General features: G+C 41.8%; 2 protein-coding genes and 1 pseudogene across 2 annotated transcripts; all 3 read left to right on the top strand.

The window, feature by feature from the left end:
- Positions 1 to 25,019: 25,019 nt before the first annotated feature.
- On the top strand, positions 25,020 to 34,361 carry LOC120036746 (dynein heavy chain-like protein PF11_0240). The gene is made up of 2 exons (XM_038983121.1): positions 25,020 to 25,047; positions 33,619 to 34,361. The coding sequence occupies exons 1-2, from the start codon at positions 25,020 to 25,022 to the stop codon at positions 34,176 to 34,178; spliced, it is 588 nt and encodes a 195-aa protein (XP_038839049.1). The 3' UTR covers positions 34,179 to 34,361.
- On the top strand, positions 34,357 to 35,255 carry LOC120036745 (annotated as a pseudogene).
- Positions 35,256 to 35,330: 75 nt separating this feature from the next.
- On the top strand, positions 35,331 to 36,307 carry LOC120036744 (eukaryotic translation initiation factor 3 subunit A-like; the record flags this gene model as incomplete). Its single annotated transcript, XM_038983119.1, has 1 exon — positions 35,331 to 36,307. A coding segment is annotated over one exon (630 nt), but the record flags the coding sequence as incomplete, so codon positions are not given.
- Positions 36,308 to 64,461: the final 28,154 nt, after the last annotated feature.

Here is a 64,461-nt window from a genome sequence, read left to right as displayed (position 1 = left end):
TGTTAGTGTCAGTATGACCTGTTAGAGTGTCTACCGCTATTATACAGTATGACCCTGTTACAGTGTCTTACCGTACTATATACAGTATGACCTGGTACAGGGGTTCTACCGTTTATATACAGTATGGACCCGGTTTCAGTGTCACCGTCTATATACAGTATGAACCCTGTTACAGGTTGTCTACCGTTATATAACAGTATGACCTGTTACAGTTTCTTCCGTCTATATACAGTATGACCCTGTTACAGTGTCTACCGTCTATATACAGTATGACCCTGTTACAGTGTCTACCGTCTATATACAGTATGACCCTGTTAAGTGTCTACCGTCTATATACAGTAGTACCTGTTACAGTGTTCTACTACCGTCTATATACAGTATGACCCTGTTAGTGTCTACCGTCTATATACAGTATGACCCTGTTACAGTGTCTACCGTCGATATACAGTATGACCCTGTTACAGTGTCTACCGTCTATATACAGTATGACCCTGTTAAGTGTCTACCGTCTATATACAGTATGACCCTGTTACAGTGTCTACCGTCTATATACAGTATGACCCTGTTACAGTGTCTACCGTCTATATACAGTATGACCCTGGTTACAGTGTCTACCGTCTATATACAGTATGACCCTGTTAGTGTCTACCGTCTATATACAGTATGACCCTGTTACAGTGTCTACCGTCTATATACAGTATGACCCTGTTAGTGTCTACCGTCTATATACAGGTATGACCCTGTTAGTGTCTACCGTCTATATACAGTATGACCCTGTTACAGTGTCTACCGTCTATATACAGGATGACCCTGTTACAGTGTCTACCGTCTATATACAGTATGACCCTGTTAGTGTCTACCGTCTATATACAGTATGACCCTGTTACAGTGTCTACCGTCTATATACAGTATGACCCTGTTACAGTGTCTACCGTCTATATACAGTATGACCCTGTTACAGGTCTACCGTCTATATACAGTATGACCCTGTTTAGTGTCTTACCGTCTATATACAGTATGACCCTGTTAGTGTCTACGTCTATATACAGTATGACCCTGTTAGTGTCTACCGTCTATATACAGTATGACCCTGTTACAGTGTCTACCGTCTATATACAGTATGACCCTGTTAGTGTCTAACCGTCTATATACAGTATGACCCTGTTACAGTGTCTACCGTCTATATACAGTATGACCCTGTTAGTGTCTACCGTCTATATACAGTATGACCCTGTTATGCTACCGTCTATATACAGTATGACCCCTGTTACAGTGTCTACCGGTCTATACACAGTATGACCCTGTTACAGTGTCTACCGTCTATATACAGTATGACCCTGTTAGTGTCTACCGTCTATATACAGTATGACCCTGTTACAGTGTCTACCGTCTATATACAGTATGACCCTGTTAGTGTCTACCGTCTATATACAGTATGACCCTGTTACAGTGTCTACCGTCTATATACAGTATGACCCTGTTACAGTGTCTACCGTCTATACACAGTATGACCCTGTTCCAGTGTCTACCGTCTATATACAGTATGACCCTGTTAGTGTCTACCGTCTATATACAGTATGACCCTGTTAGTGTCTACCGTCTATATACAGTATGACCCTGTTAGTGTCTACCGTCTATATACAGTATGACCCTGTTAGTGTCTACCGTCTATATACAGTATGACCCTGTTACAGTGTCTACCGTCTATATACAGTATGACCCTGTTACAGTGTCTACCGTCTATATACAGTATGACCCTGTTAGTGTCTACCGTCTATATACAGTATGACCCTGTTACAGTGTCTACCGTCTATATACAGTATGACCCTGTTACAGTGTCTACCGTCTATATACAGTATGACCCTGTTACAGTGTCTACCGTCTATATACAGTATGACCCTGTTACAGTGTCTACCGTCTATATACAGTATGACCCTGTTAGTGTCTACCGTCTATATACAGTATGACCCTGTTACAGTGTCTACCGTCTATATACAGTATGACCCTGTTAGTGTCTACCGTCTATATACAGTATGACCCTGTTACAGTGTCTACCGTCTATATACAGTATGACCCTGTTACAGTGTCTACCGTCTATACACAGTATGACCCTGTTACAGTGTCTACCGTCTATATACAGTATGACCCTGTTAGTGTCTACCGTCTATATACAGTATGACCCTGTTAGTGTCTACCGTCTATATACAGTATGACCCTGTTAGTGTCTACCGTCTATATACAGTATGACCCTGTTAGTGTCTACCGTCTATATACAGTATGACCCTGTTAGTGTCTACCGTCTATATACAGTATGACCCTGTTACAGTGTCTACCGTCTATATACAGTATGACCCTGTTAGTGTCTACCGTCTATATACAGTATGACCCTGTTACAGTGTCTACCGTCTATATACAGTATGACCCTGTTACAGTGTCTACCGTCTATATACAGTATGACCCTGTTACAGTGTCTACCGTCTATATACAGTATGACCCTGTTAGTGTCTACCGTCTATATACAGTATGACCCTGTTAGTGTCTACCGTCTATATACAGTATGACCCTGTTAGTGTCTACCGTCTATATACAGTATGACCCTGTTACAGTGTCTACCGTCTATATACAGTATGACCCTGTTAGTGTCTACCGTCTATATACAGTATGACCCTGTTACAGTGTCTACCGTCTATATACAGTATGACCCTGTTAGTGTCTACCGTCTATATACAGTATGACCCTGTTACAGTGTCTACCGTCTATATACAGTATGACCCTGTTAGTGTCTACCGTCTATATACAGTATGACCCTGTTAGTGTCTACCGTCTATATACAGTATGACCCTGTTACAGTGTCTACCGTCTATATACAGTATGACCCTGTTACAGTGTCTACCGTCTATATACAGTATAACCCTGTTACAGTGTCTACCGTCTATACACAGTATGACCCTGTTAGTGTCTACCGTCTATACACAGTATGACCCTGTTAGTGTCTACCGTCTATATACAGTATGACCCTGTTACAGTGTCTACCGTCTATATACAGTATGACCCTGTTAGTGTCTACCGTCTATATACAGTATGACCCTGTTACAGTGTCTACCGTCTATATACAGTATGACCCTGTTACAGTGTCTATCGTCTATATACAGTATGACCCTGTTACAGTGTCTACCGTCTATATACAGTATGACCCTGTTAGTGTCTACCGTCTATATACAGTATGACCCTGTTACAGTGTCTACCGTCTATATACAGTATGACCCTGTTAGTGTCTACCGTCTATATACAGTATGACCCTGTTACAGTGTCTACCGTCTATACAGTATGACCCTGTTAGAGTGTCTTATGTCTATATACAGTATGACCCTGTTAGAGTGTCTACCGTCTATATACAGTATGACCCTGTTACAGTGTCTACCGTCTATATACAGTATGACCCTGTTACAGTGTCTACCGTCTATATACAGTATGACCCTGTTACAGTGTCTACCGTCTATATACAGTATGACCCTGTTAGTGTCTACCGTCTATATACAGTATGACCCTGTTACAGTGTCTACCGTCTATATACAGTATGACCCTGTTAGTGTCTACCGTCTATATACAGTATGACCCTGTTAGTGTCTACCGTCTATATACAGTATGACCCTGTTAGTGTCTACCGTCTATATACAGTATGACCCTGTTAGTGTCTACCGTCTATATACAGTATGACCCTGTTACAGTGTCTACCGTCTATATACAGTATGACCCTGTTACAGTGTCTACCGTCTATACACAGTATGACCCTGTTACAGTGTCTACCGTCTATATACAGTATGACCCTGTTAGTGTCTACCGTCTATATACAGTATGACCCTGTTAGTGTCTACCGTCTATATACAGTATGACCCTGTTAGTGTCTACCATCTATATACAGTATGACCCTGTTACAGTGTCTACCGTCTATATACAGTATGACCCTGTTAGTGTCTACCGTCTATATACAGTATGACCCTGTTAGTGTCTACCGTCTATATACAGTATGACCCTGTTACAGTGTCTACCGTCTATATACAGTATGACCCTGTTAGTGTCTACCGTCTATATACAGTATGACCCTGTTACAGTGTCTACCGTCTATATACAGTATGACCCTGTTACAGTGTCTACCGTCTATATACAGTATGACCCTGTTAGAGTGTCTACCGTCTATATACAGTATGACCCTGTTACAGTGTCTACCGTCTATATACAGTATGACCCTGTTACAGTGTCTACCGTCTATATACAGTATGACCCTGTTACAGTGTCTACCGTCTATATACAGTATGACCCTGTTAGTGTCTACCGTCTATATACAGTATGACCCTGTTACAGTGTCTTCCGTCTATATACAGTATGACCCTGTTACAGTGTCTACCGTCTATATACAGTATGACCCTGTTACAGTGTCTACCGTCTATATACAGTATGACCCTGTTACAGTGTCTACCGTCTATATACAGTATGACCCTGTTACAGTGTCTACCGTCTATATACAGTATGACCCTGTTACAGTGTCTACCGTCTATATACAGTATGACCCTGTTACAGTGTCTACCGTCTATATACAGTATGACCCTGTTACAGTGTCTACCGTCTATATACAGTATGACCCTGTTACAGTGTCTACCGTCTATATACAGTATGACCCTGTTAGAGTGTCTACCGTCTATATACAGTATGACCCTGTTACAGTGTCTACCGTCTATATACAGTATGACCCTGTTACAGTGTCTACCGTCTATATACAGTATGACCCTGTTACAGTGTCTACCGTCTATATACAGTATGACCCTGTTACAGTGTCTTACCGTCTATATACAGTATGACCCTGTTACAGTGTCTACCGTCTATATACAGTATGACCCTGTTACAGTGTCTACCGTCTATATACAGTATGACCCTGTTACAGTGTCTACCGTCTATATACAGTAGGACCCTGTTAGTGTCTACCGTCTATATACAGTATGACCCTGTTAGTGTCTACCGTCTATATACAGTATGACCCTGTTAGTGTCTACCGTCTATATACAGTATGACCCTGTTACAGTGTCTACCGTCTATATACAGTATGACCCTGTTAGTGTCTACCGTCTATATACAGTATGACCCTGTTAGTGTCTACCGTCTATATACAGTATGACCCTGTTACAGTGTCTACCGTCTATATACAGTATGACCCTGTTACAGTGTCTACCGTCTATATACAGTATGACCCTGTTAGAGTGTCTACCGTCTATATACAGTATGACCCTGTTACAGTGTCTACCGTCTATATACAGTATGACCCTGTTACAGTGTCTTCCGTCTATATACAGTATGACCCTGTTACAGTGTCTTCCGTCTATATACAGTATGACCCTGTTACAGTGTCTACCGTCTATATACAGTATGACCCTGTTACAGTGTCTACCGTCTATATACAGTATGACCCTGTTACAGTGTCTACCGTCTATATACAGTATGACCCTGTTACAGTGTCTACCGTCTATATACAGTATGACCCTGTTACAGTGTCTACCGTCTATATACAGTATGACCCTGTTACAGTGTCTACCGTCTATATACAGTATGACCCTGTTAGTGTCTACCGTCTATATACAGTATGACCCTGTTACAGTGTCTACCGTCTATATACAGTATGACCCTGTTACAGTGTCTATCGTCTATATACAGTATGACCCTGTTACAGTGTCTACCGTCTATATACAGTATGACCCTGTTAGTGTCTACCGTCTATATACAGTATGACCCTGTTACAGTGTCTACCGTCTATATACAGTATGACCCTGTTAGTGTCTACCGTCTATATACAGTATGACCCTGTTACAGTGTCTACCGTCTATACAGTATGACCCTGTTAGAGTGTCTTATGTCTATATACAGTATGACCCTGTTAGTGTCTACCGTCTATATACAGTATGACCCTGTTACAGTGTCTACCGTCTATATACAGTATGACCCTGTTACAGTGTCTACCGTCTATATACAGTATGACCCTGTTAGTGTCTACCGTCTATATACAGTATGACCCTGTTACAGTGTCTACCGTCTATATACAGTATGACCCTGTTAGTGTCTACCGTCTATATACAGTATGACCCTGTTAGTGTCTACCGTCTATATACAGTATGACCCTGTTACAGTGTCTACCGTCTATATACAGTATGACCCTGTTACAGTGTCTACCGTCTATATACAGTATGACCCTGTTACAGTGTCTACCGTCTATATACAGTATGACCCTGTTAGTGTCTACCGTCTATATACAGTATGACCCTGTTAGTGTCTACCGTCTATATACAGTATGACCCTGTTAGTGTCTACCGTCTATATACAGTATGACCCTGTTAGTGTCTACCGTCTATATACAGTATGACCCTGTTACAGTGTCTACCGTCTATATACAGTATGACCCTGTTAGTGTCTACCGTCTATATACAGTATGACCCTGTTACAGTGTCTACCGTCTATATACAGTATGACCCTGTTACAGTGTCTACCGTCTATACACAGTATGACCCTGTTACAGTGTCTACCGTCTATATACAGTATGACCCTGTTAGTGTCTACCGTCTATATACAGTATGACCCTGTTAGTGTCTACCGTCTATATACAGTATGACCCTGTTAGTGTCTACCGTCTATATACAGTATGACCCTGTTACAGTGTCTACCGTCTATATACAGTATGACCCTGTTAGTGTCTACCGTCTATATACAGTATGACCCTGTTACAGTGTCTACCGTCTATATACAGTATGACCCTGTTAGTGTCTACCGTCTATATACAGTATGACCCTGTTACAGTGTCTACCGTCTATATACAGTATGACCCTGTTAGTGTCTACCGTCTATATACAGTATGACCCTGTTAGTGTCTACCGTCTATATACAGTATGACCCTGTTACAGTGTCTACCGTCTATATACAGTATGACCCTGTTACAGTGTCTACCGTCTATATACAGTATAACCCTGTTACAGTGTCTACCGTCTATACACAGTATGACCCTGTTAGTGTCTACCGTCTATATACAGTATGACCCTGTTACAGTGTCTACCGTCTATATACAGTATGACCCTGTTAGTGTCTACCGTCTATATACAGTATGACCCTGTTACAGTGTCTACCGTCTATATACAGTATGACCCTGTTACAGTGTCTATCGTCTATATACAGTATGACCCTGTTACAGTGTCTACCGTCTATATACAGTATGACCCTGTTAGTGTCTACCGTCTATATACAGTATGACCCTGTTACAGTGTCTACCGTCTATATACAGTATGACCCTGTTAGTGTCTACCGTCTATATACAGTATGACCCTGTTACAGTGTCTACCGTCTATACAGTATGACCCTGTTAGAGTGTCTTATGTCTATATACAGTATGACCCTGTTAGAGTGTCTACCGTCTATATACAGTATGACCCTGTTACAGTGTCTACCGTCTATATACAGTATGACCCTGTTACAGTGTCTACCGTCTATATACAGTATGACCCTGTTACAGTGTCTACCGTCTATATACAGTATGACCCTGTTAGTGTCTACCGTCTATATACAGTATGACCCTGTTACAGTGTCTACCGTCTATATACAGTATGACCCTGTTAGTGTCTACCGTCTATATACAGTATGACCCTGTTAGTGTCTACCGTCTATATACAGTATGACCCTGTTACAGTGTCTACCGTCTATATACAGTATGACCCTGTTAGTGTCTACCGTCTATATACAGTATGACCCTGTTACAGTGTCTACCGTCTATATACAGTATGACCCTGTTACAGTGTCTACCGTCTATACACAGTATGACCCTGTTACAGTGTCTACCGTCTATATACAGTATGACCCTGTTAGTGTCTACCGTCTATATACAGTATGACCCTGTTAGTGTCTACCGTCTATATACAGTATGACCCTGTTAGTGTCTACCATCTATATACAGTATGACCCTGTTACAGTGTCTACCGTCTATGTACAGTATGACCCTGTTAGTGTCTACCGTCTATATACAGTATGACCCTGTTAGTGTCTACCGTCTATATACAGTATGACCCTGTTACAGTGTCTACCGTCTATATACAGTATGACCCTGTTAGTGTCTACCGTCTATATACAGTATGACCCTGTTACAGTGTCTACCGTCTATATACAGTATGACCCTGTTACAGTGTCTACCGTCTATATACAGTATGACCCTGTTAGAGTGTCTACCGTCTATATACAGTATGACCCTGTTACAGTGTCTACCGTCTATATACAGTATGACCCTGTTACAGTGTCTACCGTCTATATACAGTATGACCCTGTTACAGTGTCTACCGTCTATATACAGTATGACCCTGTTAGTGTCTACCGTCTATATACAGTATGACCCTGTTACAGTGTCTTCCGTCTATATACAGTATGACCCTGTTACAGTGTCTACCGTCTATATACAGTATGACCCTGTTACAGTGTCTACCGTCTATATACAGTATGACCCTGTTACAGTGTCTACCGTCTATATACAGTATGACCCTGTTACAGTGTCTACCGTCTATATACAGTATGACCCTGTTACAGTGTCTACCGTCTATATACAGTATGACCCTGTTACAGTGTCTACCGTCTATATACAGTATGACCCTGTTAGAGTGTCTACCGTCTATATACAGTATGACCCTGTTAGAGTGTCTACCGTCTATATACAGTATGACCCTGTTAGAGTGTCTACCGTCTATATACAGTATGACCCTGTTACAGTGTCTACCGTCTATATACAGTATGACCCTGTTACAGTGTCTACCGTCTATATACAGTATGACCCTGTTACAGTGTCTTCCGTCTATATACAGTATGACCCTGTTACAGTGTCTACCGTCTATATACAGTATGACCCTGTTACAGTGTCTACCGTCTATATACAGTATGACCCTGTTACAGTGTCTACCGTCTATATACAGTAGGACCCTGTTAGTGTCTACCGTCTATATACAGTATGACCCTGTTAGTGTCTACCGTCTATATACAGTATGACCCTGTTAGTGTCTACCGTCTATATACAGTATGACCCTGTTAGTGTCTACCGTCTATATACAGTATGACCCTGTTAGTGTCTACCGTCTATATACAGTATGACCCTGTTAGTGTCTACCGTCTATATACAGTATGACCCTGTTAGTGTCTACCGTCTATATACAGTATGACCCTGTTACAGTGTCTACCGTCTATATACAGTATGACCCTGTTAGAGTGTCTACCGTCTATATACAGTATGACCCTGTTAGAGTGTCTACCGTCTATATACAGTATGACCCTGTTACAGTGTCTACCGTCTATATACAGTATGACCCTGTTACAGTGTCTACCGTCTATATACAGTATGACCCTGTTACAGTGTCTACCGTCTATATACAGTATGACCCTGTTACAGTGTCTACCGTCTATATACAGTATGACCCTGTTACAGTGTCTACCGTCTATATACAGTATGACCCTGTTACAGTGTCTACCGTCTATATACAGTATGACCCTGTTACAGTGTCTTCCGTCTATATACAGTATGACCCTGTTACAGTGTCTACCCTCTATATACAGTATGACCCTGTTACAGTGTCTACCGTCTATATACAGTATGACCCTGTTACAGTGTCTACCGTCTATATACAGTATGACCCTGTTACAGTGTCTACCGTCTATATACAGTATGACCCTGTTAGTGTCTACCGTCTATATACAGTATGACCCTGTTAGTGTCTACCGTCTATATACAGTATGACCCTGTTACAGTGTCTACCGTCTATATACAGTATGACCCTGTTAGTGTCTACCGTCTATATACAGTATGACCCTGTTACAGTGTCTACCGTCTATATACAGTATGACCCTGTTAGTGTCTACCGTCTATATACAGTATGACCCTGTTAGTGTCTACCGTCTATATACAGTATGACCCTGTTACAGTGTCTACCGTCTATATACAGTATGACCCTGTTACAGTGTCTACCGTCTATATACAGTATGACCCTGTTACAGTGTCTACCGTCTATATACAGTATGACCCTGTTAGAGTGTCTACCGTCTATATACAGTATGACCCTGTTAGAGTGTCTACCGTCTATATACAGTATGACCCTGTTACAGTGTCTACCGTATATACAGTATGACCCTGTTACAGTGTCTACCGTCTATATACAGTATGACCCTGTTACAGTGTCTACCGTCTATATACAGTATGACCCTGTTACAGTGTCTACCGTCTATATACAGTATGACCCTGTTACAGTGTCTACCGTCTATATACAGTATGACCCTGTTACAGTGTCTACCGTCTATATACAGTATGACCCTGTTAGTGTCTACCGTCTATATACAGTATGACCCTGTTACAGTGTCTACCGTCTATATACAGTATGACCCTGTTAGTGTCTACCGTCTATATACAGTATGACCCTGTTAGTGTCTACCGTCTATATACAGTATGACCCTGTTACAGTGTCTACCGTCTATATACAGTATGACCCTGTTACAGTGTCTACCGTCTATATACAGTATGACCCTGTTAGAGTGTCTACCGTCTATATAGAGTATGACCCTGTTACAGTGTCTACCGTCTATATACAGTATGACCCTGTTACAGTGTCTACCGTCTATATACAGTATGACCCTGTTAGTGTCTACCGTCTATATACAGTATGACCCTGTTAGTGTCTACCCTCTATATACAGTATGACCCTGTTACAGTGTCTACCGTCTATATACAGTATGACCCTGTTAGTGTCTACCGTCTATATACAGTATGACCCTGTTAGTGTCTACCGTCTATATACAGTATGACCCTGTTAGTGTCTACCGTCTATATACAGTATGACCCTGTTAGTGTCTACCGTCTATATACAGTATGACCCTGTTAGTGTCTACCGTCTATATACAGTATGACCCTGTTAGTGTCTACCGTCTATATACAGTATGACCCTGTTAGTGTCTACCGTCTATATACAGTATGACCCTGTTACAGTGTCTACCGACTATATACAGTATGACCCTGTTAGTGTCTACCGTCTATATACAGTATGACCCTGTTACAGTGTCTACCGTCTATATACAGTATGACCCTGTTAGTGTCTACCGTCTATATACAGTATGACCCTGTTACAGTGTCTACCGTCTATATACAGTATGACCCTGTTACAGTGTCTACCGTCTATATACAGTATGACCCTGTTACAGTGTCTACCGTCTATATACAGTATGACCCTGTTACAGTGTCTACCGTCTATATACAGTATGACCCTGTTACAGTGTCTACCGTCTATATACAGTATGACCCTGTTAGTGTCTACCGTCTATATACAGTATGACCCTGTTAGTGTCTACCATCTATATACAGTATGACCCTGTTACAGTGTCTACCGTCTATATACAGTATGACCCTGTTAGTGTCTACCGTCTATATACAGTATGACCCTGTTAGTGTCTACCGTCTATATACAGTATGACCCTGTTACAGTGTCTACCGTCTATATACAGTATGACCCTGTTAGTGTCTACCGTCTATATACAGTATGACCCTGTTACAGTGTCTACCGTCTATATACAGTATGACCCTGTTAGTGTCTACCGTCTATATACAGTATGACCCTGTTAGTGTCTACCGTCTATATACAGTATGACCCTGTTACAGTGTCTACCGTCTATATACAGTATGACCCTGTTAGTGTCTACCGTCTATATACAGTATGACCCTGTTAGAGTGTCTACCGTCTATATACAGTATGACCCTGTTACAGTGTCTACCGTCTATATACAGTATGACCCTGTTACAGTGTCTACCGTCTATATACAGTATGACCCTGTTAGTGTCTACCGTCTATATACAGTATGACCCTGTTAGTGTCTACCGTCTATATACAGTATGACCCTGTTACAGTGTCTACCGTCTATATACAGTATGACCCTGTTACAGTGTCTACCGTCTATATACAGTATGACCCTGTTACAGTGTCTACCGTCTATATACAGTATGACCCTGTTAGTGTCTACCGTCTATATACAGTATGACCCTGTTACAGTGTCTACCGTCTATATACAGTATGACCCTGTTAGTGTCTACCGTCTATATACAGTATGACCCTGTTACAGTGTCTTATTACCATTTTATAATGACCCGGAACTCTCTTCCAGAGAGTGGGCGTGTCTTCACTTGGGGCAGAGGCAATTATGGACAGCTGGGGAGGACCGGACTGACCAATCAGAGTGCAGATCAGCAGTCAAATAGTGCATTGAGAGGAGCTGCCAGCCAATGGACATGTGTCCCTGCAGAAGTCAAGATCCTCTGTGGAGCCACACAGGTGAGACGGGTCACAGGTGAGACGGGTCACAGGTGAGACGGGTCACAGGTGAGACGGGTCACAGGTGAGACGGGTCACAGGTGAGACGGGTCACAGGTGAGACGGGTCACAGGTGAGACGGGTCACAGGTGTGTTTGCGATAGTGGCCGCGTTACAGCAGTCGCTCGACAGAAATGACGGATCAATGATTTCACAAACCTCTTGAAGAGAACTTCGGCCCCCAGTCCAGCAGAGGGCAGCAGAAACTACAACACAGAATCCCTCGATCTAAAGGTGCTTTTCTACAGAGTAATAGTCTTGATGTAAGGCTGTTGTACTGGTGCGTTGGTTGTTACCTGCATCACTGTCTTCCCTACTAACCGTGGAATAAAGGAACTGTCCAGGGAAAATCTCACCTTTTTTTAAAAGTTCATGTTCTGTTTTAACCCAAATAATGTTGTTGACTCATCCTTTACTCGTATTCGTGGCATAAATTGGGCGAAAAGAAGTTTAAAAAACCTCACGACAAATGTTTATCTCAAACGGACTGTTTACAAAATAGAGGATAATGTAACTCCTGAGGAGGATGAGCTGGCCAATCAGTGGTCTAGAGGAGGATGAGCTGGCCAATCAGTGGTCTAGAGGAGGATGAGCTGGCCAATCAGTGGTCTACTAGCATGAATATTTTTAATGACTGGTATACGCCCACACCATTCCAACACAGAAAAGCTGCTTTTTAAATACTTAATTACCACTCGTATTGTAATTTAATTATTGGTCAAATCTGGGAACACTGGACAGATTCATTTATAGCGAATGAAAATGTGGCTTTATACTCACACACACACACCCCAGAGACACACACCTGCATCATCAGCCCCCCCCCCCCCACAGAGGTAACAATCAAGCACATATTTTTTTCATGTAGTGTATGTGGACACCCCTTCAAAATTTGTGGATTCTGCTATTTCAGTCACACCCGTTTTTCAACAAAAAATAATAATTTTTAACCTTTATTATCTAGGCAAGTCAGTGAAGAACAAATTCGTATTTACAATGACGGCCTACCAGGGAACAGTGGGTTAACTGCCTTGTTCAGGGGCAGAACGACAGATGTACACACCGTTGCTGACAGGTGTATAAAATCGAGCACACAGCCATGCAATCTCCATAGACAAACATTGGCAGTAGAATGGCCCGTACTGAAGTGCTCAGTGACTTTCAATGTGGCACCGTCATAGGATGCCACCATTCCAACAAGTAAGTTCGTTCAATTTCTGCCCTGCTAGAGCTGCCCCGGTCAACTGTAAGTGCTGTTATTGGGAAGTGAAAACGTCTAGGAGCAACAACGGCTCAGCAGCGAAGTGGTAGGTCACACAAGCTCACAGAACGGGACCACCTACTGAGTTCCAAACTGCCTCTGGAAGTAACGTCAGCACCATGAACTGTTCGTCGGGAGCTTCATGAAATGGGTTTCCATGGCCGAGCAGCCGCACACGAGCCTAACTTCACTATGCTCAATGCCAAGCGTCGGTTGGAGTGGTGTAAAGCACATCGTCATTGGACTCTGGAGCAGAGGAAACGCGTTCTCTGGAGTGATGAATCACGCTTTATCTGGAAGTCCGACAGACAAATCTGGATTTGGCGGGTACGAGGAGAACGTTGCCTGCCCGAATGCATAGCGCCAACTGTAAAGTTTGGTGGAGGAGGAAAAATGGTCTGGGGCTGTTTTTCAAGGTTCGGGCCAGGCCCCTTAGATCCAGTTAAGAGAAATCTTAACGCCATACAATGACATTTCAGACGATTCTGTGTTTGGGGAAGGCCCTTTCCTGTTTTAGCACGAAGTCCATACAGAAATGATTTGTCGAGATTGGTGTGGAAGAACTGGCCTGCACAGAGCCCTGACCTCAACCCCATCGAACACCTTTTGGAGGAATTAAAACGGCGAACATCAGTGCCCGACTTCACTAATGCTCTTGTGGCTGAATGGAAGCAAGTCCCCGCTGCAATGTTCCAACATCTAGTGGAAAGCCTTTCCAGAAGAGTGGAGGCTGTTATAGCAGCAATGTTCCAACATCTAGTGGAAAGCCTTCCCAGAAGAGTGGAGGCTGTTGTAGCAGCAATGTTCCAACATCTAGTGGAAAGCCTTCCCTGAAGAGTGGAGGCTGTTATAGCAGTAATGTTCCAACATCTAGTGGAAAGCCTTCCCAGAAGAGTGGAGGCTGTTATAGCAGCAATGTTCCAACATCTAGTGGAAAGCCTTCCCAGAAGAGTGGAGGCTGTTATAGCAGTAATGTTCCAACATCTAGTGGAAAGCCTTCCCTGAAGAGTGGAGGCTGTTATAGCAGCAAAGGAGGGACCAACTCCATGTTAATACCCATGATTTTGGAATGAGATATTTGATGAGCAGGTATCCACATACGTTTGGTCATGTAGTGTATTTAGCAACACACACACATACACACAGCATTAACAGCACGTATGTTGACTGTCCTTTGACTAGCCTTGGGGATAGAATGTTGACTGTCCTTGGGGATAGAATGTTGAATGTCCTTTGATTAGCCTTGGGGAGAGTGTGTTTCTGTCTAGCCTACATGACTGTGTGAGGAATAGACAGGTTGACATTCAGCACCAATAACCAATTCATATGATGCAAAGACTTCATCAGAGATGTAATTTCTCTCCACAGATTGCCTGTGGATCTGAACATAACCTTGCCATCGTAGGTATGTATTTATATATTGTGCAATGCAGTCATTGAAACCCAAACTTACGTATGGTGTTATCCTACTGTATTTGGCTATAAATAGACTCCCCCCCCCCCCCCACTAAGTGCAAGTGACTGAAATGGGATGTGTCCCAAATGAGACACTATGCCCTATATAGTGCACTACTGTTGACCAGAGCCCTATGGATTGCAGCTGGCTCGTATGCGTGACTCATGTTTAGTTACTACAGTACACTGTGCTCTTACTTCCTGGTTTGGGGAACCAACCAGAATACAACAAAATGCATGCAAGGCTTAATGTGGCATTATGGGAAATGAATATTTTATGGGGTTTTCCTCTCCTGTTCACTTCTTCAATAAGTGAAGGATTGTCCTGTCTAATGCATGGCAAACCTCTGGGTGACATGTTAAAATAACTAGTGGTTGAGGGGTAAGTCACATACAAATTGCCTGTTGGAGACTGGGCTTCAAACCCTGCGTCCATCCACTATTTCTTCCACTACCCGTTTCCCCTTCTGATTTCCATTCTGCATCAATAAAATTGAAAATACCTTTAAGAAATGTATTGAAATAAATCATTAGTTATGAAACCCTTTTTTTTTTTATCCATATGTTGGTGAGTTTGTTTTACACTTGACCTGACACATGTCCAAATATGGAATGGAATTAATGGATAGAATTATATGCATAGAATTCAATAGAAATCACACATTTGACTGGACAGGACCTTTTTTAATTAATTAGTAAGAGAGAGAGAGATGCTTTACAGTTTAACGTCAGGGTGAAATGTTAATTATTTTGTTGATGCTTTGGCGGATTCAAGGGTTGGATTATAACTATGTTTCCCTATAGGGATTATAATCTTTGGCTACAGGAAGTAATTACTTCTAGGGAAGATGAGTATCACTGACAGAGTTCATCACACACACCGTATATGATAAGCAGAATACGTGTCACTGACACGGTTAATTGACCAAGCTGCTCTGTGTTAATGAGAAGAGTCAAACACAAGAACAATCACACGCAAGTTTTCACAGTTGTACATTGTGGATGCATCACAAATGGCACCCTATATAGTGCACTACTTTAGACCAGAGCCCTATAGATCCCTATTCCCTATGTAGTGCACTACTTTAGACCAGAGCCCTATAGATCCCTATTCCCTATGTAGTGCACTACTTTAGACCAGAGCCCTATAGAACCCTATTCCCTATGTAGTGCACTACTTTAGACCAGGGCCCTATAGAACCCTATTCCCTATTATAGTGCACTACTTTAGACCAGAGCCCTATAGAACCCTATTCCCTATATAGTGCACTACTTTAGACCAGGGCCCTATAGAACCCTATTCCCTATGTAGTGCACTACTTTAGACCAGGGCCCTATAGAACCCTATTCCCTATTATAGTGCACTACTTTAGACCAGAGCCCTATAGAACCCTATTCCCTATATAGTGCACTACTTTAGACCAGAGCCCTATAGATCCCTATTCCCTATGTAGTGCACTACTTTAGACCAGAGCCCTATAGAACCCTATTCCCTATGTAGTGCACTACTTTAGACCAGAGCCCTATAGATCCCTATTCCCTATGTAGTGCACTACTTTAGACCAGAGCCCTATAGAACCCTATTCCCTATGTAGTGCACTACTTTAGACCAGAGCCCTATAGATCCCTATTCCCTATTTAGTGCACTACTTTAGACCAGAGCCCTATAGATCCCTATTCCCTATTTAGTGCACTACTTTAGACCAGGGCCCTATAGAACCCTATTCCCTATATAGTGCACTACTTTTGACCAGAGCCCAATGGGTCCTACACCAAAATAGTGCACTATATAGGGAACAGAGTGCCATTTGGGACGCGGTCCTGTACAGTGTGTGAATAGAGGTTAAATACAGGTTGAATATAGTTTAAATACAGGTTGAATAGAGGTTAAATACAGGTTGGGTAGAGTTTAAATACAGGTTGAATAGAGGTTAAATACAGGTTGAATAGAGGTTAAATACAGGTTGAATAGAGGTTAAATACAGGTTGAATAGAGTTTAAATACAGGTTGAATATAGTTTAAATACAGGTTGAATAGAGTTTAAATACAGGTTGAATAGAGGTTAAATACAGGTTGAATATAGGTTAAATACAGGTTGAATAGAGGTTAAATACAGGTTGAATAGAGGTTAAATACAGGTTGAATAGAGTTTAAATACAGGTTGAATAGAGTTTAAATACAGGTTGAATAGAGGTTAAATACAGGTTGAATAGAGGTTAAATACAGGTTGAATAGAGGTTAAATACAGGTTGAATAGAGGTTAAATACAGGTTGAATAGAGGTTAAATACAGGTTGAATAGAGGTTAAATACAGGTTGAATAGAGGTTAAATACAGGTTGAATAGAGGTTAAATACAGGTTGAATAGAGGTTAAATACAGGTTGAATAGAGTTTAAATACAGGTTGAATAGAGTTTAAATACAGGTTGAATAGAGGTTAAATACAGGTTGAATAGAGGTTAAATACAGGTTGAATAGAGGTTAAATACAGGTTGAATAGAGGTTAAATACAGGTTGAATAGAGGTTAAATACAGGTTGAATAGAGGTTAAATACAGGTTGAATAGAGGTTAAATACAGGTTGAATAGAGGTTAAATACAGGTTGAATAGAGGTTAAATACAGGTTGAATAGAGGTTAAATACAGGTTGAATAGAGTTTAAATACAGGTTGAATAGAGTTTAAATACAGGTTAATACAGGTTGAATAGAGTTTAAATACAGGTTGAATATAGTTTTAATACAGGTTGAATAGAGGTTAAATACAGGTTGAATATAGTTTAAATACAGGTTGAATATAGTTTTAATACAGGTTGAATAGAGGTTAAATACAGGTTGAATAGAGTTTAAATACAGGTTGAATATAGTTTTAATACAGGTTGAATAGAGTTTAAATACAGGTTGAATAGAGTTTAAATACAGGTTGAATAGAGTTTAAATACAGGTTGAATAGAGGTTAAATACAGGTTGAATAGAGTTTAAATACAGGTTGAATAGAGTTTAAATACAGGTTGAATAGAATTTAAATACAGGTTGAATAGAGTTTAAATACAGGTTGAATAGAGTTTAAATACAGGTTGAACATAGTTTAAATACAGGTTGAATAGAGTTTAAATACAGGTTGAATAGAGTTTAAATACAGGTTGAATAGAGGTTAAATACAGGTTGAATAGAGTTTTAATACAGGTTGAATAGAGTTTAAATACAGGTTGAACATAGTTTAAATACAGGTTGAATAGAGTTTAAATACAGGTTGAATAGAGTTTAAATACAGGTTGAATAGAGGTTAAATACAGGTTGAATATAGTTTTAATACAGGTTGAATAGAGTTTAAATACAGGTTGAACATAGTTTTAATACAGGTTGAACATAGTTTTAATACAGGTTGAACATAGTTTAAATACAGGTTGAATAGAGTTTAAATACAGGTTGAATAGAGGTTAAATACAGGTTGAATATAGTTTTAATACAGGTTGAACATAGTTTAAATACAGGTTGAATAGAGTTTAAAGACAGGTTGAATAGAGGTTAAATACAGGTTGAATATAGTTTTAATACAGGTTGAATAGAGTTTAAATACAGGTTGAATAGAGGTTAAATACAGGTTGAATATAGTTTTAATACAGGTTGAACATAGTTTAAATACAGGTTGAATAGAGTTTAAATACAGGTTGAATATAGTTTAAATACAGGTTGAATAGAGGTTAAATACAGGTTGAATATAGTTTTAATACAGGTTGAACATAGTTTAAATACAGGTTGAATAGAGTTTAAATACAGGTTGAATAGAGTTTAAATACAGGTTGAATATAGTTTTAATACAGGTTGAATAGAGTTTAAATACAGGTTGAATAGAGTTTTAATACAGGTTGAACATAGTTTTAATACAGGTTGAACATAGTTTAAATACAGGTTGAATATAGTTTAAATACAGGTTGAATAGAGGTTAAATACAGGTTGAATAGAGGTTAAATACAGGTTGAATATAGTTTTAATACAGGTTGAACATAGTTTAAATACAGGTTGAATAGAGTTTAAATACAGGTTGAATAGAGGTTAAATACAGGTTGAATAGAGTTTAAATACAGGTTGAATAGAGTTTAAATACAGGTTGAATAGAGTTTAAATACAGGTTGAATAGAGTTTAAATACAGGTTGAATAGAGGTTAAATACAGGTTGAATAGAGGTTAAATACAGGTTGAATAGAGGTTAAATACAGGTTGAATAGAGTTTAAATACAGGTTGAATAGAGTTTAAATACAGGTTGAATAGAGTTTAAATACAGGTTGAATAGAGGTTAAATACAGGTTGAATATAGTTTTAATACAGGTTGAATATAGTTTAAATACAGGTTGAATAGAGTTTAAATACAGGTTGAATAGAGGTTAAATACAGGTTGAATATAGTTTAAATACAGGTTGAATAGAGGTTAAATACAGGTTGGGTAGAGTTTAAATACAGGTTGAATAGAGGTTAAATACAGGTTGAATAGAGGTTAAATACAGGTTGAATAGAGGTTAAATACAGGTTGAATAGAGTTTAAATACAGGTTGAATATAGTTTAAATACAGGTTGAATAGAGTTTAAATACAGGTTGAATAGAGGTTAAATACAGGTTGAATAGAGGTTAAATACAGGTTGAATAGAGGTTAAATACAGGTTGAATAGAGGTTAAATACAGGTTGAATAGAGTTTAAATACAGGTTGAATAGAGTTTAAATACAGGTTGAATAGAGGTTAAATACAGGTTGAATAGAGGTTAAATACAGGTTGAATAGAGGTTAAATACAGGTTGAATAGAGGTTAAATACAGGTTGAATAGAGGTTAAATACAGGTTGAATAGAGGTTAAATACAGGTTGAATAGAGGTTAAATACAGGTTGAATAGAGTTTAAATACAGGTTGAATAGAGTTTAAATACAGGTTGAATAGAGTTTAAATACAGGTTGAATAGAGGTTAAATACAGGTTGAATAGAGGTTAAATACAGGTTGAATAGAGGTTAAATACAGGTTGAATAGAGGTTAAATACAGGTTGAATAGAGGTTAAATACAGGTTGAATAGAGGTTAAATACAGGTTGAATAGAGGTTAAATACAGGTTGAATAGAGGTTAAATACAGGTTGAATAGAGGTTAAATACAGGTTGAATAGAGTTTAAATACAGGTTGAATAGAGTTTAAATACAGGTTGAATAGAGTTTAAATACAGGTTGAATAGAGTTTAAATACAGGTTGAATATAGTTTTAATACAGGTTGAATAGAGGTTAAATACAGGTTGAATATAGTTTAAATACAGGTTGAATATAGTTTTAATACAGGTTGAATAGAGGTTAAATACAGGTTGAATAGAGTTTAAATACAGGTTGAATAGAGTTTAAATACAGGTTGAATAGAGTTTAAATACAGGTTGAATAGAGTTTAAATACAGGTTGAATAGAGTTTAAATACAGGTTGAATAGAGTTTAAATACAGGTTGAATAGAGTTTAAATACAGGTTGAATAGAGTTTAAATACAGGTTGAATAGAATTTAAATACAGGTTGAATAGAGTTTAAATACAGGTTGAATAGAGTTTAAATACAGGTTGAACATAGTTTAAATACAGGTTGAATAGAGTTTAAATACAGGTTGAATAGAGTTTAAATACAGGTTGAATAGAGGTTAAATACAGGTTGAATAGAGTTTAAATACAGGTTGAATAGAGGTTAAATACAGGTTGAATATAGTTTTAATACAGGTTGAATAGAGGTTAAATACAGGTTGAATATAGTTTTAATACAGGTTGAATAGAGTTTAAATACAGGTTGAATAGAGTTTAAATACAGGTTGAATAGAGTTTAAATACAGGTTGAATATAGTTTTAATACAGGTTGAATAGAGTTTAAATACAGGTTGAACATAGTTTTAATACAGGTTGAACATAGTTTTAATACAGGTTGAACATAGTTTAAATACAGGTTGAATAGAGTTTAAATACAGGTTGAATAGAGGTTAAATACAGGTTGAATATAGTTTTAATACAGGTTGAACATAGTTTAAATACAGGTTGAATAGAGTTTAAATACAGGTTGAATAGAGTTTAAATACAGGTTGAATATAGTTTTAATACAGGTTGAATAGAGTTTAAATACAGGTTGAATAGAGTTTTAATACAGGTTGAACATAGTTTTAATACAGGTTGAACATAGTTTAAATACAGGTTGAATATAGTTTAAATACAGGTTGAATAGAGGTTAAATACAGGTTGAATAGAGGTTAAATACAGGTTGAATAGAGGTTAAATACAGGTTGAATATAGTTTTAATACAGGTTGAACATAGTTTAAATACAGGTTGAATAGAGTTTAAATACAGGTTGAATAGAGGTTAAATACAGGTTGAATAGAGTTTAAATACAGGTTGAATAGAGTTTAAATACAGGTTGAATAGAGTTTAAATACAGGTTGAATAGAGTTTAAATACAGGTTGAATAGAGGTTAAATACAGGTTGAATAGAGGTTAAATACAGGTTGAATAGAGGTTAAATACAGGTTGAATAGAGTTTAAATACAGGTTGAATAGAGTTTAAATACAGGTTGAATAGAGTTTAAATACAGGTTGAATAGAGGTTAAATACAGGTTGAATATAGTTTTAATACAGGTTGAATATAGTTTAAATACAGGTTGAATATAGTTTAAATACAGGTTGAATAGAGTTTAAATACAGGTTGAATAGAGGTTAAATACAGGTTGAATATAGTTTTAATACAGGTTGAACATAGTTTAAATACAGGTTGAATAGAGTTTAAATACAGGTTGAATATAGTTTTAATACAGGTTGAATAGAGTTTAAATACAGGTTGAATATAGTTTTAATACAGGTTGAACATAGTTTAAATACAGGTTGAATAGAGTTTAAATACAGGTTGAATAGAGGTTAAATACAGGTTGAATATAGTTTTAATACAGGTTGAACATAGTTTAAATACAGGTTGAATAGAGTTTAAAGACAGGTTGAATAGAGGTTAAATACAGGTTGAATAGAGTTTTAATACAGGTTGAATAGAGTTTAAATACAGGTTGAATAGAGGTTAAATACAGGTTGAATATAGTTTTAATACAGGTTGAACATAGTTTAAATACAGGTTGAATAGAGTTTAAATACAGGTTGAATATAGTTTAAATACAGGTTGAATAGAGTTTAAATACAGGTTGAATAGAGGTTAAATACAGGTTGAATATAGTTTTAATACAGGTTGAACATAGTTTAAATACAGGTTGAATAGAGTTTAAATACAGGTTGAATATAGTTTTAATACAGGTTGAATAGAGTTTAAATACAGGTTGAATATAGTTTTAATACAGGTTGAACATAGTTTAAATACAGGTTGAATAGAGTTTAAATACAGGTTGAATATAGTTTAAATACAGGTTGAATAGAGTTTAAATACAGGTTGAATAGAGGTTAAATACAGGTTGAATATAGTTTTAATACAGGTTGAACATAGTTTAAATACAGGTTGAATAGAGTTTAAATACAGGTTGAATAGAGGTTAAATACAGGTTGAATATAGTTTAAATACAGGTTGAATAGAGTTTAAATACAGGTTGAATAGAGGTTAAATACAGGTTGAATAGAGTTTAAATACAGGTTGGGTAGAGGTTAAATACAGGTTGGGTAGAGGTTAAATACAGGTTGAATAGAGTTTAAATACAGGTTGAATAGAGTTTTAAATACAGGTTGAATAGAGTTTTAAATACAGGTTGAATAGAGTTTTAAATACAGGTTGAATAGAGTTTTAAATACAGGTTGAATATAGTTTAAATACAGGTTGAATAGAGTTTAAATACAGGTTGAATAGAGTTTTAAATACAGGTTGAATAGAGGTTAAATACAGGTTGAATAGAGTTTAAATACAGGTTGAATAGAGGTTAAATACAGGTTGAATAGAGGTTAAATACAGGTTGGGTAGAGGTTAAATACAGGTTGAATAGAGTTTAAATACAGGTTGAATATAGTTTTAATACAGGTTGAACATAGTTTTAATACAGGTTGAACATAGTTTAAATACAGGTTGAATAGAGTTTAAATACAGGTTGAATAGAGTTTAAATACAGGTTGAATAGAGTTTAAATACAGGTTGAATATAGTTTTAAATACAGGTTGAATAGAGTTTAAATACAGGTTGAATAGAGTTTAAATACAGGTTGAATAGAGTTTAAATACAGGTTGAATAGAGGTTAAATACAGGTTGAATAGAGGTTAAATACAGGTTGAATAGAGTTTAAATACAGGTTGAATAGAGTTTAAATACAGGTTGAATAGAGTTTAAATACAGGTTGAATAGAGGTTAAATACAGGTTGAATAGAGGTTAAATACAGGTTGAATAGAGGTTAAATACAGGTTGGGTAGAGGTTAAATACAGGTTGAATAGAGTTTAAATACAGGTTGAATGGAGTTTAAATACAGGTTGAATAGAGTTTAAATACAGGTTGAATAGAGTTTAAATACAGGTTGAATAGAGTTTGTCGAATGGAAATGGATGGTTGACAGTAGAGCCTATTAAAGTGGAATTGACAGCATTTTAACTACTTTGCAGATATGCAACAGACAATCATTAATATCAGTCAAATGTCAAATTCTCAGTTCATGCAACAACTTTATAAGAGGTTTTTAAAAAAAATTAATAAGTTATATTCGACTCAAAATGCCGTTACGTGAAGTAAGGCATTGTTGGCAGAATAGACGGATGCTGTTCGATGCATGATAACTATAATTCACCAATACATTTCTTGGTAGTCCAAAGAAATGATCACAAGTCAGGCATAATGTGGCTAATAGGCTAACTTATTTATTTATGTAGCTAGCTAAAATCAACGGAGCCTAACGTAAGCTAGCAAGCTAGCTAGCTGCTGGAAGGATGTCATGGCAACATTGGAGGAGTGGGTGAGTGACCGACTTTCCGCCCTCATATCATTTTTCAATGGCTACAGCTAGACGCAGGTGTCGTTTGGTTCGCAGGAAATGTACATCGCTTTGCTAGCTAGTTATGCTGAACTTGAACGACTGTTATCCAGTCAGCGTATCTCTTGTGCAGCGGTGTAAAGTACTTAGGTAAAAATACTTTCAAGTACTACTTAATTAGTGTTTTGGGGGTTATCTGTACTTTACTATTTACATTTCCCCCCAAAAATAATGTACTTTTTACTCCATGTATTTTATCTGACACCCAAAAGTAGTTGTTACATTTTGAATGCTTAGCAGGACAGGAAAATGGTCCAATTCTCGCACTTCCATGTATCAAGAGAACATTCCTGTGGCAAATGCCTTATTTGCTTAAAGGTCTACTGTAGTTCTGATTGGCTATGGCGCACTGGTCTGCCTAGACTGCGGTCCTGGAAGAGACAGATGTTTTTTAGGTTTTATTTACTGCAGTGTCTATACATTTTCCAAACGCGCTTGGTTTCCCACTCTATATTGCTATAGAATTTTCACAAACGCCTTACACCATGCCCAAACTGGGCGCGCGCCATCGTGCGCAAATTGATTTTGTCCCCCCCCCACACCAAACGTGATCACGACACGCAGGTTGAAATATCAAAACAAGCTCTGAACCAATTATATTAATTTGGGGACAGGTCGAAAAGCATTAAACATTTATAGCAATTTAGCTAGCTAGCTTGCAGTTGCTAGCTAATTTGTCCTGGGATATAAACATTGGGTTGTTTATTTTACCTGAAATGCACAAGGTCCTCTACTCCGACAATTAATCCACACACAAAACGGTCCACCGAATCGTTTCTAGTCATCTCTCCTCCTTCCAGGCTTTTTCTTCTTTGGACTTTATATGGCGATTGGCAACTAACTTTCATAAGGTGTATTGCCACCACAACCTCTGTTCATCATTCAGTCACCCACATGGGTATAACCAATGAGGAGATGGCACGTGGGCATATGCTTCTAAAAGCCAATGAGGAGATGAGAGAGGCAGGAGTTGCAGAGCGTTCTATTTTAGCGCCTGGCAACGCAGACGCTCGTTGGTGCGTGCGATCAGTGTGGGTGCAATGATTGAATAACATGTTTGTGTTTGTGTGTTTATTTATTTTGCAACCAAACATTAACAATTCATGAAAACGTGAAAATTAACATATCTAAGTGCTCGCTTGTCATAAAACAAAAAACATAATTCTTCGTGTATATGAACAGATTATAATAAGATTTAATGTTGCTAAAAATGCTATCGATTCCACTTTAATATCATGTTCAAATACACCTAGTGTTTTACACAACACAATAAAACCGTTTTGCTGTCTAATATGATTTTTGGTTTGGTCATGGTCAAATACAGTGGCACGTGTTTTGTTGTTTTGGCAGCACTTTGGATTTGAAATGATACACTTACTATGAGGTTAACGTGCCGACTGTCAGCTTTAATTTGAGGGTATTTTCATCCATGTTGGGTGAACCGTTAAGAAATTACAGGACTTTTTGTAAATAGTCTCCCGATTTTTATTTATTTTTATTTTTATTTTTTAGTGGACCAACTTTATATGTATTAAAGTAGTGCAAAGTTTAGTATTTGTTGGATGCATGTGCTGTTTTGGTTGTGTTTCAGATTATTTTGTGCCCAATAGAAATTAATGGTAAATAATGTATCGAGTCCATTTTATTGTAAATAATACAAATGTAGCTGCTACCATGTTTACGGATAATCCTAAATGAATTGTGAATAATGAGTAAGAAAGTTACAGACACACAAATATCATACCCCCAAGACATGCTAACCTCTCACCATTACAATGACAGGGGAGGTTAGCATTTTATATCATACCTCCAAGACATGCTAACCTCTCACCATTACAATGACAGGGGAGGTTAGCATTTTATATCATGTTTGTGTGCATGTCTGGCACTATTACACGTATGTGTGTGTTCTTGTCTGTGTTTATTTGAATGAGAGTGTGTGTATATGCATGTGAACAAACACCTGCACGGCATCAGCCTCAGGCAAACCGGCATTAGTTGTAAAAACAACTCCGTGTCATTCAAATGTACTTGTTATTATGTTTTATTTTGACTTTATTTTTGACTTTTATCTTTGACCATCATTCTATCTCCCGCACAGCAACTCCACTCCCACTTGTCTCCAATTCCACATCCCAACCCTCAGCTTCCCTCAGCCCAACCCTCAGCTTCCCTCAGCCCAACCCTCAGCTTCCCTCAGCCCAACCCTCAGCTTCCCTCAGCCCATCCCACTTCCCTCAGCCCATCACACTTCCCTCAGCCCATCCTATTTCCCTCAGCCCATCCCATTTCCCTCAGCCCATCACACTTCCCTCAGCCCATCCCATTTCCCTCAGCCCATCCCACTTCCCTCAGCCCATCCCACTTCCCTCAGCCCATCACACTTCCCTCAGCCCATCCCATTTCCCTCAGCCCATCCCATTTCCCTCAGCCCATCCCACTTCCCTCAGCCCATCCCATTTCCCTCAGCCCATCCCACTTCCCTCAGCCCATCACACTTCCCTCAGCCCATCCCATTTCCCTCAGCCCATCCCACTTCCCTCAGCCCATCCCACTTCCCTCAGCCCATCACACTTCCCTCAGCCCATCCCACTTCCCTCAGCCCATCCCACTTATCTCTGCTGGTTACCCACTTCGGATTTCTACGCAACGTCTTTCAACTATGCTGTGATGTTTAACGCACAATTTCACTCTCTCTAATCGAATTGAATCTACAGATTGCGTGTTGAAGATAAATACTTTTACTAAGAGTATTAGTATATTAGTAATCGACTGACCTAACAGTACTATTTCTAGGGTCAATTTTAGATCAATGCTATGCATTTTCAGCCATTCCTGAACCTGAGACCAGAAACAGGCTACCGGAGGGCGATACTGCATCGTCACAACAAAATCTGCAGAGCTTCGACGAATTTATGTCCCAAATATTCAACATTTTGTTGGTGGCAAGAATTCTATATAATAATTTTAGCTGAAGAGTACGAAGTCTTGAATCTTGCGTTGTTTTATATATCAACTCATATCAACTCATACCATACCATATATCAACTCGTACCATGGAATCTGTACATCAAAAATCTCTTCCCAACTATTTTGAAATCTGTATGGCACAGTTGTCAACATCCTGGTCCTCAAATGAAACTCTGATACTTTCCTATTTATGCTATTTTTATTCCTCTGCCAGTTTTGATCCTTTATATTGTGCAGACAGACCAGTTCCCTACCTCCTCCCGCTGCCACCTGCCTCCTCCATTTTTGGGGTAATGCTGTAATCAATTGGTTGTACTCTTGGACTGAGCAGACCTTCCCGTACAATTCTGATAACTCCATGAAGGACATAAGTCTACCATTCCAATGTACAATATCATTTAAGAACAAAATACAATTTTCAAACATATTTTCCATAAATGCAGGTATTTTATCAACCAGCACATTTGAGTTCAGCCATAATATTTGTTTTAATATTTGTTCTATCTTTTAAAAGGCCATTTAAAAAAAAATTGGGATGAGCTTTTCTTAGTAATCTACTTGAGACTCTTTACTCAGTACTTTGTTGAAGCACCTTTGGCAGCGATTACAGAGCCGAGTCTTCTTGGGTATGACGCTACAAGCTTGGCACACCTGTATTTGGGGAGTTTTTCCCATTCTTCTCTGCAGACCCTCTCCAGCTCTGTCAGGTTGGATGGGGAGTGTTGCTGCACAGCTATTTTCAGGTCTCTCTAGAGATGTTTGATCGGGTTCTAGCTGGGCCACTCAAGGGTTCTGGCTGGCTGGGCCACTCAAGGACATTCAGAGACTTGTTGTTCTGTTGGAAGGTGAACCTTCGCCCCAGTCTCGGTTCCTGAGCACTCTGAAGCATCAAGGATCTCTCTGTACTTTGCTCTGTTTATCTTTCCCTCTCCTGACTAGTCTCCCAGTCCCAGCCTCTGAAAAACATCCCAAAAGCATTATGCTGCCACCGTGCTTCACCGTAGGGATGTTGCCAGGTTTCTTCCAGACGTGTTGCTTGGCATTCAGGCCAATGGGCACGGGCTGACGTGCTTTTTACTGAGGAGTGGCATCCGTCTGGCCACTCTACCTAAAGGCCTGATTGGTGGAGTGCTGCAGAGATGGTTGTCCTTCTCGAAGGTTCTCCCATCTCCGCAGAGGAACTCTGGAGATCAGTTAGAGTGACCATCGGGTTCTTGGTCACCTCCCTGACCAAAGTCCTTCTCCCCCGATTGGCCGGGCGGCTCTAGGAAGAGTCTTGGTGGTTCCAAACTTCTTCCACTGTGTTTTTGGAGACCTTTAATGCTGCCAAAAAATTCAGTACCCATCTGTGCCACGACACAATACTGTCTCGGAGATCTATGGACAATTCCTTCGACCTCATGACTTGGTTTTTGCTCTGACATCCACTGTCAACTGTGGGACCTTATATAGACAGGTGTCTGCCTTTCCAAATCATCTCCAATCAATTGAATTTACCACAGGTGGACTCCAATCAAGTTGTAGAAACATCTCAAGGATGATCAATGGAAACAGGATGCACCTGAGCTCAATTTCGAGTCTCATAGCAAAGGGTCTGAATACTAATGTAAATAAGACATTTTTGTTTTTTATTTGAAAAATAAAACCTGTTTTCGCTTTGTCATTATTGGGAATTGTGGGTAGATTTGAGATTCTTAAAAAAAAAAAAAAAAAAATTGAATAAGGCAGTAACTTAACAAAATGTGGGAAAAGTCTGAATACTTTCTGAATGAACTGTAAACAAATTAGCGCTTTCAATTAATGATTAAATACGTCTTTTCAGTATTTTGATATGGTTTTGGTTTGCTGAGGATGTCTTTCTTATTTAAGGGATCTAATTTCTGTCCTCCTCTTTTGTCCTGCCTAATATTCATCCTAGTCGCTCATCCCATATGCACCACCAGCCCAGACAGAGACAGAGGCACAGCTAAACCCTTTTGAAAGCGGAAGGATCCTGCAGCATTAAAGTTTGAACACTAACCCAGTTCTTCTGCCTCTGTGTTGGTACCAGAGTGTACGAGGGAGAGGAAATGGTTGATTTCTTTCCTCCTGAAGTGTTCACTCGTCCATTACTCCCCACAAATTTAAAAGCCTTTTTAGATCGGTGGAAACATGGGCTAGACTAGAGGGCGTTTCCACCATATTTCAATTCCTTTCAAGTCTGTGAAGGGAAGTGAACAAGTGCACATTTTGGGACATAGGAGAGATATTTGAGACGTAGATTTAGGTTTGGGAGCATCAGCCGAGTCCTATTAGAGAGGAGCTGTTAGTCGGAGAGAGACCAATAGGGAACCTATTAGAGAGGAGCTGTTAGTCAGGGAGAGACCAATAGGGATCCTATTGGAGAAGAGCTGTTAGTTGGAGAGAGACCAATAGGGAACCTATTAGAGAGGAGCTGTTAGTTGGAGAGAGACCAATAGGGAACCTATTAGAGAGGAGCTGTTAGTCGGAGAGAGACCAATAGGGATCCTATTAGAGAGAGACCAATAGGGAACCTATTAGAGACCAATAGGGAACCTATTAGAGAGAGAACGGGATGAAGTCGCTTTGGGACTTCAGAAAGGGGAAACCACAGTCACCCATACAAGCCTTGTGCCCAGCCCAATACAATTCAATACAACTGTATTTGTCCGGCGTTACATTAACAATGTGTGTTCTGCTCCGCTGTCTCCTCTCAACCCCCTTCCAGCCCCCTCTGTTGTCAGTGGATTATCAATGGCTGTCTCCTCTCAACCCCCTTCCAGCCCACTCTGTTGTCAGTGGATTATCAATGGCTGTCTCCTCTCAACCCCCTTCTAGCCCACTCTGTTGTCAGTGGATTATCAATGGCTGTCTCCTCTCAACCCCCTTCCAGCCCCCTCTGTTGTCAGTGGATTATCAATGGCTGTCTCCTCTCAACCCCCTTCTAGCCCCCTCTGTTGTCAGTGGATTATCAATGGCTGTCTCCTCTCAACCCCCTTCCAGCCCCCTCTGTTGTCAGTGGATTATCAATGGCTGTCTCCTCTCAACCCCCTTCTAGCCCACTCTGTTGTCAGTTGATTATCAATGGCTGTCTCCTCTCAACCCCCTTCCAGCCCCCTCTGTTGTCAGTGGATTATCAATGGCTGTCTCCTCTCAACCCCCTTCCAGCCCCCTCTGTTGTCAGTGGATTATCAATGGCTGTCTCCTCTCAACCCCCTTCTAGCCCCCTCTGTTGTCAGTGGATTATCAATGGCTGTCTCCTCTCAACCCCCTTCCAGCCCACTCTGTTGTCAGTGGATTACCAATGGCTGTCTCCTCTCAACCCCCTTCTAGCCCCCTCTGTTGTCAGTGGATTATCAATGGCTGTCTCCTCTCAACCCCCTTCTAGCCCCCTCTGTTGTCAGTGGATTATCAATGGCTGTCTCCTCTCAACCCCCTTCCAGCCCCCTCTGTTGTCAATGGATTATCAATGGCTGTCTCCTCTCAACCCCCTTCTAGCCCACTCTGTTGTCAGTGGATTATCAATGGCTGTCTCCTCTCAACCCCCTTCTAGCCCCCTCTGTTGTCAGTGGATTATCAATGGCTGTCTCCTCTCAACCCCCTTCTAGCCCCCTCTGTTGTCAGTGGATTATCAATGGCTGTCTCCTCTCAACCCCCTTCCAGCCCCCTCTGTTGTCAGTGGATTATCAATGGCTGTCTCCTCTCAACCCCCTTCTAGCCCACTCTGTTGTCAGTGGATTATCAATGGCTGTCTCCTCTCAACCCCCTTCCAGCCCCCTCTGTTGTCAGTGGATTATCAATGGCTGTCTCCTCTCAACCCCCTTCCAGCCCCCTCTGTTGTCAGTGGATTATCAATGGCTGTCTCCTCTCAACCCCCTTCCAGCCCCCTCTGTTGTCAGTGGATTATCAATGGCTGTCTCCTCTCAACCCCCTTCTAGCCCCCTCTGTTGTCAGTGGATTATCAATGGCTGTCTCCTCTCAACCCCCTTCTAGCCCCCTCTGTTGTCAGTGGATTATCAATGGCTGTCTCCTCTCAACCCCCTTCTAGCCCCCTCTGTTGTCAGTGGATTATCAATGGCTGTCTCCTCTCAACCCCCTTCTAGCCCACTCTGTTGTCAGTGGATTATCAATGGCTGTCTCCTCTCAACCCCCTTCCAGCCCACTCTGTTGTCAGTGGATTATCAATGGCTGTCTCCTCTCAACCCCCTTCCAGCCCCCTCTGTTGTCAGTGGATTATCAATGGCTGTCTCCTCTCAACCCCCTTCTAGCCCCCTCTGTTGTCAGTGGATTATCAATGGCTGTCTCCTCTCAACCCCCTTCCAGCCCCCTCTGTTGTCAGTGGATTATCAATGGCTGTCTCCTCTCAACCCCCTTCTAGCCCCCTCTGTTGTCAGTGGATTATCAATGGCTGTCTCCTCTCAACCCCCTTCTAGCCCACTCTGTTGTCAGTGGATTATCAATGGCTGTCTCCTCTCAACCCCCTTCTAGCCCCCTCTGTTGTCAGTGGATTATCAATGTCTGTCTCCTCTCAACCCCCTTCTAGCCCACTCTGTTGTCAGTGGATTATCAATGGCTGTCTCCTCTCAACCCCCTTCCAGCCCACTCTGTTGTCAGTGGATTATCAATGGCTGTCTCCTCTCAACCCCCTTCTAGCCCCCTCTGTTGTCAATGGATTATCAATGGCTGTCTCCTCTCAACCCCCTTCCAGCCCCCTCTGTTGTCAGTGGATTATCAATGGCTGTCTCCTCTCAACCCCCTTCTAGCCCCCTCTGTTGTCAGTGGATTATCAATGGCTGTCTCCTCTCAACCCCCTTCCAGCCCCCTCTGTTGTCAATGGATTATCAATGGCTGTCTCCTCTCAACCCCCTTCCAGCCCCCTCTGTTGTCAATGGATTATCAATGGCTGTCTCCTCTCAACCCCCTTCCAGCCCCCTCTGTTGTCAGTGGATTATCAATGGCTGTCTCCTCTCAACCCCCTTCCAGCCCCCTCTGTTGTCAGTGGATTATCAATGGCTGTCTCCTCTCAACCCCCTTCCAGCTCACTCAGTTGTTAGTGGATTATCAATGGCTGTCTCCTTTCAACCCCCTTCCAGCCCCCTCTGTTGTCAGTGGATTATCAATGGCTGTCTCCTCTCAACCCCCTTCCAGCCCACTCTGTTGTCAATGGATTATCAATGGCTGTCTCCTCTCAACCCCCTTCTAGCCCACTCTGTTGTCAGTGGATTATCAATGGCTGTCTCCTCTCAACCCCCTTCCAGCCCCCTCTGTTGTCAGTGGATTATCAATGGCTGTCTCCTCTCAACCCCCTTCCAGCCCCCTCTGTTGTCAGTGGATTATCAATGGCTGACTCCCAAATGGTAAACTGTTCCTTTTATATAGTGTACTACAGTACTTTTGACCGGAGCCCCATGCTTCCTGGTCAAATGTAGTGCTCTAAATGTGTAATAGGGTACCATTTTGGGACGTAGCTAATGATATTGCAGAGCTTCTCCTCACGATTGCCAGCAGCATACCACCCTGCATCCCACTGCTGGCTTGCCTCTGAAGCTAAGCAGGGCTGGTCTTGGTCAGTCCCTGGATGGGAGACCAGGTGCTGCTGGAAGTGGTGTTGGAGGGCCAGTAGGAGGCACTCCTTCCTCTGGTCTAAAAAATATCCCAATGCCCCAGGGCAGTGATTGGGGACATTGCCCTGTGTACGATGCAGTGTTTAGGATGGAACATTAAACGGGTGTCCTGACTCCTATGGCACTTGTTGTAAGAGTAGGGGTGTTAAACCTGGTTTCCTGGCAAAATTCCCAATTTGGCCCTCATACCATCACGGTCACCTACTCATCCCCAGCTTCCAATTGGCTCATTCATCCCCCCTCCTATCCCCTGTAACTATTCCCCATTTCGTTGCTGTAAATGAGAATGTGTTCTCAGTCAATTGATCTGGTAAAATAAGGGTTAAATGCTTCAGAAACACTGTGTCACTGCCAGGGATTAGAGAATTAGAAGAAGAACAGGGATTAGAGAGGAAACTAGAAGAAGAACAGGGATTAGAGAATTAGAAGAAGAACAGGGATTTGAGCAGAAACTAGAAGAAGAACAGGGATTAGAGAGGAAACTAGAAGAAGAACAGGGATTAGAGAATTAGAAGAAGAACAGGGATTAGAGAGGAAACTAGAAGAAGAACAGGGATTAGAGAATTAGAAGAACAGGGATTAGAGAGGAAACTAGAAGAAGAACAGGGATTAGAGAATTAGAAGAAGAACATGGATTTGAGCAGAAACTAGAAGAAGAACAGGGATTAGAGAGGAAACTAGAAGAACAGGGATTAGAGAATTAGAAGAAGAACAGGGATTTGAGCAGAAACTAGAAGAAGAACATGGATTAGAGAGGAAACTAGAAGAAGAACAGGGATTAGAGAATTAGAAGAAGAACAGGGATTAGAGAGGAAACTAGAAGAAGAACAGGGATTAGAGAATTAGAAGAAGAACAGGGATTAGAGCAGAAACTAGAAGAACAGGGATTAGATAACTAGAAGAAGAACGGGGATTGCAGAGGAAACTGGAAGAAGAACAGGGATTGCAGAGGAAACTAGAAGAAGAACGGGGATTAGAGCAGAAACTAGAAGAACAGGGATTAGAGCAGAAACTAGAAGAAGAACAGGGATTGCAGAGGAAACTAGAAGAAGAACAGGGACTGCAGAGGAAACTAGAAGAAGAACAGGGATTGCAGAGGAAACTGGAAGAAGAACAGGGATTGCAGAGGAAACTGGAAGAACGGGGATTAGAGCAGAAACTAGAAGAACAGGGATTAGACCAGAAACTAGAAGAACAGGGATTAGAGCAGAAACTAGAAGAACAGGGATTAGAGCAGAAACTAGAAGAAGAACGGGGATTGCAGAGGAAACTGGAAGAAGAACAGGGATTGCAGAGGAAACTGGAAGAAGAACGGGGATTAGAGCAGAAACTAGAAGAACAGGGATTAGAGCAGAAACTAGAAGAAGAACAGGGATTGCAGAGGAAACTAGAAGAACAGGGATTGCAGAGGAAACTAGAAGAAGAACAGGGATTGCAGAGGAAACGGGAAGAAGAATAGGGATTGTAGAGGAAACGGGAAGAAGAATAGGGATTGTAGAGGGAACTGGAAGAAGAACAGGGATTAGAGCAGAAACTAGAAGAAGAACAGGGATTAAAGCAGAAACTAGAAGAAGAACAGGGATTAAAGCAGAAACTAGAAGAAGAACAGGGATTAGAGAATTAGAAGAACAGGGATTAGAGAGGAAACTAGAAGAAGAACAGGGATTAGAGAATTAGAAGAAGAACAGGGATTAGAGCAGAAACTAGAAGAAGAACAGGGATTAGAGCAGAAACTAGAAGAAGAACGGGGATTGCAGAGGAAACTGGAAGAAGAACAGGGATTGCAGAGGAAACTGGAAGAAGAACGGGGATTGCAGAGGAAACTAGAAGAAGAACAGGGATTGCAGAGGAAACTAGAAGAAGAACAGGGATTGCAGAGGAAACTGGAAGAAGAACGGGGATTAGAGCAGAAACTAGAAGAAGAATAGTGATTGTAGAGGAAACTAGAAGAAGAACAGGGATTGCAGAGGGAACTGGAAGAACAGGGATTAGAGCAGAAACTAGAAGAAGAACAGGGATTAAAGCAGAAACTAGAAGAAGAACAGGGATTGCAGAGGAAACTAGAAGAAGAACAGGGATTGCAGAGTAAACGGGAAGAAGAACAGGGGTTGCAGAGGAAACTGGAAGAAGAACGGGGATTAGAGCAGAAACTAGAAGAAGAATAGGGATTGTAGAGGAAACTAGAAGAAGAACAGGGATTGCAGAGGGAACTGGAAGAAGAACGGGGATTAGAGCAGAAACTAGAAGAAGAACAGGGATCAAAGCAGAAACTAGAAGAAGAACGGGGATTGCAGAGGAAACTAGAAGAAGAACAGGGATTGCAGAGGAAACTAGAAGAAGAACAGGGATTGCAGAGGAAACTAGAAGAAGAACAGGGATTGCAGAGGAAACTGGAAGAAGAACAGGGATTGCAGAGGAAACTAGAAGAAGAACAGGGATTGCAGAGGGAACTGGAAGAAGAACAGGGATTAGAGCAGAAACTAGAAGAAGAACAGGGATTAGATAACTAGAAGAAGAACAGGGATTAGAGCAGAAACTAGAAGAAGAACGGGGATTGCAGAGGAAACTGGAAGAAGAACAGGGATTGCAGAGGAACAAGGAAGAATAGGGATTGCAGAGGAAACTGGAAGAAGAACAGGGATTAAAGCAGAAACTAGAAGAAGAACAGGGATTGCAGAGGAAACTAGAAGAAGAACGGGGATTACAGAGGAAACTAGAAGAAGAACAGGGATTGCAGAGGAAACTGGAAGAAGAACAGGGATTAGAGCAGAAACTAGAAGAAGAACAGGGATTAAAGCAGAATCTAGAAGAAGAACAGGGATTGCAGAGGAAACTAGAAGAAGAACAGGGATTACAGAGGAAACTAGAAGAAGAACGGGGATTGCAGAGGAAACGGGAAGAAGAACAGGGGTTGCAGAGGAAACTAGAAGAAGAACAGGGATTGCAGAGGAAACTGGAAGAAGAACAGGGATTGCAGAGGAAACTAGAAGAAGAACAGGGATTACAGAGGAAACTGGAAGAAGAACAGGGATTGCAGAGGAAACTGGAAGAAGAACGGGGATTAGAGCAGAAACTAGAAGAAGAACGGGGATTGCAGAGGAAACTAGAAGAAGAACAGGGATTGCAGAGGAAACTAGAAGAAGAAAAGGGATTGCAGAGGAAACTGGAAGAAGAACGGGGATTAGAGCAGAAACTAGAAGAAGAACGGGGATTGCAGAGGAAACTGGAAGAAGAACGGTGATTAGAGCAGAAACTAGAAGAAGAACGGGGATTGCAGAGGAAACTAGAAGAAGAAGGGGGATTGCAGAGGAAACTAGAAGAAGAACAGGGATTGCAGAGGAAACTGGAAGAAGAACGGGGATTACAGCAGAAACTAGAAGAAGAACGGGGATTGCAGAGGAAACTAGAAGAAGAACAGGGATTAAAGCAGAAACTAGAAGAAGAACAGGGATTGCAGAGGAAACTAGAAGAAGAACAGGGATTGCAGAGGAAACTAGAAGAAGAACAGGGATTACAGAGGAAACTAGAATAACATTTCCTAAAGAAAATGTTTGCGTTGGCTTTCAAATGGATGAAGGGAGAGTAAAGAGGTGGATGGATGAAGGGAGGGAGGTTAGAGAGGTGGATGGATGAAGGGAGGTTAGAGATGTGGAAGGAGGTTAGAGAGGTGAAGGGAGGTTAGAGAGTTGGATGGATGAAGGGAGGTTAGAGAGGTGGAGGGATGAAGGGAGGTTAGAGAGGTGGATGGATGAAGGGAGGTTAGAGAGGTGGAGGGATGAAGGGAGGTTAGAGAGGTGGAGGGATGAAGGGAGGTTAGAGATGTGGAAGGAGGTTAGAGAGGTGAAGGGAGGTTAGAGAGGTGGATGGATGAAGGGAGGTTAGAGAGGTGGAGGGATGAAGGGAGGTTAGAGAGGTGGAGGGATGAAGGGAGGTTAGAGAGGTGGAGGGATGAAGGGAGGTTAGAGATGTGGAAGGAGGTTAGAGAGGTGAAGGGAGGTTAGAGAGGTGGATGGATGAAGGGAGGTTAGAGAGGTGGAGGGATGAAGGGAGGTTAGAGAGGTGGATGGATGAAGGGAGGTTAGAGAGGTGGAGGGATGAAGGGAGGTTAGAGATGTGGAAGGAGGTTAGAGAGGTGAAGGGAGGTTAGAGAGGTGGAGGGATGAAGGGAGGTTAGAGATGTGGAAGGAGGTTAGAGAGGTGAAGGGAGGTTAGAGAGGTGGATGGATGAAGGGAGGTTAGAGAGGTGGAGGGATGAAGGGAGGTTAGAGAGGTGGAGGGATGAAGGGAGGTTAGAGAGGTGGAGGGATGAAGGGAGGTTAGAGATGTGGAAGGAGGTTAGAGAGGTGAAGGGAGGTTAGAGAGGTGGATGGATGAAGGGAGGTTAGAGAGGTGGAGGGATGAAGGGAGGTTAGAGAGGTGGATGGATGAAGGGAGGTTAGAGAGGTGGAGGGATGAAGGGAGGTTAGAGATGTGGAAGGAGGTTAGAGAGGTGAAGGGAGGTTAGAGAGGTGGAGGGATGAAGGGAGGTTAGAGGTGGAGGGATGAAGGGAGGTTAGAGAGGTGGATGGATGAAGGGAGGTTAGAGAGTTGGATGGATGAAGGGAGGTTAGAGATGTGGAGGGATGAAGGGAGGTTAGAGAGGTGGATGGATGAAGGGAGGTTAGAGATGTGGAAGGAGGTTAGAGAGGTGAAGGGAGGTTAGAGAGGTGGAGGGATGAAGGGAGGTTAGAGAGGTGGAGGGATGAAGGGAGGTTAGAGATGTGGAAGGAGGTTAGAGAGGTGAAGGGAGGTTAGAGAGGTGGATGGATGAAGGGAGGTTAGAGAGGTGGAGGGATGAAGGGAGGTTAGAGAGGTGGAGGGATGAAGGGAGGTTAGAGAGGTGGAGGGATGAAGGGAGGTTAGAGATGTGGAAGGAGGTTAGAGAGGTGAAGGGAGGTTAGAGAGGTGGAGGGATGAAGGGAGGTTAGAGAGGTGGAGGGATGAAGGGAGGTTAGAGATGTGGAAGGAGGTTAGAGAGGTGAAGGGAGGTTAGAGAGGTGGATGGATGAAGGGAGGTTAGAGAGGTGGATGGATGAAGGGAGGTTAGAGAGGTGGAGGGATGAAGGGAGGTTAGAGATGTGGAAGGAGGTTAGAGAGGTGAAGGGAGGTTAGAGAGGTGGAGGGATGAAGGGAGGTTAGAGAGGTGGAGGGATGAAGGGAGGTTAGAGAGGTGGATGGATGAAGGGAGGTTAGAGAGTTGGATGGATGAAGGGAGGTTAGAGATGTGGAGGGATGAAGGGAGGTTAGAGAGGTGGATGGATGAAGGGAGGTTAGAGATGTGGAAGGAGGTTAGAGAGGTGAAGGGAGGTTAGAGAGGTGGATGGATGAAGGGAGGTTAGAGAGGTGAAGGGAGGTTAGAGAGGTGGATGGATGAAGGGAGGTTAGAGAGGTGGAGGGATGAAGGGAGGTTAGAGAGGTGGATGGATGAAGGGAGGTTAAATATAGAGGGTGCTTGCGTTGTGTGCGTCTTCTCTCCTGTTTCTCCCTCCCTTCATGTCTTGGGCATGTGAGGTGGCAGGAACAGTGAAGCAGGAACATTAGTAGCAGAGATCTTACTGCTGCTATTTCTGGTGCTACTGAACTAGGTAATTAACAGAGGAGATGATGAGAAAGGAGGAGTAGAGGGGACAGAGGGAGGAGTAGAGGGGACAGAGGGAGGAGTAGAGGGGACATAGGGAGGAGTAGAGGGGACAGAGGGAGGAGTAGAGGGAGGAGTAGAGGGAGGAGTAGAGGGAGGAGTAGAGGAAGGAGTAGAGGGAGGAGTAGAGGAAGGAGTAGAGGAAGGAGTAGAGGGAGGAGTAGAGGGGACAGAGGGAGGAGTAGAGGGGACAGAGGGAGGAGTAGAGGGGACAGAGGGAGGAGTAGAGGGGAGAGAGGGAGGAGTAGAGGGGAGAGAGGGAGGAGTAGAGGGGAGAGAGGGAGGAGTAGAGGGAGGAGAGAGGGAGGAGAGAGGGAGGAGTAGAGGGGACAGATGGAGGAGTAGAGGGGACAGATGGAGGAGTAGAGGGGACAGATGGAGGAGTAGAGGGGACAGAGGGAGGAGTAGAGGGGACAGAGGGAGGAGTAGAGGGGACAGAGGGAGGAGTAGAGGGGACAGAGGGAGGAGTAGAGGGGACAGAGGGAGGAGTAGAGGGGACAGAGGGAGGAGTAGAGGGGACAGAGGGAGGAGTAGAGGGGACAGAGGGAGGGAAGAGTAGAGGGAGGAGTAGAGGGGACAGAGGGAGGAGTAGAGGGGACAGAGGGAGGAATAGAGGGGACAGAGAGGAATAGAGGGGACAGAGAGGAATAGAGGGGACAGAGAGGAATAGAGGGGACAGAGAGGAATAGAGGGGACAGAGAGGAATAGAGGGGACAGAGAGGAATAGAGGGGAGAGAGAGGAATAGAGGGGACAGAGGGAGGAGAGAGGGAAGAGTAGAGGGAGGAGAGAGGGAAGAGTAGAGGGAGGAGTAGAGGGGACAGAGGGAGGAGTAGAGGGGACAGAGGGAGGAGTAGAGGGGACAGAGGGAGGAGTAGAGGGGACAGAGGGAGGAGTAGAGGGGACAGAGGGAGGAGTAGAGGGAGGAGAGAGGGAGGAGTAGAGGGAGGAGAGAGGGAAGAGTAGAGGGAGGAGAGAGGGAAGAGTAGAGGGAGGAGTAGAGGGGACAGAGGGAGGAGTAGAGGGGACAGAGGGAGGAGTAGAGGGGACAGAGGGCGTGCTGCTAGTTGGAAGACACTAGTTCACTGTTGCTGCTTGTTACATCCTACACACCTAAATAACAGGGTTGGTTGGGGGTCAAGCGGAGAGGAAAATAGTGTTTCCTGTTGCTAGGGAGATAACAGCCAACTGTTGCAGCTTGTTCTACCACAAATACCTCTAACCACCTGTGGATGGGTCTAAAGTAGTGCACTATATAGGGTTATATAGGGTCCTGGTCTAAAGTAGTGCACTATATAGGGAATAGGGTTCTGTAGGGCTCTGGTCTAAAGTAGTGCACTATATAGGGTTCTATAGGGCCCTGGTCTAAAGTAGTGCACTATATAGGGTTCTATAGGGCCCTGGTCTAAAGTAGTGCACTATATAGGGAATAGGGTTCTATAGGGCCCTGGTCTAAAGTAGTGCACTATATAGGGAATAGGGTTCTATAGGGTCCTGGTCTAAAGTAGTGCACTATATAGGGAATAGGGTTCTATAGGGCCCTGGTCTAAAGTAGTGCACTATACATAGAGAATAGGGTTCTATAGGGCCCTGGTCTAAAGTAGTGCACTATACATAGAGAATAGGGTTCTATAGGGCCCTGGTCTAAAGTAGTGCACTATACATAGAGAATAGGGTTCTATAGGGCCCTGGTCTAAAGTAGTGCACTATACATAGAGAATAGGGTATTATAGGGCCCTGGTCTAAAGTAGTGCACTATACATAGAGAATAGGGTTCTATAGGGCCCTGGTCTAAAGTAGTGCACTATATAGGGAATATGGTTCTATAGGGCCCTGGTCTAAAGTAGTGCACTATATAGGGAATAGGGTTCTATAGGGCCCTGGTTTAAAGTAGTGCACTATATAGGGTTCAATAGGGCTCTGGTCTAAAGTAGTGCACTATATAGGGAATAGGGTTCTATAGGGCCCTGGTCTAAAGTAGTGCACTATATAGGGAATATGGATCTATTGGGCTGAAGATCCCAATGGACGTCCTTTTTCTAATGTTCAGCTGTAGACTGGCCAATGTGTCTGACGGTGTAGACTGGCCAATGTGTCTGACGGTGTAGACTGGCCAATGTGTCTGACGGTGTAGACTGGCCAATGTGTCTTGACGATGCTGCTGAATTAAGGAAATTAGATTTTGTGTCGAGTGTGTGTGTCTCTCTCTCTCCTCTCTCTCTGTCGTGTTTTCTATTTGTGTGTTCTTGGACAGAATATATATTGTGGAACACGATGTACAAACTAGGCACTTAGTTGCCAGGGCAACGTCCGTAGTGGTGTTCCGGTGTGGGGAGTGTGTCAACAAATCACCACTGAGGTTCTCTCCTCTCTCTCTCCATACATTTACATTACATTTAATCCTTTCGCAGACGCTCTTATCCAGAGCGGCTTAGTTAAATGCATTCATCTTAAGATAACACATTTAACAATGGAACAATCCCCTAAATGACAAAAGGCGTATTGTTCTCTACGCTCCACGTTTACTCAGTGGCCAGTTTATGAAGTACACCCATCGACCATCCATCACACCACCTCCACCAGCCCGTACTGTTGACACCATCACACCGCCTCCACCAGCCCGTACTGTTGACACCATCACACCACCTCCACCAGCCTGTACTGTTGACACCATCACACCACCTCCACCAGCCCGTACCGTAGACACCATCACACCACCTCCACCAGCCCGTACCGTAGACACCATCACACCACCTCCACCAGCCCGTACCGTAGACACCATCACACCACCTCCACCAGCCCGTACCGTAGACACCATCACACCACCTCCACCAGCCCGTACTGTTGACACCATCACACCACCTCCACCAGCCCGTACTGTTGACACCATCACACCACCTCCACCAGCCCGTACTGTTGACACCATCACACCACCTCCACCAGCCCGTACTGTTGACACCATCACACCTCCACCAGCCCGTACTGTTGACACCATCACACCACCTCCACCAGCCCGTACCGTTGACACCATCACACCACCTCCACCAGCCCGTACCGTTGACACCATCACACCACCTCCACCAGCCCGTACCGTTGACACCATCACACCACCTCCACCAGCACGTACTGTTGACACCATCACACCTCCACCAGCCCGTACCGTTGACACCATCACACCACCTCCACCAGCCCGTACCGTTGACACCATCACACCTCCACCAGCCCATACTGTTGACACCACCACACCTCCACCAGCCCGTACTGTTGACACCATCACACCACCTCCACCAGCCCGTACCGTTGACACCATCACACCTCCACCAGCCCGTACCGTTGACACCATCACACCTCCACCAGCCCATACTGTTGACACCATCACACCTCCACCAGCCCGTACCGTTGACACCATCACACCTCCACCAGCCCGTACCGTTGACACCACCTCCACCAGCCCGTACTGTTGACCATCACACCTCCACCACCAGCCCGTACTGTTGACACCATCACACCTCCACCAGCCCGTACTGTTGACACCATCACACCTCCACCAGCCTGTACTGTTGACAACATCACACCACCTCCACCAGCCCGTACCGTTGACACCATCACACCACCTCCACCAGCCCGTACCGTTGACACCATCACACCACCTCCACCAGCCCGTACCGTTGACACCATCACACCTCCACCACCAGCCCGTACTGTTGACACCATCACACCTCCACCACCAGCCCGTACCGTTGACACCATCACACCTCCACCACCAGCCCGTACCGTTGACACCATCACACCACCTCCACCAGCCCGTACCGTTGACACCATCACACCTCCACCACCAGCCCGTACCGTTGACACCATCACACCTCCACCACCAGCCCGTACTGTTGACACCATCACACCTCCACCACCAGCCCGTACCGTTGACACCATCACACCTCCACCAGCCCGTACTGTTGACACCATCACACCTCCACCAGCCCGTACTGTTGACACCATCACACCTCCTCCACCAGCCCGTACTGTTGACACCATCACACCTCCTCCACCAGCCCGTACTGTTGACACCATCACACCTCCACCAGCCCGTACTGTTGACACCATCACACCTCCACCACCAGCCCGTACTGTTGACACCATCACACCTCCACCACGTACTGTTGACACCATCACACCTCCACCAGCCTGTACTGTTGACACCATCACACCACCTCCACCAGCCCGTACTGTTGACACCATCACACCTCCACCACCAGCCCGTACCGTTGACACCGCTGTTGTGTCATCGGCAAACTTAATGAAGGTGTTGGAGTCGTGCCTGGCCATGCAGTCATGTGTGAACAGGGAGTACAGGAGGGGACTGAGCACGCACCCCTGAGGGGCCCCAGTGTTGAGGATCAGAGTGGCAGATGTGTTGCTACCTACCCTCACCACCTGGGGGCGGCCCTTCAGGAAGTCCAGGATCCAGTTGCAGAGGGAGGTGTTTAGTCCCAGGGTCCTTAGCTTAGTGATGAGCTTTGAGGGCACTATGGTGTTAAACGCTGAGCTGTAGTCAAGGAACATTCTCACTTAGGTGTTCCTTTTGTCCAGGTGGGAAAGGGCAGTATGGAGTGTAATAGAGATTGTGTCATCTGTGGATCTGTTGGGGCGGTATGCAAATAGGAGTGGTTCCAGGGTTTCTGGGATGATGGTGTGGATGTGAGCCATGACCAGCCTTTCAAAGCACTTCAGTGCTACGGGTCGGTAGTCGTTTAGACAGGTTACCTTAATGTTCTTGGGCACAGGCACTACGGTGGTCTGCTTGAAACATGTTGGTCTCGTGCCCACCTTGAGCCGCTTCTTGTTTCTAGCTGATAGGAGTGGAACCCGGTGTGGTCGCTGTAATAAACCCGTCCCTGACAAGTACCGACGAGTTGTGTGTTCCCGAGACACCGTTCTGCACACCACTGTTCTACGTCTGTTTGTAGACGGGCCTGTTAGCGTGCACCGTTCTTGCCATTCTCCTTCGACCTCTCATCAACGAGCTGTTTTCGCCCACAGGATGACTGGATGTTTTTGTGTTTGTCACGCCATTCTCTGTAAACACTTAGACACTGTCGTGTGTGAAAAGCCCAGGAGACCGTTTCTGAGATACTGGAACCGGTGCGCCTGACACTGACGATCATACCACACTCAGTCGCTTAGGTCACTAGTTTTACCCGTTCTAATGTTAAATCCAACAGTAACTGAATGCCTCGATGCCTGTCGGCCTGCTTTATATAGCAAGCCACGGCCACGTGACTCACTGTCTGTAGGAGCGTGAACGGGGTGGTGTACCTAATAAAATATATACTGGATGTGTGCACAGCAGCGGCCATGTTGGCTCAGAATCCTGGCAGGTTGTCATTAGGGATCGATAGTTACATATCGAAGTATTATTTTGGACGATATTATAGATACTAGCTAATGTAATTGATAATAATTGCGTCGGCTGTACCTGCACCAAAACTCGGGTATTTTATCCTACAGCTTGTCTTCCGTCTTCTTATTAAATAATGAGACAACATGTTTTCAGCATTTTTTTTTTTTTTTACATGACTGATCAAAACTAATTTTCTCATGTCTCTCTTGCCACTCTGCAGCAGACATAGTGAGCAATATGTTTGGAGCTTTAAATCTCAATAAAATTGCAGTATCAAATCGCAATACACATACAGTACCAGTCAAAGGGTTGAACACCTACTCATTCCAGGGTTTTTCTTTATTTTTACTATTTTCTACATTGTAGAATAATTGTGAAGACATCAAAACTATGAAATAACACAAAGGGAATCATGTAGTAACCTGTAATGAACACGAGGGGAGAGAGAGAGCTGGTTTCAAGCGCAGGGCGCAGCAGGTGTTTATTCAGTAAAGAACCAGAAGAAGAGGCAGGTAGCTGGGTCCAGGGGCAGGCAGAAGGTCCTACACAGGAGGAGGCAGGTAGCTGGGTCCAGGGGCAGGCAGAAGGTCATACACAGGAGGAGGCAGGTAGCTGGGTCCAGGGGCAGGCAGAAGGTCATACACAGGGAATCCAAAAAGGTAACAGTACAGACAGGGGAAAAGGCTAATAACGTCGTCTGGGAGATGTAGCGAGAGGTTGATGACAGGAAATCTGATAAGCAAAAAACGTTAATGAGGATGACCAAAAACTCTGATACACGAGAGGACTAATATGGAAATAAACAGAGCTCCGAGTAGAATGTGTAACAAAACAAACAATACCTCACGATGACGGGGGTGCAATGAACTGAACTAAATAGTGTGTGATAATGACATACAGGTGTGTGAACAGGTGATCAGAATTCAGGTGATTGGGATCTGGAGAGTGAGCTGCGTTCAGGGGATCTATGTGTTTGAGAGTGTGAGTTGGAAGCAGGTGTTACATAACCAAAAAACTGTTGAACAAATCTAAATATAATTTATATTTGAGATTCTTCTAAATAGCCACCCTTTGCCTTGATGACAGCTTTGCACACTCAGCATTCTCTTAACCAACTTCATGAGGGAGTCACCTGGAATGCATTTCAATTAACAGGTGTGCTTTGTTAAAAGTTTCATTTGTGGAATTTCTTTCCTTAAGGCATTTGAGCCAATCAGTTGTGTTGTGACAAGGTAGGGGTGGTATACAGAAGATAGCCCTATTTGGTAAAAGACCAAGTCCATATTCTGTCAAGAACAGCTCAAATAAGCAAAGAGAAACGACAGTCCATCATTACTTTAAGACATAAAGGTCAGTCAATCTGGAAAATGTGTACAGTCGCAAAAACCATCAAGCGCTATGATGAAACTGGCTCTCATGAGGACCGCCACAGGAAAGGAAGACCCAGAGTTACCTCTGCTGCAGAGGATACGTTCATTAGAGTTAACTGCACCTCAGATTGCAGCCCAAATAAATGTTTCACAGAGTTCAAGTAACAGACACATCTCAACATCAACTGTTCAGAGGAGACTGCGTGAATCAGGCCTTCATGGTCGAATTGCTGCAAAGAAACCACTACTAAATGACACAAGCTTTGCTGGTGACACTGTCAGTGATTTATTTAGAATTCAAGGCACACTTAACCAGCATGGCTACCACAGCATTCTGCAGCGATACGCCATCCCATCTGGTTTGCACTTAGTCCCACTATCATTTGTTTTTCAACAGAACAATGACCCAACACACCTCCAGGCTGTGTAAGGGCTATATGACCAAGACGGAGAGTGCTGCATCAGATGACCTGGCCTCCACAATCATCCGACATGAACCCAATTGAGATGGTTTGGGATGAGCTGGACCACAGAGAGAAGGAAAAGCAGCCAACAAGTGCTCAGCATATGTGGGAACTCCTTCAAAACTGTTGTAAAAGCATTCCTCATGAAGCTGGCTGAGAGAATACCAAGAGTGTGTAAAGCTGTCATCAAGGCAAAGGGTGGCTACTTTGAAGAATCTCAAATATAAAATATATATTTATTTGTGTATAAATAATAATATATATTTGTGTATAACACTTTTTTTGGTTACAACATGATTCCATATGTGTTATTTCATAGTTTTTATTATTCTACAATGTAGAAAATAGTCAAAAGAAAAACCCTTGAAGGAGTAGGTGTGTCCAAGCTTTTCACTGGTGCTGTATAATCGTGATAATCACAATACATATCGTATTGACACCTGAGTATGTTGATTATGTCGTACGGTGAGGTCTCAGCCCTAGTTGTTGTCATATCACACTGGCATAATCTGCCTGCTGTGAGACATCTTGGTCTGTGAGACATCTTGGTCTGCGAGACTTCTTGGTCTGTGAGACTTCTTGGTTTGTGAGACGGCTTGGTCTGTGAGACGGCTTGGTCTGTGAGACGGCTTGGTCTGTGAGACATCTTGGTCTGTGAGACGGCTTGGTTTGTGAGACAGCTTGGTCTGTGAGACGGCTTGGTCTGTGAGACGGCTTGGTCTGTGAGACATCTTGGTCTGTGAGACATCTTGGTCTGTGAGACGGCTTGGTCTGTGAGACATCTTGGTCTGTGAGACAGAGACAACTTGTTTCATCTGTTCCCTCTGCTGGCAGAGAACCCAGAGGCTTTGGTCAGAAAAAAATAGAGGGAGATGGAGAGATAAAGGGAATACCTGGATGAAAGGAATACCTGGATGAAAGGAGAGACGGAAATGGGAAGAGAAATAGACAGAACGTTGGGATGGGTAGATTGAAAGCTTGAAGATGTGAGCTGTGTTGAGAAAGCTGCGGGCAAAGTTATGCCTCCTGTGTAGCCATGACAACAGGACCTATTAGTTAACCGAACTGTGTTGCCATGGCACGTGTCTCCACGGTGATGCACCCACCAAACCAACGATCTCCTTTTACCAGCTGTCTGAGAGGGAACAGAGACGAAGAAGAGGTGCAGAGACTGTCTGGAGCTGAATGTCAGTGTGTCTGTTTTAACATGTTTTGGTTGAGCCCCCAAGGGTTGTGTGTGTGTGTGTGTGTGTGTGTGTGTGTGTGTGTGTGTGTGTGTGTGTGTGTGTGTGTGTGTGTGTGTGTGTTTGCCTATTTGAATCTACACAGACTACTGTGAAGTCATTTGATTTTTTTCTTTCATACCCAACCATTTTTCCTTTTTCTAGTTGAGCAAATGTGTAATCCCCATTGCCTGGTCATACATGATGGATCTGTTTGTCTTGGCAGCTAGAACCAAAATGTGCATGATGGACAGCTACTGATCTGATAGTAAAGATCTGAGAAACTAGTGATGTATAACTAGTTAGTGTTGTATAACCAACTAGTTAGTGTTGTATAACCAACGACCAACTAGTGTTGTATAACCAACTAGTGTTGTATTGTATAACCAACTAGTGTTGTATAACCAACTAGTGTTGTATAACCAACTAGTGCTGTATAACCAACTAGTGTTGTATAACCAACTAGTGCTGTATAACCAACTAGTGTTGTATAACCAACTAGTGTTGTATAACCAACTAGTGCTGTATAACCAACTAGTGTTGTATAACCAACTAGTGTTGTATAACCAACTAGTGCTGTATAACCAACTAGTGTTGTATAACCAACTAGTGTTGTATAACCAACTAGTGTTGTATAACCAACTAGTGTTGTATAACCAACTAGTGTTGTATAACCAACTAGTGCTGTATAACCAACTACACACTAGTGCTGTATAACCAACTAGTGCTGTATAACCAACTAGTGTTGTATAACCAACTAGTGTTGTATAACCAACTAGTGCTGTATAACCAACTAGTGCTGTATAACCAACTAGTGCTGTATAACCAACGACCAACTAGTGTTGTATAACCAACTAGTGTTGTATAACCAACTAGTGTTGTATAACCAACTAGTGCTGTATAACCAACTAGCGCTGTATAACCAACTAGTGTTGTATAACCAACTAGTGCTGTATAACCAACTAGTGTTGTATAACCAACTAGTGCTGTATAACCAACTAGTGTTGTATAACCAACTAGTGTTGTATAACCAACTAGTGCTGTATAACCAACTAGTGCTGTATAACCAACTAGTGCTGTATAACCAACTAGTGTTGTATAACCAACTACCAACTAGTGTTGTATAACCAACTAGTGTTGTATAACCAACTAGTGTTGTATAACCAACTAGTGTTGTATAACCAACTAGTGTTGTATAACCAACTACCAACTAGTGTTGTATAACCAACTAGTGTTGTATAACCAACTAGTGTTGTATAACCAACTACCAACTAGTGTTGTATAACCAACTAGTGCTGTATAACCAACTACACACTAGTGCTGTATAACCAACTAGTGTTGTATAACCAACTAGTGCTGTATAACCAACTACACACTAGTGCTGTATAACCAACTACACACTAGTGCTGTATAACCAACTAGTGCTGTATAACCAACTAGTGTTGTATAACCAACTAGTGCTGTATAACCAACTACACACTAGTGCTGTATAACCAACTAGTGTTGTATAACCAACTAGTGCAGTATAACCAACTACACACTAGTGCTGTATAACCAACTAGTGTTGTATAACCAACTAGTGTTGTATAACCAACTAGTGCTGTATAACCAACTAGTGTTGTATAACCAACTAGTGCTGTATAACCAACTAGTGTTGTATAACCAACTAGTGTTGTATAACCAACTAGTGCAGTATAACCAACTACACACTAGTGCTGTATAACCAACTAGTGTTGTATAACCAACTAGTGTTGTATAACCAACTAGTGCAGTATAACCAACTACACACTAGTGCTGTATAACCAACTAGTGTTGTATAACCAACTAGTGTTGTATAACCAACTAGTGTTGTATAACCAACTAGTGCTGTATAACCAACTAGTGTTGTATAACCAACTAGTGCTGTATAACCAACTAGTGTTGTATAACCAACTAGTGCTGTATAACCAACTAGTGTTGTATAACCAACTAGTGCTGTATAACCAACTAGTGTTGTATAACCAACTAGTGCTGTATAACCAACTAGTGTTGTATAACCAACTAGTGCAGTATAACCAACTACACACTAGTGTTGTATAACCAACTAGTGTTGTATAACCAACTAGTGTTGTATAACCAACTAGTGCTGTATAACCAACTAGTGTTGTATAACCAACTAGTGTTGTATAACCAACTAGTGTTGTATAACCAACTAGTGTTGTATAACCAACTACCAACTAGTGTTGTATAACCAACTAGTGTTGTATAACCAACTACCAACTAGTGTTGTATAACCAACTAGTGTTGTATAACCAACTAGTGTTGTATAACCAACTAGTGTTGTATAACCAACTAGTGTTGTATAACCAACTAGTGCTGTATAACCAACTACACACTAGTGCTGTATAACCAACTAGTGCTGTATAACCAACTACACATTAGTGCTGTATAACCAACTAGTGCTGTATAACCAACTAGTGCTGTATAACCAACTAGTGTTGTATAACCAACTACACACTAGTGCTGTATAACCAACGACCAACTAGTGCTGTATAACCAACTAGTGTTGTATAACCAACTAGTGCTGTATAACCAACTAGTGTTGTATAACCAACTAGTGTTGTATAACCAACTAGTGCTGTATAACCAACTAGTGTTGTATAACCAACTAGTGTTGTATAACCAACTAGTGTTGTATAACCAACTAGTGTTGTATAACCAACTAGTGCTGTATAACCAACTAGTGTTGTATAACCAACTAGTGCTGTATAACCAACTAGTGTTGTATAACCAACTAGTGCTGTATAACCAACTAGTGCTGTATAACCAACTAGTGCTGTATAACCAACTAGTGCTGTATAACCAACGACCAACTAGTGTTGTATAACCAACTAGTGCTGTATAACCAACTAGTGTTGTATAACCAACTAGTGCTGTATAACCAACTAGTGCTGTATAACCAACTAGTGCTGTATAACCAACTAGTGCTGTATAACCAACTAGTGCTGTATAACCAACTACCAACTAGTGTTGTATAACCAACTAGTGTTGTATAACCAACTAGTGTTGTATAACCAACTAGTGCTGTATAACCAACTAGTGTTGTATAACCAACTAGTGTTGTATAACCAACTAGTGTTGTATAACCAACTACCAACTAGTGTTGTATAACCAACTAGTGTTGTATAACCAACTAGTGTTGTATAACCAACTACCAACTAGTGTTGTATAACCAACTAGTGCTGTATAACCAACTACACACTAGTGCTGTATAACCAACTAGTGTTGTATAACCAACTAGTGCTGTATAACCAACTACACACTAGTGCTGTATAACCAACTACACACTAGTGCTGTATAACCAACTAGTGTTGTATAACCAACTAGTGCTGTATAACCAACTACACACTAGTGCTGTATAACCAACTAGTGTTGTATAACCAACTAGTGCAGTATAACCAACTACACACTAGTGCTGTATAACCAACTAGTGTTGTATAACCAACTAGTGTTGTATAACCAACTAGTGCTGTATAACCAACTAGTGTTGTATAACCAACTAGTGCTGTATAACCAACTAGTGTTGTATAACCAACTAGTGCAGTATAACCAACTACACACTAGTGTTGTATAACCAACTAGTGTTGTATAACCAACTAGTGTTGTATAACCAACTAGTGCTGTATAACCAACTAGTGTTGTATAACCAACTAGTGCTGTATAACCAACTAGTGTTGTATAACCAACTAGTGTTGTATAACCAACTAGTGCTGTATAACCAACTAGTGTTGTATAACCAACTAGTGTTGTATAACCAACGACCAACTAGTGTTGTATAACCAACTAGTGTTGTATAACCAACTAGTGTTGTATAACCAACTAGTGCTGTATAACCAACTAGTGCTGTATAACCAACTAGTGCTGTATAACCAACTACACACTAGTGCTGTATAACCAACTAGTGCTGTATAACCAACTACACACTAGTGCTGTATAACCAACTAGTGCTGTATAACCAACTAGTGCTGTATAACCAACTGCACACTAGTGCTGTATAACCAACTAGTGTTGTATAACCAACTACCAACTAGTGTTGTATAACCAACTAGTGTTGTATAACCAACTAGTGTTGTATAACCAACTAGTGTTGTATAACCAACTAGTGTTGTATAACCAACTACCAACTAGTGTTGTATAACCAACTACCAACTAGTGTTGTATAACCAACTAGTGTTGTATAACCAACTACCAACTAGTGTTGTATAACCAACTAGTGTTGTATAACCAACTAGTGTTGTATAACCAACTAGTGCTGTATAACCAACTAGTGTTGTATAACCAACTAGTGCTGTATAACCAACTAGTGCTGTATAACCAACTAGTGCTGTATAACCAACTAGTGTTGTATAACCAACTAGTGTTGTATAACCAACTAGTGTTGTATAACCAACTAGTGCTGTATAACCAACTAGTGTTGTATAACCAACTAGTGTTGTATAACCAACTAGTGCTGTATAACCAACTAGTGTTGTATAACCAACTAGTGTTGTATAACCAACTAGTGTTGTATAACCAACTACACACTAGTGTTGTATAACCAACTAGTGTTGTATTGTATAACCAACTAGTGCTGTATAACCAACTAGTGTTGTATAACCAACTAGTGCTGTATAACCAACTAGTGTTGTATAACCAACTAGTGTTGTATAACCAACTAGTGCTGTATAACCAACTAGTGTTGTATAACCAACTACACACTAGTGTTGTATAACCAACTAGTGCTGTATAACCAACTAGTGCTGTATAACCAACTAGTGCTGTATAACCAACTAGTGTTGTATAACCAACTAGTGCTGTATAACCAACTAGTGCTGTATAACCAACTAGTGTTGTATAACCAACTAGTGCTGTATAACCAACTAGTGCTGTATAACCAACTAGCGCTGTATAACCAACTAGCGCTGTATAACCAACTAGTGTTGTATAACCAACTAGTGCTGTATAACCAACTAGTGTTGTATAACCAACTAGTGTTGTATAACCAACTAGTGTTGTATTGTATAACCAACTAGTGTTGTATAACCAACTAGTGTTGTATAACCAACTAGTGTTGTATAACCAACTACCAACTAGTGTTGTATAACCAACTAGTGTTGTATAACCAACTACCAACTAGTGTTGTATAACCAACTAGTGTTGTATAACCAACTACCAACTAGTGTTGTATAACCAACTAGTGTTGTATAACCAACTAGTGTTGTATAACCAACTAGTGTTGTATAACCAACTAGTGCTGTATAACCAACTAGTGTTGTATAACCAACTAGTGTTGTATAACCAACTACACACTAGTGTTGTATAACCAACTAGTTTTGTATAACCAACTAGTTTTGTATAACCAACTAGTGTTGTATAACCAACTAGTGTTGTATTGTATAACCAACTAGTGTTGTATAACCAACTAGTGCTGTATAACCAACTACACACTAGTGCTGTATAACCAACTAGTGCTGTATAACCAACTAGTGCTGTATAACCAACTGCACACTAGTGCTGTATAACCAACTAGTGCTGTATAACCAACTACACACTAGTGCTGTATAACCAACTAGTGCTGTATAACCAACTAGTGTTGTATAACCAACTAGTGTTGTATAACCAACTAGTGTTGTATAACCAACTACCAACTAGTGTTGTATAACCAACTACCAACTAGTGTTGTATAACCAACTAGTGTTGTATAACCAACTACCAACTAGTGTTGTATAACCAACTAGTGTTGTATAACCAACTAGTGTTGTATAACCAACTAGTGCTGTATAACCAACTAGTGTTGTATAACCAACTAGTGCTGTATAACCAACTAGTGCTGTATAACCAACTAGTGCTGTATAACCAACTAGTGTTGTATAACCAACTAGTGTTGTATAACCAACTAGTGTTGTATAACCAACTAGTGCTGTATAACCAACTAGTGTTGTATAACCAACTAGTGTTGTATAACCAACTAGTGCTGTATAACCAACTAGTGTTGTATAACCAACTAGTGTTGTATAACCAACTAGTGTTGTATAACCAACTACACACTAGTGTTGTATAACCAACTAGTGTTGTATTGTATAACCAACTAGTGCTGTATAACCAACTAGTGTTGTATAACCAACTAGTGCTGTATAACCAACTAGTGTTGTATAACCAACTAGTGTTGTATAACCAACTAGTGCTGTATAACCAACTAGTGTTGTATAACCAACTACACACTAGTGTTGTATAACCAACTAGTGCTGTATAACCAACTAGTGCTGTATAACCAACTAGTGCTGTATAACCAACTAGTGTTGTATAACCAACTAGTGCTGTATAACCAACTAGTGCTGTATAACCAACTAGTGTTGTATAACCAACTAGTGCTGTATAACCAACTAGTGCTGTATAACCAACTAGCGCTGTATAACCAACTAGCGCTGTATAACCAACTAGTGTTGTATAACCAACTAGTGCTGTATAACCAACTAGTGTTGTATAACCAACTAGTGTTGTATAACCAACTAGTGTTGTATTGTATAACCAACTAGTGCTGTATAACCAACTAGTGTTGTATAACCAACTAGTGTTGTATAACCAACTAGTGCTGTATAACCAACTAGTGTTGTATAACCAACTAGTGTTGTATAACCAACTACACACTAGTGTTGTATAACCAACTAGTGTTGTATAACCAACTAGTGCTGTATAACCAACTAGTGTTGTATAACCAACTAGTGTTGTATAACCAACTAGTGCTGTATAACCAACTAGTGTTGTATAACCAACTAGTGCTGTATAACCAACTAGTGTTGTATAACCAACTAGTGTTGTATAACCAACTACACACTAGTGTTGTATAACCAACTAGTTTTGTATAACCAACTAGTTTTGTATAACCAACTAGTGTTGTATAACCAACTAGTGTTGTATTGTATAACCAACTAGTGTTGTATAACCAACTAGTGCTGTATAACCAACTAGTGCTGTATAACCAACTAGTGCTGTATAACCAACTAGTGTTGTATAACCAACTAGTGCTGTATAACCAACTAGTGTTGTATAACCAACTAGTGCTGTATAACCAACTAGTGTTGTATAACCAACTAGTGTTGTATAACCAACTAGTGCTGTATAACCAACTAGTGTTGTATAACCAACTAGTGCTGTATAACCAACTAGTGTTGTATAACCAACTAGTGTTGTATAACCAACTACACACTAGTGCTGTATAACCAACTAGTGTTGTATAACCAACTAGTGCTGTATAACCAACTAGTGTTGTATAACCAACTAGTGTTGTATAACCAACTACACACTAGTGTTGTATAACCAACTAGTTTTGTATAACCAACTAGTTTTGTATAACCAACTAGTGTTGTATAACCAACTAGTGTTGTATAACCAACTACACACTAGTGTTGTATAACCAACTAGTGCTGTATAACCAACTAGTGCTGTATAACCAACTAGTGCTGTATAACCAACTAGTGTTGTATAACCAACTAGTGCTGTATAACCAACTAGTGCTGTATAACCAACTAGTGTTGTATAACCAACTAGTGCTGTATAACCAACTAGTGCTGTATAACCAACTAGCGCTGTATAACCAACTAGTGCTGTATAACCAACTAGTGTTGTATAACCAACTAGTGCTGTATAACCAACTAGTGTTGTATAACCAACTAGTGTTGTATAACCAACTAGTGTTGTATTGTATAACCAACTAGTGCTGTATAACCAACTAGTGTTGTATAACCAACTAGTGTTGTATAACCAACTAGTGCTGTATAACCAACTAGTGTTGTATAACCAACTAGTGTTGTATAACCAACTACACACTAGTGTTGTATAACCAACTAGTGTTGTATAACCAACTAGTGCTGTATAACCAACTAGTGTTGTATAACCAACTAGTGTTGTATAACCAACTAGTGCTGTATAACCAACTAGTGTTGTATAACCAACTAGTGCTGTATAACCAACTAGTGTTGTATAACCAACTAGTGTTGTATAACCAACTACACACTAGTGTTGTATAACCAACTAGTTTTGTATAACCAACTAGTTTTGTATAACCAACTAGTGTTGTATAACCAACTAGTGTTGTATTGTATAACCAACTAGTGTTGTATAACCAACTAGTGCTGTATAACCAACTAGTGCTGTATAACCAACTAGTGCTGTATAACCAACTAGTGTTGTATAACCAACTAGTGCTGTATAACCAACTAGTGTTGTATAACCAACTAGTGCTGTATAACCAACTAGTGTTGTATAACCAACTAGTGTTGTATAACCAACTAGTGCTGTATAACCAACTAGTGTTGTATAACCAACTAGTGCTGTATAACCAACTAGTGTTGTATAACCAACTAGTGTTGTATAACCAACTACACACTAGTGCTGTATAACCAACTAGTGTTGTATAACCAACTAGTGCTGTATAACCAACTAGTGTTGTATAACCAACTAGTGTTGTATAACCAACTACACACTAGTGTTGTATAACCAACTAGTTTTGTATAACCAACTAGTTTTGTATAACCAACTAGTGTTGTATAACCAACTAGTGTTGTATAACCAACTACACACTAGTGTTGTATAACCAACTCCTATAGATGATGTCATGTCAGACTAGTTGTCCTCTATCTGTTAGTTCCAACTGACCAGTCTTATCTCCAACTAACTAGTCTCTGTTAGCTCCAACTAACTAGTCTCTGTTAGCTCCAACTGACCAGTCTCTGTTAGCTCCAACTGACCAGTCTGTTATCTCCAAATAACTAGTCTCTGTTAGCTCCAACTGACCAGTCTGTTAGCTCCAACTGACCAGTTTGTTGGTTCCAACTAACTAGTCTCTGTTAGCTCCAACTGACTAGTCTCTGTTAGCTCCAACTGACTAATCTCTGTTAGCTCCAACTGACTAGTCTCTGTTAGCTCCAACTGACTAGTCTCTGTTAGCTCCAACTGACTAGTCTCTGTTAGCTCCAACTGACTAGTCTCTGTTAGCTCCAACTGACTAGTCTCTGTTAGCTCCAACTGACTAGTCTCTGTTAGCTCCAACTGACTAGTCTCTGTTAGCTCCAACTGACCAGTCTGTTAGCTCCAACTGACCAGTCTGTTAGCTCCAACTGACCAGTCTGTTAGCTCCAACTGACCAGTCTGTTAGCTCCAACTGACCAGTCTGTTAGCTCCAACTGACCAGTCTGTTAGCTCCAACTGACCGGTTTGTTGGTTCCAACTAACTAGTCTCTGTTAGCTCCAACTGACTAGTCTCTGTTAGCTCCAACTGACTAGTCTCTGTTAGCTCCAACTGACTAGTCTCTGTTAGCTCCAACTGACTAGTCTCTGTTAGCTCCAACTGACTAGTCTCTGTTAGCTCCAACTAACTGACCAGTATATGTCAGCTCCAACTAACTGACCAGTATATGTCAGGTCCAACTAACTGACCAGTATATGTCAGGTCCAACTAACTGACCAGTATATGTCAGGTCCAACTAACTGACCAGTATATGTCTGGTCCAACTAACTGACCAGTATATGTCAGGTCCAACTGACTGACCAGTATATGTCAGGTCCAACTGACTGACCAGTATATGTCAGGTCCAACTAACTGACCAGTATATGTTAGCTCCAACTAACTGACCAGTATATGTCAGCTCCAACTAACTGACCAGTATATGTCAGCTCCAACTAACTGACCAGTATATGTCAGGTCCAACTAACTGACCAGTATATGTCAGGTCCAACTAACTGACCAGTATATGTCAGGTCCAACTAACTGACCAGTATATGTCAGGTCCAACTAACTGACCAGTATATGTCAGGTCCAACTAACTGACCAGTATATGTCAGGTCCAACTAACTGACCAGTATATGTCAGGTCCAACTAACTGACCAGTATATGTCAGGTCCAACTAACTGACCAGTATATGTCAGGTCCAACTAACTGACCAGTATATGTCAGGTCCAACTAACTGACCAGTATATGTCAGGTCCAGCTAACTGACCAGTATATGTCAGGTCCAGCTAACTGACCAGTATATGTCAGGTCCAGCTAACTGACCAGTATATGTCAGGTCCAGCTAACTGACCAGTATATGTCAGGTCCAGCTAACTGACCAGTATATGTCAGGTCCAACTAACTGACCAGTATATGTCAGGACCAACTAACTGACCAGTATATGTCAGGTCCAACTAACTGACCAGTATATGTCAGGTCCAGCTAACTGACCAGTATATGTCAGGTCCAGCTAACTGACCAGTATATGTCAGGTCCAACTAACTGACCAGTATATGTCAGGTCCAACTAACTGACCAGTATATGTCAGGTCCAACTAACTGACCAGTATATGTCAGGTCCAACTAACTGACCAGTATATGTCAGGTCCAACTAACTGACCAGTATATGTCAGGTCCAACTAACTGACCAGTATATGTCAGGTCCAACTGACCAGTTTCATAAAATTAGTTGGGAAATGTTTTTGTGCTCAACTGTTGTTACCAATTCTTGTTGGTGATCTTTTAGCCTGGTCACACCAGATCAGTTTGTGCTGTCTTCTCTTAGCCTGGTCACACCAGATCAGTTTGTGCTGTCTTCTCTTAGCCTGGTCACACCAGATCAGTTTGTGCTGTCTTCTCTTAGCCTGGTCACACCAGATCAGTTTGTGCTGTCTTCTTTTAGCCTGGTCACACCAGATCAGTTTGTGCTGTCTTCTCTTAGCCTGGTCACACCAGATCAGTTTGTGCTGTCTTCTCTTAGCCTGGTCACACCAGATCAGTTTGTGCTGTCTTCTCTTAGCCTGGTCACACCAGATCAGTTTGTGCTGTCTTCTCTTAGCCTGGTCACACCAGATCAGTTTGTGCTGTCTTCTCTTAGCCTGGTCACACCAGATCAGTTTGTGCTGTCTTCTCTTAGCCTGGTCACACCAGATCAGTTTGTGCTGTCTTCTCTTAGCCTGGTCACACCAGATCAGTTTGTGCTGTCTTGCCAACTCCTATGGCCATTGTCATGCCAAACATGTACAGATCTGGGACCAGGGTAGGAATCTCCTGTCTGTTATCTCTAACTGACCAGCGTCCTCTACTCTCCTCATCTCTCCTCTCCAGGGGGTCGCCTGCTCTCCTGGGGGTGGAACGAACATGGGATGTGTGGGGACGGTTCCGAGACAGATGTCAGCGAACCACAGCCCATTCCTGCCCTCAGGCCTCTTGTGATTGGCTGTGGCGCTGGCCACTCTATGGCACTGTGTGCTGTGAGGACAGGTGAAGAGAAGTCTACAGAGGACATGGAGATAGAACAAGCTACGCTAGTTTGAAACTAGCATGTTTGAGCTGACTTATCAGGACTGTACTCGGGTAAGATGGCGGACCGCTTGTGCTGCTGGTTTGAAGCCAATGTCTATGGTTTTATATCTATGGCAGAGGACAGCCAGCTCACTGTGGGACATGAGAGGAACATGATAGACTGGGTGATCATGATTCATACCTTATGTGGAATGAGCCTCAGGGGAAAATCTGTGAGGAGGACAATCTGAATGATGTCAAGTATGTGGGTGTGTCTGTCTGAGTAAAATAACCAAACCCCGTTTATGATTGCTTTGTTGTTGGCCAAAGTAAGGCACATGTAAATTCAGTAACTAACTGCCTTTGTAATGTATTTTATTTCCATCTATGACACATTGCCCTTTTGTTCCAAGAGCCCATACTCACAAAGCCTGTCAGAGCAGGAGGGCTGATCTAGGATCAATTCTATTTAAATTCTAATCAATTCAGAATGTAAACCCCATTTTCCAAATGTTCCTAATTGAAAAGCATTGAAGAGAATTGAAATTGGAATTTCAGTGCACATCCTGAATTGACTGGAATTAAAATGGAATTGACCCTATACCCACAGTCCATTTAATCGTATTCTTGTAGTCATTTAAAAAGACGAAACCGATCCTAGATCAGCACACACTTGATACATACGGCCCCAGGTCTGTATTCAAACTGTAAGACGTCAAAATTAATATTGTTCTGGCGTTAGAGACGGGTGAGTTATGTATGATCAGGGACGGAGGCCATCATTCCTCGAGCCCAGTCCAGATATGATTGGGGGTCAGGGAGATGGATGCATAAATCCATAAGTCTATACATGATGCCTATGTCCCAAGACATAAAGTACCAGTCAAAAGTTTGGACACACCTACTCATTCAAGGGTTTTTCTTTATTTTTACTTTTTTCTACATTGTAGAATAATAGTGAAGACATCAAAACTATGAAATAACACATATGGAATCATGTAGTAACCAAAAATGTGTTAAACAAAACTAAATATATTATTTTAGATTCTTCAAAGTAGCCACCCTTTGCCTTGATGACAGCTTTGTACACTCTTGGCATTCTCTCAACCAGCTTCATGAGGAATGCTTTTCCAACAGTCTTGAAGGAGTTCCCACATGCTGAGCACTTGTTGGCTGCTTTTCCTTCACTCTGCGGTCCGACTCATCCCAAACCATCTCAATTGCATTGAGGTCGGGTGATTGTGGAGGCCAGGTCATCTGATGCAGCACTCCTTTACTCTCCTTCTTGGTCATATAGCCCTTACACAGCCTGGAGGTGTGTTTTTGGTCATTGTCCTGTTGAAAAACAAATGATAGTGGGACTAAGTGCAAACCAGATGGGATGGTGTATCGCTGCAGAATGCTGTGGTAGCCATGCTGGTTAAGTGTGCCTTGAATTCTAAATAAATCACTGACAGTGTCACCAGCAAAGCACCATCACACCTCCTCCTCCATGCTTCACGGTGGGAACCACACATGCGGAGACACATCTGACAAAGACACAGTGGTTGGAACCAAAAATATCAAATTTGGACTCATCAGAGCAAAGGACAGATTTCCACTGGTCTAATGTCCATTGCTCGTGTTTCTTGGCCCAAGCCAGTCTCTTCTTATTATTGGTGTCCTTTAGTAGTGGTTTCTTTGCAGCAATTCGACCATGAAGGCCTGATTCACGCAGTCTCCTCTGAACAGTTGATGTTGAGATGTGTCTGTTACTTGAACTCTGTGAAACATATATTTGGGCTGCAATCTGAGGTGCAGTTAACTCTAATGAACGTATCCTCTGCAGCAGAGGTAACTCTGGGTCTTCCTTTCCTGTGGCGGTCCTCATGAGAGCCAGTTTCATCATAGCGCTGGATGGTTTTTTGCGACTGCGCTACATGATTCCATATGTGTTATTTCATAGTTTTGATGTCTTCACTATTATTCTACAACGTAGTGAGTAGGTGTGTTCAAATGTTTGACTGGTACCCACTCCTTTCCCAGCTTGTCTTCCTGATTGATTCATAGGATACATAGATACATGCCAAGGGCCCGATTTATATATCCCCTCCCGGCCCTTCCCTCTCCTCTTGTCATGTCAGTGTCAATTCTCATTGATTAACATGGCTATTGATGGCCTGACGTATATACTAGGCCAGTGCTATAGTTCCATCTCTCCATGTCTGTCACTGGCCCCCCTTTTTATTGCAGTGATCTTGACTGACAGATGGCACTCAAATCTCCTGGACTCCCTCACTCAATAATACCGTGTTTCTGTGTCCCAAATGGCACCCCTAATTCCCTTTTTGTAGGGCGCATATGTCTCATAGGACTCTGGTCAAAAGGAGTGTACTATATAAGGAATAGATAGGGCTCTGGTCAAAAGTAGTGTACGATATAGAGAGTAGGGTGCCATTTTGGACACATTTTCAGGCTATAGTGTTATACAGTGCGATATTGATATTTTATCCGCTGGCCCCGTAGAATGCTATATGTGTACCAGGCCGATGAGGTTATATGGGTAATATTTGTCATATTTGTCATATTTACTGAAGTTTAAAGGCCATGTATAAGAGGTGATATAAGGATTGGATGACCGTTAAATGTCTTCACTGTATATTATGGGGATTATGTTTACATTTGAAATACTGCAGGTATTCTGTCCAATCCTGTCTTGTTTAAATGTTTCCAATTTGAATGGCCCTTGACACCTCTGATGGTGTCTGTCTGTCTGTCTGCATTCTGATAAGCGATCGTACAGTTTGCAGAATATATTACAATATCATTGTGTATGTTTATCTATGCAAAGAAATTATAATATGGGATTGGGAGGCAGCCTGAAAACATTGATGTCACTGAAATATGAAATTGTGATGAAAAAATGGCTATAAATAGATGACATAAAATGAAGATAAACCAATGAAATACTATCTTTGACTTTATTCAAAAAAATAAATCAACACTCATTGAAAAATAATCGTATGTGTTTTAAAATGTTTATTTTTTTCACTATTTAAATGTACAATCTGAGTCTGAACTGTTCAGAACTTTGCAGAAAAATACACAGAAATCCCTAAACAACAAACCAGTTGAAACGATCACTGAAGGGAACGAACATCCTGCAAATAACTAGACACACAGAATGTACACTGTTCAAACCAAACACTGTTCAAATTTCACAAAACGGACCACAATAGTTTCCTGTTCGTTGGGTTAATGATTGTTATAAAGGATTACTGCTGGGTCGTATTCATTAGGGGATGGAACGGGAAAAACGGTTTCAAAATATTTTGCTATGAAAAAAAATGAAAAAAACATGTTGGATTTAAGTTCAAGAAGTCCCTACTTGTTTCAGTCCGTTTACTTCCGTTTTGCTCCCTAATGAACGTGACCCTGTTGTTTGTTCCATGTTGGACACCATAGTTTCCTCCCATTGTGCTCAGGTAGTTCCATTGGCAGCCATTGGTCCAGCTGTGTTCTGTCAGGAAGCACATCGACATCTGAGTAAGCTGTCTGTCAGTAGGCAGTGTGTTTTTGTAGTGGTTTCATAAACATGTTGGTCCCTTAATAATAACCACTGGATAACAGTAACTACCGGATTTAATATTATAAATGATGTAAACTGGTGAATAACCCTTGACTTAAAGCCTGCAGGTATAATGCATTGTAAGACTTTATACAGCGTTGTCTCAGTATCATCTCATTGTGACCAAATAACAGTCATTTAGAGCCATTTAAAGTGAGTTGTACATTTTATACATACAGAAACATAACATATTATAAGCCTTATAATAAGACATTATAAAGATGTATACATGTTTATAACAAGTAATAAAACATAATACCTGCAGGCTAAAAGGGATACCAAATTATGCTTTTACAACCAATAACTAGTACTTACACTGAGTGGACAAAACATTAGGAACACCTGCTCTTTCCATGACAGAGACTGACCAGGTGAATCCAGGTGAAAGCTATGATCCCTTATTGATGTCACTTGTTATAATCACTTCAATCAGTGTAGATGAAGAGGAGGAGACATGTTAAAGAAGGATTTTTAAGCCTTGAGACATGGATTGTGTATGTGTACCATTCAGAGGGTGAATGGGGCATGATAAAAGATTGAAGTACCTTTGAACAGGGGTATGGTAGTAGGTGCCAGACGCACCGGTTTGTGTCAAGAACTGCAACGCTGCTGGGGTTTTCACGCTCATCAATTTCCCGTGTGTATCCAGAATGGTCCACCACCCAAAGGACATCCAGCCAACTTGACACAACTGTGGGAAGCATCGGGAGTCAACATGGACCAGCATCCCTGTGGAACGCTTTCGACACCTTGTAGATTACGTGCCCCGACGAATTAAGGCTGTTCTGAGGTGGGAATATTAGGAAGATGTTCCTAATGTTTTGTACTCTTTTTGTATTTTCAACTTTTTGAATGATATCCACTATGCATTTTTTGGGGGTTTGTTATACTGCCTCGTCTGCCCTAAGCTTTTCTGATGTTGTACTACTGATTATTGATATGACTGACAGCAGAACAAATACACTGACTAGTCTTTCATGTTGGTAAAAACAAATTTCCCCCCTGGCATGATTCAGTAAACTAGAGGCACTTTTCCACTATGATGAAGTGACAATGTTCTGGCTATGAGTTTATTAACAATAGGTTGGTTCACCTATTAAGTGCCCTCACATGCTGATAGTAAAAAATAAAAATAAAATGTTGGTTGAAAATATAAGCCTACTGTTGCTAATTGGTATTTTCAACCTACATCCATGACATTGAATAAGAAAGATATACACATTGTTGTTCAACTGCAATCTTGTGTTGCTACTTGATAGGCTAAATGTCACACACACATTTAGCCTATCAGGGAGTTAGCCCTAAAGGGGAATTTGCTTAAACGACACAGTTGTAGGTTTTTAACTGACCGCTTTGGTAACAGCAGATCTGGTTGTTGTAATGCCTTGGATTAGTGATCAACAGAAAAGAAATGAGTGGTGTGTTTTAGAAATAATTATATTGCACTTTTTTTGTGTGTGTTTGGTCTCCTGTGTGGTGGACAAACAGTATTTAAATCCTAACTTTATCTCAGAAAGTATAATGGAAGGAATTTTTAATTTCACAGGTGCAAACAGTCCAAAAGGCTTATAATTATTATTATTATTATGTGACAATGACAGTGCAACTTTACTATATAAAGACTTGCTGTTAACTCGGTTTTGTCTGGCTGACATAAGTGATAATCTGTTGAGGAAGGGGGGTGATAGAACCGTAGGAATAGAGATAATCTGTTGGGGAAGGGGGGTGATAGAACCGTAGGAATAGAGATAATCTGTCGGGGAAGGGGGGGTGATAGAACCGTAGGGAATAGAGATAATCTGTTGGGGAAGGGGGGGGGGGTGATAGAACCGTAGGAATAGAGATAATCTGTTGGGGAAGGGGGGTGATAGAACCGTAGGAATAGAGATAATCTGTTGGGGAAGGGGGGTGATAGAACCGTAGGAATAGAGATAATCTGTTGGGGAAGGGGGGGGGTGATAGAACCGTGGGGAATAGAGAAAATCTGTTGAGGAAGGGGGGGGGGTGATAGAACCGTAGGAATAGTGATCATCTGTTGGGGAAGGGGGGTGATAGAACCGTAGGGAATAGAGATAATCTGTTGGGGAAGGGGGGGTGATAGAACCGTAGGAATAGAGATAATCTGTTGGGGAAGGGGGGTGGGGGGTAATAGAACCGTAGGAATAGAGATAATCTGTTGGGAAGGGGGGGGTGATAGAACCGTGGGGAATAGAGAAAATCTGTTGAGGAAGGGGGGGGGGGTGATAGAACCGTAGGAATAGAGATAATCTGTTGGGGAAGGGGGGTGATAGAACCGTAGGGAATAGAGATAATCTGTTGGGGAAGGGGGGGTGATAGAACCGTAGGAATAGAGATAATCTGTTGGGGAAGGGGGGGTGATAGAACCGTAGGAATAGAGATAATCTGTTGAGGAAGGGGGGTGATAGAACCGTAGGGAATAAAGATAATCTGTTGAGGAAGGGGGGGCGATAGAACCGTAGGAATAGAGATAATCTGTTGGGGAAGGGGGGGGGGGTGATAGAAACGTAGGGAATAGAGATAATATGTTGGGGAAGGGGGGGGGGTGATAGAACCGTAGGAATAGAGACCATCTGTTGGGGAAGGGGGGGGGGGGGGGGTGGGGGGGGGGGGGGGGGGGGTGATAGAACCGTAGGGAATAGAGATAATCTGTTGGGGAAGGGGTGGGGTGATAGAACCGTAGGAATAGAGATCATCT

Source organism: Salvelinus namaycush, unplaced genomic scaffold (assembly GCF_016432855.1).
Source record: "Salvelinus namaycush isolate Seneca unplaced genomic scaffold, SaNama_1.0 Scaffold1461, whole genome shotgun sequence".
Classification (NCBI taxonomy): Eukaryota; Metazoa; Chordata; class Actinopteri; order Salmoniformes; family Salmonidae; genus Salvelinus; species Salvelinus namaycush.
The sequence above is the reverse complement of the archived record's forward strand: the minus strand, read 5'-3'. Positions and strand labels throughout refer to the sequence as shown.

Excerpts from the sequence above, each read along its gene's own strand:
- LOC120036746 (XM_038983121.1), top strand. The coding sequence starts at position 25,020 with ATGGGTATAACCAATGAGGAGATGGCAC. Across the intron at positions 25,048-33,618 it reads AACCAATGAGGAGATGGCAC|AAGAAGAACGGGGATTGCAG; the intron begins GTGGGCATATGC and ends TTAGATAACTAG.